Raw genomic sequence first — 72,089 nt, forward strand, 5'->3', positions numbered from 1 at the left:
AGTAAACAAGATATTTCATGATAAAACCAGATTTAAATAATACCTATCCACAAATCCAGCCCTACAGAAAGCACTAGAAGGAAAGAATCCAGCCTAAGGAAGTTAGATGCACCCATGAAAACATAGGCAATAGATAATCCCACACCAACATATACCAAAAAAGGGAAACACACAACACTACCACCAAAAAAATAATAGGAATTAACAATCACTGGTCATTAATATCCCTTAATATTAGTGGACTTAATTCACCTATAAAAAGACACAGGCTAAGCCGGGTGGTGGTGGCGCACGCCTTTAATCCCAGCACTCGGGAGGCAGAGCCAGGCGGATCTCTGTGAGTTCGAGGCCAGCCTGGGCTACCAAGTGAGCTCCAGAAAAGGCGCAAAGCTACGCAGAGAAACCCTGTCTCGAAAAACCAAAAAAAAAAAAAAAAAAAAAAAAAAAAAAAAAGACACAGGCTAACAATGCATATGAAAACAGGATCCATCCTTCTGTTGCATACAAGAAACACACCTCAACTTCAAAGACAGGCACTACCTCAGAGTAAAGGGCTGGGAAAAATCTTTCCAATCAAATGGACTTAAGAAGCAAGCTGGTGTAACTATCCTAATATCTAACAAAATAAACTACAAACTAAAACTAATCAAAAAAGATCTAAAAGAATATTACATATTCATCACAGGAAAAATCCATCAAGATGAAATCTCAATTCTAAACATGTATGCCCCAAATACAAGGGCACCAACATTTGTAAAAGAAACATTACTAAAGCTTAAATCACAGATCAAACCCTACACACTAATAGTGGGAGACTTCAACACCCCACTCTCACCACTGGAAAAGTCTGCCAGACAGAAACTTAACAGACAAATAAGAGAACTAATAGACATTATGACTCAAATGGGCTTAATAGATATCTACAGAACATTCCACCCAAACACAAAAGAATATACCTTCTTGTTAGCACCCCATTGAATCTTCTCTAAAACTGACCACATGCTCAGTCACAAAGCAAATCTCAACAGATATAAAAAATTAGAATAACCTGCTATATGTTATCAGACCACCATGGCTTAAAGTTAGATTCAACAACAACAGAAATTACAGAAAGCCTACAAACTCATGGAAACTGAATAATGCTCAACTAAATCACCACTGTGTCAAGGAAGAAATAAAGAAATTAAGATTTCCTAGAATTCAGTGAAAATTAATCCACAACATACCCAAACTTAGGGGGATATTATGAAAGCAGTGCTAAGAGGAAATTTCATAATTCTAAATGCCTACATGAAGAAGTTGGAGAAAGCTCACACTAGCTACTTAACAGCACACATGAAAGCTCTAGAATAAGAAGAATCAAACTCACCCAGGAGGTGTTGAAAAGGAGTGAGGGTAGTGGACATCCTGTCTTGTTCCTGATTTCGAGCTTTTCTCCATTTAGCATGATGATGGCTGCAGATTTCTCACACATAGCTTCTTTTTTCCTTTATGTTGAGGTATGTTCCTGCTGTGGATATCGCGCTGTATGCTGTGAATGTATTGCTCTGATTGGTTGATGAATAAAATGCTGATTGGCCAGTAGCCAGGCAGGAAGTATAGGCACATAGGTAAAGCCATGGAACACATGGCAACGTATAGATTAACAAAATGGGCTGAGTTTAAGTGTAAGCGCTAGTCAGTGGTAAGCCTGAGCTAATGGCCAAGGAGTTTTGATTAATGTAAGCTTCTGTGTATTTACTTGGTTCCAAGTGGCTGTGGGACTAGTGGGTGAGAGAGATTTGTCCTGACTGTGAGCCAGGTGGGACACAGAAAACTTTCAGCTACAAATGGCACCCAGACATGGGGCAAGAATTTCCACCCAAAACCTGAGAAAGCTTTAAAAAGGGTTCTAAAATGGAGCCAAGAGCAGCTTCCTAGTTGTGTCTCTCAGCTGTGATACAGAGATACCAAGGCATGCAGGCTTGAGCTACAGTATGGCAGGTTAATGGCATATGGGCTTGAGTGCTGCATGGCAGATTCCTGCCACAGTATACAGGGGTCTGCAAGCCATGCAGCACACTGTGTGGTGGATTTAACTTTTGCTAGTACACACACACACACACACAAAAAAAAAAAAAAAAAAAAAAAAAAAAAAAAAAAAAAAAAAAAAAAAAAAAGAATAAGAAGAGGTTTTTGGGATACATGTTGCTGGGAAGCATAGACCCACTGCTTCCCAGAGTTGGCAGTGAGCATTGTTCCCAGAGCTGGCTGTAAATGTAGTTTTGTCATGTTGGGAAACTGAGGTGGGCAGCAGCCAAAGCTTCCATTTCAGTCCTAGTCATTCTACAGTTTAAAGCAATAGATTCACAATAAAATGGATTCAGATGAGATAAACCCTTAACAGTTTACTGTAGATGTAACCAACTGTCTTATTAAATAAGAAACACAGAACCAATGCAAAGAAGAAAGCCAAGAGGTCAGAGCTAAGAGCTAAAACCTTACCCTTCCTCCTGCGGTGGTCCTACCTCTCTAAAAGAGAGCTACTTCCTGTGTTAAAGTCTTTATAAAGACTTTCAATTCTGCCTTCTCATTGGTTGTAAACCCATCCACATGACTGCCTTGTCACTGCCTGTCTGTACAGACCTCCAGGTCTTCTATGGTTGGTATTGAGATTAAAGGTGTGTGTATCCAATGCTGGCTGTATCCCTGAACACACAGAGATCTACCTAGCTCTGCCTACCAAGTGCTGGGATTAAAAGCGTGCACCACCACTGCCCAGCCTTCCTATGGCTCTAATAGCTCTGACCCCTGGGCAACTTTATTAACATACAAATAACATTTTAGTACAAATAAAATACCACCATATTTCCCCTTTTCTATTTTAATAAAAAGAAAAAAGGAAAAAGCTTATAACTAACATAAGAAAAACTATATACAAAAGTACAATAAATATATACAATATATACAAGTAATAAATACCTAAACAATGTCTAGTCCATTTGTATTTGACAAATTCAGAGAAAATAATTCCATTATCTATCCTATTTTGGTAAGTCCAAAATGTATCTAATTCACTTACTATCCTAATTAATCTTCAACTATAATTAACTAATCTTCAACTCCCTCAGAGACCCAAGAAGGAAATAATATTAGTTAACAAAAATAAAAACAGGAAGTACATGCAAGCAACTTCCAAACAATTGTGAGTTGACAGAAACAGCCAGCTGCCTGGACAGTCACCTGAGGTTTCTCTGCAGTCTTGGGGCATCATCTTCACCCTATAGGCTTAGCGTATCTGACAGACTCATTTGTGAAGTAGGTTGTACACAAGGTCAACAGTTCAACCTCACATTGGGTGAGAGCAGTCCATGTACCAGAAACACCTGAATTCCACTAGTGTCATGTCATGATTCAGGATTTTAAATTCTGGAAATTGTTGATGTTTTTTTTTAATTCAGCTGTCTATTCTTCTTGGCTATATGTGTATGTGGCTTCATCTCATCATCCCGTTCTTCTCTACATCCCTCTATTAAATGCCATTCTAATATTGAGAGGCGTGAGCTTAGTTATTCTTCAAGAATAACTGTTTCAGCTGCTGTTCCATAGCACATCAGAAGCCATCGGCCCACTGCCTGTTCAGCTGCCTTCGAAGAAAAGGGCACTGTACTTTTTCCAGATTGTGAAGGCCACTTCAGGGATGGTGCCATATTGTCCTTGCCTCAGAGTATGCCCTTTGATAAAGCCATAACCACACTTGTTTTGGCAAGAATCAGTAGTACTTTGTTTCGTGTCTTGTCTGTCCTGTTTGTCAGCAGTTGATTCGAGGATACTTTGTTGTCCAGTGGCTAACTTTTGCCACAATGAAAATTAACTCCAATTGCAGTTTTTTTAATGCCCATATTTTCTCTGAAGTAGATTGGTACTGCCAGGAGCTGACATGTCTCATAGTCATAACAAAAAAGAAAAATTTTCTAAGTTATTAAAACATTTTAAATGCCATATTCTGTAGATTTCTGAAGGGTTTGAAGATGACTTGTCTATCTAAAATATATCTGCTCAATCTTGAAAACATACCTAATATGACTACAAGTTCTATTATAATGTCTAACTACTGACAAAGTCTCAATTTTCCTTTCCAAATCAAGTCAGAGATTTTTTTTCCACATAAGTTTTTAATTTTTTATTTGGTAAAAATATCCATTCCAATATAATATCTTCCCTCTGCATTAATATTCCTGTAGGAGAATGCCTAGAAGGTAAAATAACCAAAATGCAATCCAGCATTAATTACAGTGTGTATAAAAATGTACATAGGCTTGGAAGAGAGAGGAAAAGGGATATAGACAGTTATATAAAGAAATAGAAAGTTTTAAAAAATACAGTCTTTAAAGAGACAGTAAAGGTAATATAAAAAATAAGTCACATAAAATGGATATTACACAGAGAATCTGGATTGGGATTTTTAACTGCAGAAAGACATTTGATTGTAAAAGCAGCTGAGTTAAATCAATACATATATTTTGAAGATATCTTGATTTCAAAGTCTATGTCTAAGCTTACATTGCTTTGGAAAAGAGGTTCTGCTTTTGTTTTCACAGAAGTTGAGAACCTATGGATTACTTCCAGGCTAATGTGGTTTGACCAGCCGAGATCCCCTGAAAGGTCTCCAATGACACAATGGCCCAGATCATCCAACATCCAAAATCAACTTCAAGGCAACTGGCTCAGAAAATACAGCCTCACAGACTACTCCAGTGAGAACTTGATCATAATCCTAGAATTTTCTTTGTGTTCCCATAAGTTTACCAGTGCCCTTTATCAGCAGAAAGTAGCCTAGAACACTATGCCCACATTCCCCCCAAAAAATGGATTATGGATATTTGTCTTTGTTTAGGTTGTTGGTTACAAATTATTATTTGTCATAATCAATATCTTTCTAAAAGAAGCAAGGGGGATATGATATGGAAAATAGGATATAGATAGGATAGGATAAAAGGATGGATTGTTGAACCTACTTTTAAAGAGCAACTTATTTAAAATGTTTTACATTGGTATAGATATTAGTTTATTACTACAAATTTAATTTTGTTATACTGTATGCATATTTCTGCTCTTGTTTAAGGTATTATGTTTAGGTAACTCATTTAAATTGTAATGGATAATTAGGAAATGCAGATTAATAATTAGTCATCTATGATAATCAAACATATAGTCATGTTACTTAAGTTTTCTATGTATACATGGATATATTTCAATTAGGTAGGTAATCTTCAAACACTTCAAAAACCTGCAGAATATGGCATTTAAAATGTTTTAAAAACTTAGACTTTCTGGACAATGAAACATATCTGCTCCCAGTAGCACCAATTTATTTCAAAGAGAAAGATGGGCAATGAAGATACTCCATATGGAGTTTATCTTCTTTTTGGCAAAATAGCCATTTGGGCAATAAATTTTTCTTGCCTAGACTGCTTGACAAAATGTTATATCGACTGGACATGCAGGACCCATAGAAAGGTTACCACTGAACTTTACAAGGCGAGATGGTCCTTCAGGATCCCATTTCACACAGGATACTACCAGACATTCTACAGGACACAGAGAGAAGCAACTGAGAGATTCTAGGCCTATAGGCTGAAGATGGATGCCCCAATGTTGCAGAGGAACTTAGGATGACTGTCCAGGCAGGCAGCTGTCTCTGACATTTCCAGAATTTTAGAAGTTGCTTACAATGCATTTCCTGTTTACTTAGGTAATATTATAACCATCTGAGGTCTTCTAGGTAGTTGAAGACTAGATAGTTATAATTTTCCTTGGTTATGATAAAAGATAAATTAGATTTGAAACTTTAGACTCACAAATGTAGGATAGATAGAATATTTTCTTTAATTTTGCCAAATAGACTAGATATTGTAACTGTAATTCTTGCTTGGTAACTGTTTTGTTATATGTAATTTTGGTATGTTGGAGTTGAAACCTTCCTTTTTGAAAAAAAAAGGGGGAAGTGCTGTGGATATCGCTCTGTATGCTGTGAATGTATTGCTCTGATTGGTTGATAAATAAAATGCTGATTGGTTAGTAGCCAGGCAGGAAGTACAGGCAGGATAAACAGACAAGGAAATTCTGGGAAGGGAAGGCTGAGTGAGGAGAGATGCCAACCCTCTGTCCAGGGAGCAGCATGTAATGGCACACAGGTAAATCCGTGGAACACATGGCAACATATAGATTAACAAAATGGGCTGAGTTTAAGTAAGTGTAAGAGCTAGTCAGGAAAGCCTGAGCTAATGGTCAAGCAGTTTTAATTAATATAAGCTTCTGTGTATTTACTTGGGTCCGAGCGGCTGTGGGACTGGTGGGTGAGTCAGATTTGTCCTGACTGTGGGCCAGGTGGGACACAGGAAAGCTTCAGCTACATGTTCCCTCTAGTCCTACATTCTCTGGGCTTTTAGCATGGAGTCATATTGGATTTTGCACTGGCTTTTTCTGTATTGTTGAAATGATCTTATTATTTTTCTCTTTATTTATGTGGTTTATTACATTTATTGACTTGTGTATGTTGAATCATGCCTGCATTTCAGGAATAAAGCCAACCTGGTCATGGTATATAATATTTTTGATGTATGTCTGTATTCTGTTGCAAATGTTTTACTGAGCATTTTTGAGTCTATGTTCATTAGGAAAGCTGATGTGTTATTGTTGTATCTTTAGTTGTTTATTAGAGTGGCAGTGGCTTTGTAGAAGGAATTTGGGAGTACTTCTTTTGTTTCTTTCTTTTTTTTTTTTTTTTTAATAGTTTAGGAAGGATTGACTTTAGATTTTCTTAGGTAGAATCATGCTGTGAACCCGTCTGTCCCTAGCCTCTTTTTGGCTGGAAGGCTTTTTATTACTATTTCAAGCTCCTCATTTGTTATGGGTCTGTTCAGGTTTCTAACTTCCTCTTGGTTTAATTTTGGTGGTTCGTTGAATCTAGAAATTTATCAATTTCCTTTTGGTTTTCCAACTAAATGAAGTATGGGTTTGTAAAGCCCTCCCTTATAGTGTTCTGAATTTCTTTGGTGTCTCTTGTAATGTTTCCCTGCTTATTTCTGATTTTGTTATTTTGAGTACTCTCTTTTTTTCTTTTGGTTTGTTGGGCCAAGAGTCTGTCTATCTTGTTTATTTTCTCAAAGAACCTACTCTTAAGTTCATTAAATTTTTGTAATTTTTTTTCTGTATTTCACTGATTCCTACACTGATTATATTATTGCTTGCCTTTGATTGGGTTCGTATTTAGTTTTTTCTTATTTTTCCAACTTTTTGAGTTGCATCATTAAGCCATTTATTTGAGCTATTTCTGGTTTTTAAATATAGGCACTCAGAGCTATAAATTTCCCTTGTAAGATGGCTTTCATTGTGTTATAGAGGTTTTGTTGTGTTGTGTTTCTTTTTCATTTACTTCCAGGAAATGTTTTTAATGTCTTTCTTGTTTTCTTCTTGTATCCGTTCATCATTCAGTAAGGGATTATTTAATCTCCATGGGTCTGTGATTTAACTAGAGTTTTAGTTGCTTCCAATTTTATTTTTTATTGCATTGTAGTCACATAGGAAACAAGAAGTGCCTTTGTGAAGGACTTTACCGGCTCCATCTTAGGGGAAGGGCCGCCATCTCAGATCACCTGCTGTACTCAGTTCCTGAAAGGACCTCAGGAATGTGCCATGACAACTTGAATGGATACAGAGCAGTATCCTCCTGCAGACATCCTGTCTGTGGTTTATGGCCCTTGAAGATATCTAGATAATCCTGCTGAGCAGTCCAGATAATCCCGTTCAGCGGGTTGTGGTTCCTCGACAAAAGTCTAACCCAATGGTTTCGCGCCCAAAGTCTAGACCAATAGTTTCAAAAAAATCACCTTGCCCCATATCTCTTCTACCCAATCCCAAGTTGCCAATTCCAGGCTTGTGGTTTTTCTCTATAAAAACTCTCTACACCTGGGTTTGTGGCTGCCGCCACATTTTCTTCCATCTGCAGTGCGGTGGCCCAGATTGAACCTGAGTAAAAGGACCCTTATGCGCTTACATTGGAAACCGACTCCTTGGTAGTCTCTGGGGGTTTCGAGAAATGAGTACAACACCTTCAATTTTTTTTTTTTTTTTTTGAATTTGTAAAAATTTGTTTTGTGTCCCAGGATATGGTCTTCTTTAGAAAAGTTTCTAGGTGCTACTGAATAGAAGCATACTATTTGGTGTTTAGGTGGAATGTTCCATAGGTTTATGTCAAGTCCATTTGATGTATAGTGTCAATTTTATCACAGACTGAGAGACCAGCTCCCAATCTGCTCCAGGGTAGCAAAAAGAAGATCTCAGAGTAGCAAGGGTTTAGGAAAAATTCTTATCTGAGGGCTAGACCTTTTCTATCTGAGGGGAAAATAAACACAGACACTTTCTGATTGTAACTTTCTCTTTACTTCATCTTGAAAGATCTCTCTGAATAATCTCTCATCACAGTTTCCTAATTAGCTCTTCACCCCTTCTCATTCTCTACTCAGCAGCTTCTCTAATTCACCGTCACTGCCTCCACATCTCTCTCTATACCTTTCCTCTTCACTCTCTCTGCACCTCCGCTGCCCTGCTCTCTTTTGCTGTTCCTCCTCAGTCCCTCTCTCTACATTGCTCCTGCTCTGTTCCACAGCCAAAATCTGGACAATTATAGGCTACATTTTTCAGGGCTCTACCCATTCTCAAAACAAAGGATAAGTCACATAGTTTCTCTTAGGCTAGTAATGTCACGTTGACCCATGCATGTTGGTGAGGGTTCCCAGACAATAAACAATTAGCTGAACCTTGAGTGGTCAGGGTACATGCAGAAAGGGAGCTACTGCAAGGACTGTGTCTTGATGTAAACAGCCTGGCCTTGATTTAGCAATAAACAACACCTAGGAATTAGTCTTTGCATATTCTCTGTAGAGGCAGCTTAGTCTGTTGGACTAGTTCTAAGGTCTTTGCAAAATATGTAAAGGACTGTTTTTGAGACTGAGAATACTGTTACTTTCCTGTGTCAGTAAAAAAGAAGATTCTGCTAATACTTCTGTTCATCAGAATTATACAGCTTAAACAGAAATTCACAGTTAAGTATGTGCCCAAAGATGTAAAAATACACTACCAAAGGGCTGTGGAAAGCACCCCACAGGTGTTCTTATTAGGGAGGCAAGGCAGTGGCACCTGAGAAAGTCACAGACCGCAAACAACCGGTTTCCACAGCCAATGATCCCACGACTTTGCCAGGTGGGGCTCCCCATCAGGGAGTTATACGTCTGGTGGGGTGACTTGTAAAACACTACTTGTCACCTGCTGTATACTCCCACGGCCCTCTGCACAATTAATTCTGATATTTCTCTATTTTTTTTCTAGATGACCTGTCTATTGGAGGATGTGGAATATTGAAATCACATACTATCAGTGGATTGATGTTAATCAGTGTCCTTAAATCCAGTAGAACATTTTTAAAAAACTGAAACTAGTTAACTTGGAGTTTAGTGGATGCATGTTTAGGATAGTAATGTCTTCTTGGTTAGCTGCTCCCTTGATAAGAATTAATTGTTCCTCTTTAGTTTTTTCTGATTAATTTTAGTTTGAAATCTATTTAGTCAACTTTTAGGATAGCTATACCTGTTTGCTTTCTGGTCCCATTTGATTGGAGTGGTTTTGTCCATCCCTTCACTCTAAAGTGGTACCTATTTTTTTTTTTTTTGCTGAGGGAGGGGGTAGTGGAGGGTGTGAGACAGGGTTTCTCTGTGTAGCCCTGGCTGGCCTGGAACTCACTTTGTAGACCAGGTTGGCCTTGAACTCACAGAGATCCTACTGCCTCTGCCTCCTGAGTGCTGGGATTAAAGGTGTGCGCCACCACCACCTGGCCTAAGGTAGTACCTATTTTTACAGCTAAGATGTGTTTCTTGTAGGCAACAGAGGGATTGTTTCTTGATCCATTCAGTCCACCTGTGTCTTTCAGTTGGAGAACTGAGGCCACTGATATTTAAAGTTATTATTGAAATGTGTGTGTGGATTGTAGTCATTGTGTTGTTGTATTTTCCTTTTGTTGTTTGTATTCTCCCTGGTACTTTGTGTTTTAATGATTATGGCTTTGTAATTTTTTCCCACATGTCTCTGCTATGTTCATTCATCTTTTCAGCCTGAAATAATGCTTCCTGTGTTTTCTTCATGTTCAGTTTGTTTGGTATAAAATTTTTAGGTTGTTTACATTGTAGAACGTTTTTTCTTTCTCCTTCAAATATGGCAGATAGTTTTGCAGGGTATTTTTTTTTTTTTTTTTTTTTTTCGAGAGGGTTTCTCTGTGTAGCTTTGCGCTTTCTGAGTCACTTGTAGCCAGCTGCCTCGACTCACAGAGATCCGCCTGGCTCTGCCTCCCGAGTGCTGGGATTAAAGGCGTGCGCCACCAACGCCCGGCTTTTGCAGGGTATTTTATTTTAGATTGGTCATCATAATCTTTTAGGACTTGGAATGCATTCTCCAATCTATTCTGGCTTTCTAAGTTTCCATTGAGAAATCAGCTGTTCTTTTGATGGGTTTTCCTTTATATATGGACTTGTGTTTTTCTGTCTTGCAGCTTTCAATACACTTTCTTTGTTATTTATATTTAGTGTCTTAGTTAGGGTTACTATTGCTGCGAAGAGACATCATGACCAAGGCAATTCATACAAAAGAAATCATTTAATTGGGAGCTTGCTTATAGTTTCAGAGTCTAGTTCATTATCATCATAGTGAAGAGCATGGTGGCAATCAGGCATGGTGCTGGAGAAGTAGCTGAGAGCTATATCCTGACAGAGAGAGAGGGGGGGGGAGAGGAGAGGAGAGGGAGAGGGAGAGGGAGAGGGAGAGGGAGAGGGAGAGGGAGAGAGAGAGAGAGAGAGAGAGAGAGAGAGAGAGAGAGAGAGAGAGAGACTCTGGGCTTGGCATAGACTTTTGAAACTTTAAAGCCTACCCCCAGTGACAACTTCTTCCAACAAGGCCATGACTCTTAATCTTTTTTAAATAGTGCCACTCTCTGATGACTAAGCATTCAAATATATGAACCTAAGGCAGCCATACTTATTCAACCCACCAGATTCCACTCCCTGGCCTCCATAAGTTTGTAGCCATATCATAATGCAAAATTGCATTCAGTCCAACTTCAAAAGTTTCCATAGTCTGTCACAGTCTCAACTGTTATTTATTGAGCAGCTCAATGTTTTCCATTAAGTGGTGCTATTTATTGTGCGAGAAAAGCCACAAGGTATAACAAAACCCCCTATAAGAGTTCGTTAAGGGAAGGGAACAGAAAGGATGTGATAAGTCAATGGAAATGATTGTGCAGGAAAAAGGGATAAGTGGGACCCACTTTTATAGATTACCCTGCACATGCAAATATGGGTTTACATAGCTACACCACACATGCACATAGATTACGTGATCATGATGCAGCACATGGATTATGTAGGATGTAAGGCCCTGGGATGACTAAGCATCTTGCCAGTGCATGTGTGGTCATGGGGGAGTGGCTAGGAATTCTAACATCATCACCATTTAAAAGTCTCAAATTCAAGTCTTTACTGAGACTCATGGCAATCTCTTAACTGTAATCTCCTATAAAACCAAAATCAAAAAGCAGATCACATACTCCAATGTACAATGGTGTAGAATATACATTACCAATCCAAAACAGAGTAAAAGGGAGCAGATTGAGAAATACTTGACCAAAGCAAAACTGAAAACCATCAGGAAAAACTCCAAACTCTGCATGTTCATGTCTGATAGTTAAATGCTCTTCAGATCTCCAACTCCTTTCATATTTGTTGATTGCAACATACTTCTTTCTCTAAGGCTGATTACATACCCAGTCTGCAAAGGCCTTGGCAGGTATCCCATGACTCTGGAATTTCCAACATCTTGGGTCTTCATGAAATCCCAGCTATATAGCTTCATGCAGTGGTCCCTCTGGGCCTCCATGCAAGGACATCCCTGGCATACGCCTGGCCTCTGTGGCTTTTCTGAGCCACAGAGGGAGACTCCACAATCTTTCTCTGGTATTCTTGACTCTAAAGCCAGAACTACATGATTGAAGCTGCCAAGTTCTGCTGCTTGCTGGGTTTGGAACTTGGCTCCCTCTCAAATACATTTGCATCGGCTTTCTGTTTTTGATGGTTTCCTTCACTTCGTAGGCTTTTCTTTAGTATCTTTTCACAAGTTGGAAGCTTAGTTGGGTGTAGTCTTGCCTTGAGGTCACCACTCCCGATTCCATTTAGTATCAGGATTGTCTTTAAACTTACCATCTTGAGTACTGGACTTGGGGCTCCATTACTACATTTTCCTGGTGCTCCTTTTCTCTCCAAGATATCCATTCTGTGTTTTCCTTGCTCTACTTGCTCCTTTCATTAGAGACCTGCATGAGTGTGGCCACTAACAATCATGTGACTGGGTCAATGCCAGGCTGAGAGCTCACTGAAAACCATGTGACTGGGTCAATGCCAGGCTGAGAGCTCACTGAAAACCATGTGACTGGGTCAGCCAGGCTGAGTGGTCACTGACAACCATGTGACTGGGTCAATGCCAGGCTGAGTGGCCACTAACAACCATGTGACTGGGTCAATGCCAGGCTGAGTAGCCACTGACAACCATGTGACAGGCTCAATGCCAGGCTGTCTTGAAATCTCTCCTGCTAACACTATTAATTCGAATTTACCCTCAGGCAGATTTTTAGGACAAGGGTAAAAACAGTCACATTCTTTGTCAAAATATCACAAGAATGGTCTCTAGGCCACTGGCTAATATTCTTCTCCTCTAAAACCTTTTGAGCCAGGCCATCATAATCTACATTGCTCCCAGCTCTATTGTCTTCCACGTCTTTACTAACATGGCCCATTGAGCCCCGATTAAAGCATTCACCTGCTTTCTTAATCCACAGTCCCAAAGTCTACCTTCTGTCAACAAGCCTGTCACAGCAAAACCCTCTCACTGGTACCAACTTCTGTCTTAGTTGTGTTCTATTGCTGCGAAGAGACACCATGCCTAAGGCACCTCTTATAAAAGAAAACATTTAATTTGGAGCTTGCTTAGAATTGCAGAGATTTAGTCCATTATCATAATGTTGGGGAGCACAGTGGCAGGCAAAGCATGGTGCTGGAGAAGTAGCTGAGAGCTACATCCTAATCTGTAGGCAGAGAGAGAGAGAGAGAGAGAGAGAGAGAGAGAGAGAGAGAGAGAGAGAGAGAGAGCGCATCTTGAGAACCCTGCAAACTAACACATCCATACCAAAAATATCTGTGAGAATCTGAGGCTGTCCCAAGCCTGAGGACTCTAGCCGGGCCCTGTCGGCCTCTTCTCGCTGATTCCCCCAGCACAGGGGATTGGGCTCAGTGGCTAATACTGACCTGCCAGTGCGTGTTCACTTAGCATAGACGTAATAACGTGTGGGGGGAAGAAAGAAACACAGCTTATTTGCTGTGTTGGTATTTGTGTATGTTCAGGCTCCCACAGGTGTCAGGGAACCCCCACTGTCAGAATGCAGGCCAAAGGATTCCTTGTGCTCCCCATTGCTCTGAATCCTCTCCTCTGGGGACTCCCACAGAGCTGTCACATTGTGCTGTATTCACTCCTTGTTGTCCGTCCTTTGGTTCTGGAGGAAAGATTCTATCTTCTTTCTGGGTTTTAGGAAATATTCACTGGAGGCCACTGATGACATTTGCCATCAGGGTGCAGGTCTGTGTCAGCCACTCTGTACTTCCATGCCAGTTGGCATAATCATAATGCCTTCTGACTGGTGCCTGGCTGGATGTGAGCTTTAAGACCTAATTTTGATGTCAGCTGCTATGACACCCCCACCACCAGCTCTCCCCATGGGCAGCTTTCTGACTCAGTCCCTCTGTGCAGTGGGGCCTGGGAGCTGGCTACCTGCTAACTCTCGGGGCCTTGCCCACACAGAGGCTACTGCTGGTTCCAGTGAGATGAGGACTGGGAGAAAGGAGACTGAGACAGCTTGCTGAAGAACTCACCGGAAGCTACAGCAGCTCAACTTCCTGTGCCACTCTTTGCCATCTGCCCTGGGGATGAGTCAGCTCGGGCTCATCCCTGATGAAAGTCCAGGAACCCTGATTTAAAAGCGGAATGTGGCAGACCCATTCAGGATCAGTGTTTGCATATGAAAATACCAGCTGTTGGCAGGGCAGCCGGGGAGGAAGGCTGTATTTTAGCCCTTGGCTTGTGTGTGGGTGGTGAAGTCTGTCCAGTTTCCTGTGAAGAAAGCAGATCTTACATTCTTAGGGTGTCACCACAGCAGGCTGGCTGGTGACATTTTTGAGGGGTCACCTGTCCTTGAGCACTGGCCTCCTCCGACCCTCTGCAGCACCTCTGGGTGCCCTGGGATGTGAAGGGGCTCACAGCATCCACACGGAGCCTTTTCTTTTCTTATTTCTTTGGAGAAGACATAATATCTTGTCTCTTCCTTTGCTTCTCCGCCTCCTATTAGCAGGGTGACTGGGTTTGATAGCTCACTCTTGGGGGGAGGCACTGCCTGGTGAGAAGAGCCTTGGGTGGGGGGGTGTCAGCATGGATGCCAGGTTGCGAGGCCTTGCCGGTGCTAATACAACCAGGAGGCACAATGAGCTCTTCTCTGAGTTCGAGATTGGAATTTAAATGAAACCTCATTTAGCTAGACGCTCCCTTTTGATTTATCGGCAGACGCCTCTTGCTGCTCGAGCCTTGTTAAATCGCTGGCAAACACTTCACTGACCAGCTGTTCCCATTAAGCCGAAAGCATGCTGCGGAGCAGGGTCAATCCCCTTGCACTTTGGATGGCTCTTATATGTTGTCCCTGTGGAGCAGCCACTGGGAGGACATTATCCCCCGCACCCTGGGAGATGGCTGGTTAGTGGGAACGAGGGATTCTTATGCCGATGGGTGGGAATGGGCAGGCACGAGGTACCACACTGGACTTGCAATATCACTCTATTCTGCCTTCAGGGTTCCTGCCTGTCACTTTAGTCTTTGAGTGAAGGCAAAGACCTGATGCCCAGTCTTTGAGCTGATATTAGGAGATGTTTACTCTGTGGATTAAGGAGCTCAACACTTGTGTAATGCTCTCCCCAACTCATCAGCTGCGGTTATGGTTTTTCTGAGACTGAGTTGGTACCAAGCCCAGACCTCGATGTACCTCATCATACCATGGTGTTCCAAGAAGGGGTGAATTCGTTTTCATCAATCATCTCAATCATGCAGGTGTCCCTGTGGGAGCCTCAGAGCTGTCTGCCAGTGCATGCTACATTGTTGTGTGACTAGAAATGAGTCTCTATCCATGGGCTGGACACCACCTGGTGCTGGAGCCAAGGGCTAGGCAAATATTCCTCATATGCATCTTCTGCCTCCACTCCTAGCCTCTGTGTGGGCCTCTGCGGAGCAGCTCAGCAACTACAGACTTGCATGGGGTGAGGGCTTCAGTCACAGCTTGAACTATAGGAAGCTGCCTGGCTGCCTGCCTGGCCTCTTCCCTAGGGTATGCTTTCCCTAGTCCTCAGAGCTTTATCCCTCTTTATCTCCTGCTCTCATTTGCTTGTGTTTTCCCAAACCAAAGCCCCATGAGGTCAAGAGTGACCCCTTCTGTGGGGAATGAGTCCAGATCAGAGTGACTTTTGGAGTCCCTTAGGGAGGAGGCCTTTTCCAATCGAGTCAATGACTTGGCCACTGGATTGGGTCTGTGGAGGGCTTGTGTGCTAGATCTGGGGGTGGGAGAGCTGAGTGTTTGGAGTCAGGGATGGCAGAGCTGCTCATACAGGAATTCCAGTGGGAGGGACTCGGGTGAATTTTTTGTTCATAAGAAACTATTCAGTCTCAAATGTTTTATGATAGCGGCGGGAGATGGGCTAAAACATCTTCCATCCATGTTTCTTCAACCGCTGATTCATTCACTTGGCAAATATGTCGTGGTAGTCTGTGATTGGTTAGGTACTCAGAACTATAAATATCAGAGGCCTTTCAAGATAGTGGGTACTTGTAATCAGACAGGGGGAAGCACCCATGAAGAAGAGTGCCCAGTGAGATGGGAAAGGCAGATGATCTAATGGGAGGGCATCCTGACTGAACTAGGAGTGGGTGACAGGATGAAGCTCAGAGGGAGAAGACCAGTCAACAGTATGGAGCCTTGCCCTGGTATTGAGCAGGCAAGACTAGCAAAGCAAGGTGGAAGGGTGATGGGACCCTGTGTGGAAAGAACAGTGTGACAGGCATAGATGCGTCACGCGATGCACACAGACCACGGCAGCATTTGTTTCGCCTGGAATGTGGAGTGCATCTGGCCAGCTCCACTGAGCCGGAGAGGCCAACACAAAAGGGCTCTTGGCTCCTGGGTACAATGGCTTGAATTTTATCCAGAGACAATCAGGACCCACAGAAGTGTTCAAAAGCATTGCTCTGCGTGTGTTTTACTCATTACTCTCACTTGTCTATGTACCATCTAGACTGTAAGCCTCCGGGGCAGAGAGTTTGATCTGTTTCGTTCATTGTGATATCCTGAGAACATTCTGGTATGAAGGTAACGACTTCATGTATAGATTTGTGTTTAGAAGACTCAGCCTGAAAGACACTGGGTGGAGCTGATAAGTGGTGTTGGACGATATTACTTAGAGAAACCAGAGGTGCTACGAGTTGAGAGACAAGAGAATGTAAGTCAGCCAGGAAGCTTCTGGAAGTCCCAGCTGTCTGGAGAGGCTGCCTGGTGCTCTTTCATTCCTAGGACAGGCTCCTTTCTCCAGCTCCTCCTCCACCATGGCAGCAGACCACACAATCAGCAAATAGCTACTGAGCCCCTCTTAGCCAGCCAGCCACAAAGACAGCAGAGTGCAGACACAGCCCAGGAATCTGCCCTCACGGCTTGACTTCCCAACCGGAGGTCGCTGAGGCTAAGTGAGTGTGTAAGGCAGTTGTGTGGTGAGCGTGTTAGTGGGGAGTTTCCTGTCGAATGTGTGCTTACCCTGGACTGGGCTAGAAGCTCCTCTGTATCTTTTTCCCCTGGGGTGTTTTCTTGGTTGTATCAACTTCATTGGCCCTTTACACACAGAGTAGAAAAGATCCAGCTGATCCTGACAAGTAACTGCGTAGTTGAACTTTCACCTTTCTTTTTGAATTCAATTCAATTAAAAATTTTCCTCAAGCTTGTACAAATTGTATGCTGAGTATATTCTTTATACCTCCCTTCTCCTCTCCTTCTTTCTATTGACCTCTCTGTCCCCTTTGATAGTTTTAATTCTACATATATATGCAAATGTATGATTTTATGTATCTCTATAGAATCCGAGAGCAATGAAGGAAGGAAAACATACATTATTTATCTTCTGGAAAATCTCTCTCTCTTATACACACACACACACACACACACACACACACACACACACACACATACCCTGGCCCATGTCTCTGTTGGTAGGCACTTACTTAGCTTGGTTCTGTAACTTACCTATTGTGAATAGTGCTGAGGTGAACATTGATGTACAACTGTCTCCTTGAACTCCTCTGGATAAACACCCTGAAGTGATACAGCTGGGTCATCGGGTGCGGGTTTGCTTTCAGTGCTTTGAGAACCTTCCGTCCTGGCTGGACCAGTTTGCATCCCCACCAGTAGTCTGTCGGGCTCCTGTGGTCCATGTCCTTACCAGCGTTTGCTATTATTTGTTTTCTTGAAAGTGCCGTTCTGAGTGAGGTGGGTTAGAATCTCTGAGGAGTTTTAATTTGCATCTCTCTGAGGCTAGCGTGGCTGAACATTTTTTTTCATGTCTTTATTAGTCACTTTTATATTATCTTTTGAGAACCTTCTGCTCATTTTGTTATCCCACTTCTTGAAGAAAAAGGAAAAAATGAAGACCGAGCTGGTCTGCTAGACTGACAGTGACTATTATGTAAGGGAGGAATAGATGTGGAGGAGGGAGAGAGCTGGGTGGCAAAATGGATACAGGAAGTGGTCTGATAGCATTGCTTACCAGGCTTGTAGGAGTCTCACTCAGGGGATTCCTCTGGGGGCGGGGTTCCTGCCCTCCCCTTCCGGTATAGCTTTCAATGATCTGGTTACAGATGCTAGTTGGTGGGTGGAGTCTCAGGTGCTCCTCACAGTTTCCTGTGTTCCTTCAGGGTACAGTTGCAAATGCTGACCATACTCCCTGTGATCCTCTCCTCTGTCAACTGCACTGTTGTCAGTGTGTAAGTCTCCTGTAGGTACAAAGTACAATGTACATGTCCCCTGTAGATACATGGTACAATGTACATGTCCCCTGTAGATACATGGTACCATGTGCAAGTCCCCTGTAGGTATAAAGTACCATGTGCAAGTCCCCTGTAGATACATGGTACCATGTGCAAGTCTCCTGTAGGTACAAAGTACAATGTACATGTCCCCTGTAGATACAAAGTACAATGTACATGTCCCCTGTAGATACATGGTACCATGTGCAAGTCCCCTGTAGATACATGGTACCATGTGCAAGTCCCCTGTAGGTATAAAGTACCACGTGCAAGTTCCCTGTAGGTATAAAGTACCATGTTCAAGTCCCCTGTAGATACATGGTACCATGTGCAAGTCCCCTGTAGGTATAAAGTACCATGTGCAAGTTCCCTTTAGGTATAAAGTACCATGTTCTTGCTCTGAGTCTCTGGAGAGGTGGTCACATGGCAGGGTCTTTTTAAGCACCTCCTGGTTTCTGCTCTGTAGAGTGCTAAGGCTGAGGACAGCAGGCTTTTCCCTAGAACCTCCTCCTTCCAGCCCTCCTTCCAATTAGGATGTCTGTCAAGGTAAGTGCAGTGTGGATCCTGTAAGCTTCCTGGCTCTCAGGTCTGCCGTGGGTGCTCCCTCTGGGAGAGAGAGCACCTCAGACTGAGCCAGCCCCCTTGGAACAGGTTCCAGGCTTTCCATTTTGCTTTGTAAAGTTCTCCACTTTACTTTTCTAAACGAGATAGAAATAGGCTCGGCCACGTTCAGATGGTTGTTTCTCGGGTTTTCCCGTGAGGAGCCTTGGGCAGACCATGTCATGCACCATCCTCCTAAAAGTCATTTCTATTATATGTACAGACTCATCATAAAGAACTAGGGACCACGGTTGTGAGGGCCGGGAAGTCTCCGGACTTCAAAGGAGCTGCAGACCCGACAGTCGTAGCTGTAGTTCTTCCCAAGTCTGACAGTCCGAGAAGCATCATTATTGTCCCCAGCCCCAGAGCAGAGGAGTCAGCAGGGGGAGAGCAGGGTCTCTGGTCCTCTGCCTTCTGGCCTGTTTGGACCTCCAGTGTCCAGGCTCTCCAGTACTGAGGAGGCCAATCTGCTTTACTCTCTCTGTCTCATAGTCACACACAGACGAGTGTTTAGCCAAATATGTAGCCCTCTGTGGTCCAGTTGACACAACATTTTGGGGAAAATGGCCATTGCATGAGGAGAAATCACAGAGCAGGGTAAGGGGATCGGGCTGTGGGTGTAGGGTGGGGTGAGGTAGCAGTGTGGCATCTCGTGGCCAGGCTGAGCCTCAGTAAAAGGGTGACTCTGAACTGAAGAGCTGCAGCAGGTGTAGAAGGGAGCTTAGGGAAAGAGCGTCCCAGGCAGAAGGAGCGGCCGGAGGTGGGAGTCAGACTGAAGGACATGGCTGGAGTTAGACAGATGGGAAGGAATAGGATACTGGGGGAGATGTTGTACATATGAGCTTGTGTGTGTGTGTGTGTGTGTGTGTGTGTGTGTGTGTGTGTGTTTCTCGCACATGCTGAGGGTATGCAGATTTTGAGTACTGTTGTACAGACTTCTTTTATTAGCTGAAATAGAACTGTTGTAAGTTTTGCTCAGTCTTGTCTAGTTCTGGATCTTTGTGAACTCACGAAACCTTGAATCTCAGTGAACAAGCTCTTAAAGGATGGACCAGTTTGGGATGTCCAGTATGTGACTCCAGCCTGGAGAACAATGCCCTAAATACCTGTATGTGGCCTCACAGGTGCATGTTGTGGGAGATGGGATCTACATCTCCAGTGATGCCTGATGGAGGGCATAATCAGGAAAGGCGCTCCAGCAAAGGATACTAACTTCTGCAAGAGAGTTTGGGTCCTGAGGGAAGAGGTTATTGTTAGTGGAATTAACCACTGGGGGAAACATCCAGAAAGTCAGGAGCAGTCCTGCCTGGAACCTCGATTGGACTAGAGGAAATGGTCCAGCTCATAGGCCCTATAAATTCATCTGGGGCCAGGAAATGGCCTTCAAGCCTGGAAACAAGAGTTCTATCCCTGACCTCCCCCATGGTGGAAGGAGAGAATTAATTCGTGGCATGCATGCCCCACACGTGTGAATGTTTAAAAAATGTGTTTCTTTAACTAGTATTTTTCCAGCTAAGTGTGGTGGTGCATGCTGTGTTGTAGTTCCACACCCGGGAGACTGGATCAGGAAGGCAGCGAGTTCAAGCACCACCCGGGCCGTGGAGTGAGGCGCTGCTTTCCAAAGTAAAACATTCCAGTCATGGGGCTGGGCAGATGGTTCAGTGGCTAAGAGTGCTTATCGCTCGAGCAGGGCCAGTTCTCAAGATCGCGTCAGGTAGCTCACAAAGCCCTGTGCCGAACTCCAACTCCAAAGGATCTGACGCCCTCTGTCGGCCCCCACAGGCATTGCCACTCATGTGTACCCACCCCTACACCAACAGACACACATCAACACAATTAAAATGAAAGTAAGTCTTTAAAACTTACAAAAGTCCAGTGTGGATTGTAACCACGTGACATAATACCCCCACTCAAGCTGGGACTTCTTCCTTGCCAATGTTTCTTCTTACTTCTTGAGAATTAGCAAAAACAATACGGTGGGTTTCCCTGGAGTGAGGTGAGTCATGCCTTCCTCAGTGTCAGTAGATTTACAGAGTGAGGCAGGTGGCTACAGGGCTGTCAGGCCTGCGCAGGGTTAAGGTGTGCCAAGCACATCATGGGGCCACCTTTCCTGCCCAGAACACAGAAGGAGGCATGCACTTGAAGAGCAATAGGCCTATGTGCCCATGGCTGGCAGTGGCCTGCCATCAGGGGCTGCCGCCGAAGCCCACGAAGCAACCTTAACTGAGGCTGCTGACTGCGTGGAGAGGTTCACATTTGTCTCACATTTTAAAGGACAACTTTATACCAGGAGATTATTACCAACTCTATCCCAAAGAAGAAGTTATCGATGCCCTGACTTCAGGGGTGACAAATGCGGTTGATGGCATCTGTCAGGCAGACGCAGTGAAAGCCATTTCTTTCCAGTAAGTAGATGGAAAGGACTCTGGGAGATTAGAGGCAGCAAGATCATTACTCCAGGGTGAGGGATGTCAGTCAGGGGATTATCTTGTTAAGAAGGGACAAAGGCATTATAGCTTGTGACTGTAAAATTGACCGAGTCCAACTGTAAACACACGCCTCGTTGAGATCTCCCCAAGCACCTGGGAGGTGGGGGGGGGTGGGGAATGGAGAACCTGCACCTTCAGGCCACAAGTAGCTTTCACTTCTAATCAAAACATTTCAGCTCTCTGGAAATTCCTTCCGAAGACCCCAGTGTGTAGGCTCCAGCTGTTCTCTTCGGTGGCACCCACAAATCAAGGTTTTGAACTTTTAAGTGACATCTTAAATAGACACACTTATTATTGGAAACATTGCATAAGTTCAGCTCAGGTCTTAAATGTCGTTGGTTGACGTTTATGATCTAATTCAATTTATAATTATTCACAGAAAGGTTAACACTTCATTAAAGCACAGCTAGAGATGGCCTAAAAAAACAAGCCCAGGCTTCATGCCTCCCTTTGCTTGAAGAGGAGGAATGCTCCTCTGTGATCTGCAGGTCACTGGTTAAACACAGCCATCTCCGGACCCAGGAAGCTGGAGGAGAAAGAGAAAATAGCATTGGCTGCTCGGAATTGCTGTCTCCAGGTCCCCGGCTGCACCAGCACCTGTTGAGAACACTCCTGGCAGGGAATGGGGACTGGGCTAGCTGCCAAATGTTGGATTCTTTTCCTTTTGTTTTTACTTGGAAGCTGGTGAAGGTTAAGCTCCAGGCAGATTGCTGGCTTCTCCTCGAGTTAATTACTATGAAGAGAAACACTATTAGTTGTGAGAAGACTTGGAAGGCTTGAGGCTGGGAATACAGAAAGATGGTTTACAACCTGCCCTCATTTCTCACATGGAGGAAAGCATCCTGTGGTCTAAAAACTACAGTCTAACCTGTTCTTACAAGTTACTGTTCTGTGAATCCACCCAGTTGCCGTTATGCTGGTTGGGGAGAAGTCCTGCTTATGTCATTCTGGCCTCAGATCCTGAGAAGGAGCCGGCAGCCAACAGGTGTCAGCCGGAGCAGTGGGCTTTGCTGACTTCTGGAGGAAGACCACAACACAGAGACATTGGCCAGGGAAACACTCGGGCCACAGATCCAGCAGCCCTTGCACAGTCGCCTGGCCTACAGAAGGATCTCCATGTTAGGATTCTTGTCAATTTTTCTTTTGTCTGATCATTATCTATAGAGATCCTACTGACTATATTAAAATGAAAGCCTAAGAGCTTTTTGTTGTTTTCATTTAACAGACAAACACAACAACAAACTAGTGGTCATCTAATTATTACAAAGCCCAAACGGCTTCTGAAAACTCGTTTTAAAAGAATAAAAATGTTCATATACGTAGTGAAGAAAAAACCATTGCCCTGTGGTCTCTGGAGATGGGTCTAATCAAAGAAGAGTGGAGATGTGTGAGGCAATGCATTTGTGCAACACTGTCTGCTGGTCTGATGGCATTGGATTGCTCACAGGAGATTAGCAGCCAGCACTAAGGGGAGGTGACACATTGGGCCCTTGCTGGCTGTACATCTGATGTGTTGTGCTGTGTGCTACTTTTTTTGACAGACACTGGATCACTAGCTCATCTATCTAGCACATGTGCCATACTGTAAACGTATTTAGGGTCCTCCAAGTGCACATGAAAGAAACTGTGCTGGATAAAAGCCCACAACTATGTTGTTAAAAATCACATCTGACTGAGAAGTCAGAGTTCAAGAGAGATCACACATACACTGAATGACGGTAGCGGCTTTCTGAGGAGCTGCGTTTTGGGGAATAGGAGGACAGCCCTTCTGCTCTGCTCTGTTTTTGACACTAATTGAAAGCATGCATCAGTCCATGACATCTTTAATCCTGTAAAAGCCATGGTACAGGGGCAGCATTATATACAGGCAGCATCTCCAGAGAGCACCTTTTCCTAGCTGTGTGGTCTTGGACAAAGTTCTCACCCTGGCATCAGTTCCCATGACCATAGACGATTGGCTCCTGTGGCACTGGGTCATGGTGAACTGCATTTGGTGAACCAGCACTTACCAAGCTCTGGAGCAGTGTCCAGCACCAAGCCCAATAAATGTTAGCTCTTTTCACCACTATTAGCTGTCAACGTGGTCCTCAGTTGGACACCCCGCCCTGGTTTAGAATTCGTGGCCTTGGCATTAAGACAGGCGAAGGGGAAAGTGGTGGGTTGCCCGAGCCTTCCTGAGAGCACTGCACTGATGGGAAGCATCAGCCTTGGCCGCTGGACTCGCATGGGTCGATAGACGCTGTTTTTGGTCTCGTCCTCTATTATTAGCAAGCAGCACATTTCCTTCGAGGGTGAACATTAGGGCCAAATAAGGCTCTTCAGATCAGTACCCGCTTGTTAGCGCTACTGGCACACTGGCTCTCTCACTGCGGCCTGCTTGCAATGTGTCTTCACAAAAACAAATGCGCCACATTCATTTGGGCTCCTACTCATTGGAGCAGGAAAAGGAGGATTTGGGTGCTATTCTTGCTTTCCTATGGGGGCTCAGGTCATAGCTCTTGGGGCCAATGAGAGGTTATTTTGAGGCTGCCAGGTCACAGGTGTGTGTGTGTGTGTGTGTGTGTGTGTGTGTGTGTGTGTGCCCCCCGCGTGCGCGAACACACCATTCACTGCCTGCATCCAGGTAATCTGGCCGGAGTCCACTTCTCAATTTCATCTGGTACAGATTGTATCTTCCTGTGACTTTCACTTTTCTTTGAAACCAGTGAAAGAACAAGGGAGAAAAAACCCCAAGTGTTGCCTAATAGCATGATTCTCCCCAAATCCTCCAAATCAATTTTGCCTTTCCAAGCATTACCAAGCTTTGTGACTTCTTGTGTGATGAGAGCTCACGAAGCCGAAAAGCTTTTTCTTGAACACTCCAAGTTTTCTTTTGAAGACAAGCCTGCCTGCCGCACCGCGGGTGTCAGTGAGCTTGTTTGTCTTGCCAGGCTCCGGAAGAAGAGAGCAGTGGGATGCCCTTTGGTACAAGGCGTTCTCAAGCAGCTTTGCAAATTAGGTGGAGGCAGCTGCCCTGTGCTCCCTGGCTGCCCCCTGAGTGTCTGCTCTGAGTTCAGGCTTTGGAGATGCAAGATGTGAGTGGAAGGGAAGCACGGTCCATTTTGCCAAATGCTTCACAAGCAACATTAGCTGCTTCAAAAACCATTTGTTGTCTGAAGTTTCACATGTAAAAGTAAAACCAATTAGTTTACCTGTAGGTAGCTGCTGGCTAAGGACAACAAGTTCCACCATGCCCAGAGAAACTAAGAGCTAACTTCCTGCCACCCCCAAGATCCCAGCAGCCTGGACAGAATTCGTTTGGGAACACTCCGCATCCAGAGAGGCTGACCCCTGGGCTTCCAAGAGGAGCATAGGTTACTGGGGAGCACAGAGCTGAGGGAATGTTCCTAAGTTCTCATCCTTTTCCAAGATTCCCAAATGCCAGCCAGCAGCTTGCCTCTGTAAATACTCAAATTGCTTTTTAACAAAAACCACATAACTAGAGGGCTGATTCAGGATTTAAATTATTCTGGGGAACTTTTTCAAAATTGTTTTGCATTTATACTTCATAGAATAGAAAAGGACAATCATGGAAAAGCGCAACCAACTGTGGCAGAGACGAGTGGAAAAAACCCTGAGCCCGAGTCGGAGAAAGGAGCCTGGGGTGGAGTGCCTGAAGCCTGCCGAGCCTCCCCATCCGCCTGCGCAATTATGTGTGGATGAAAAATTACAGGGGCTAATAATTACAGCAGCAATTGTCCACTTGCAGAACAATTAGCCCTTTGCTCCTTATTATGAGAAAGTGACTAATTGTACCCACAGCCAGCCAACTATCCGTGCATTCGTTTGGAATGAAATTTTATGCTTGCCCTACCTACAGAAGCAGGAGAGCGAGGCTGCCGTCAGACCTGGGACTCTGAAATACCCACCTCAGCAGGCTAGGACAGCACTTGAGATACGTGCAGAAGAGGGAAAATGCAAATTTTGCGGTTCTCCAGACCAGGCGTACCATCTATACATTAAAAAACGACAAAAGCAAAATTAGCACCCAGATAATGATCACAATTATACTTAATGAGTACCTTTCATCAGGAATCATAAATGTCTTCCAGTTCGGTTTCACAGCCTCTGCTGAGATGTAAGGGGGAAATATTTGTAAGCTAAACTTCACTTTTTAGGTAGCTGGAGCTCTTTAGCAGCAATGAAATGGGCAGAGGAGAAAGCTCACAAATTTCTGACTCCTGACTCCAGAAGTTGCAGCCCTTCCTTTCCAGCAAAGGTAAAACACAACCTCAGGGTAAGATATGGCTCGTGCCAATGGGGGAGCAGGAGGGCTCCCACTGTCCCTCCCCGCAGAACCGAGGAGACACTGACTTCCTTATGGTTAATAGAGAATAGTTGTATGGGATCTGACTCAGCCCGAATGAAGTGGCCTTTCTTGGAACGGCTTCCTGTGCCAGGCTCTAGGTTTCTTATGGAGCTCCGAGGATTGCTGTGCACTGTTCCCACCGGTTTTTGGTTCTGTGCGGCCCTCTGACCAGGCCTACATCACTGTTCCAGAAACCTTGACTGAAGCAGTCGTATTTCTCACTTAGGTAATATTCATGCCCGTTCCTAAAGGCTGTGGACCTTGTGAACAGAGCTGGGCCTGTGGGACACAGCCTTGCAGGGAGTCTGTTCTCTCTGGATGTTTGAACACCTGGGTCTGAGGACTTGGTTACCTGTCGACCTGATGGAGTGCACCCTGGATCGCTAGCTACTCCTGAGTTGTGTAGTAGCTGATTTGCTGTTAACAGAAACAAGTTAACGGGCCTCTGAAGGGGGCGTGCTAGGCAGGTGGTGGCTTTAGAGGCCCATGGTCTCTTTCTCATTCTCTTTTCTTTCTCAAATTATTTTACTTATTCCTTGACAATTTCATAGATGTACACAGTGTATCTTGATCACATTTTGTCCCAACTCCTCCCATCCCCTTCCCCATAATACCTTCCAATACATCTCCCATTCTCATGTTCCATCTGTCTATCTATCCATCTGTCTGTCTGCCTATCTGTCTATCTATCTATCTATCTATCTATCTATCTATCCTACTGAGTGCAGTTAGTGCTGCCTGCATGCACACAGGTATGGACCCATCCACCAGAGCATGGGCAACCTGCCACATCCACCAGATTATGGGCAACCTACCACATCCACTAGGGCATGGCCACAACCCCCAATGACTTCCTTCCCCTTTCCCACAGCAATGAATTACCAATAGCTCATCAGGAGGGATGGAGCCTCATGAGCCTCTCTTCTCTCCATGGTGGGATGTTGAGTGGCTCGGTCTCCTACATGTCTTATGGAGGCAATCATAGCTTCTACGAGCTCATGAGTGCAATGACGATGCCATATCCAGAAGACAGCATGTGACAGCACGTGACTCTCCCATATTTGCAGACTCTGTCATAGAGCCTCCTCTACCTATAGCTGTGAAATCCAATGCAATTCTTTTTCAAATAATAGAAACTACTATTTGCTTTTCCTGTGGCTATGGCAAAATACCCCCACAAAAGCAACACAAGGGAGAAAGGGTTATTTTAGCACACAGTTCAGGGTACAGTCCATCATGGTGGGGCGATCACAGCAACAGGAGCTTGAAGCAGCTGCTCCACGTGCATCTATCCACAGCAGGAAACCGAACAGCAAATGTTTCCTAGTGCTCAGCTTGCTTTCTGGACTTTGCACAGGTTAGGACCCCCTGCTGAGGGACTAGTCTCTTGCACAGTGGTGTGGGTCTTTTGGCATCAAGCACTGCAACCAAGATAATACCCCAGGGACATGCCCATCTTCCAGGTGATCCTAGATCCTGTCAGGTTGACAGTTCATCTGACCTGTCTCAGGTACAAAGTCTCATTTGAGTCAGTGAAGCCACACAGTGGGAAGGCAGACAACACATGCCAGTGCAGTTTCTTTTGGTTCCAAAATCCTTGATGGGGCTTAAACTCACCATCAATAATAAAAACAAAATTCTTGCCAACGTCTTGCCCTTTGAATCTCAATAGTTATTATTTAAGAAGAACCAAATTAATGGGTTCTATTCACCCATATTAATAAGCTTCCATTTAAGGGAGTGTTTAATTAAACCATTGACTAATGAACTGTCTTTTGAGATAAGGTCTCATGTGTTCCAGGCTACCCTCTAACACACTGTGTAGCTGAGAATGACCTTCTGGTCTTTCCACCTTCACTTCCTAAGTGCGGGGATTACAGATGTGCAACTCCATACCTGTCTGTATAGGGAAGTTCATAAAAGCCCCTCAGTTTTCCTCATTCTGAAGCCAAACAGCATCAATAATGTGGAGACATCAGGGGTGAAGCAGGAAGACAAAATTCAATCACATCTCTTCATCCATCTTTCAAAATTTCCAAAAAGCTAATGTCTTCACAATTATTTTTCACCTCATTTTTTCAAGTCTCCATAATGACTATTGCCAACTGAATGGGGGTGCACTGTAGGTCTGCTGTAAGGACTCCCCTATTTTAGACATCCTGCTTTAGAGGGCTTCCTTCCATTCAGTCACAGTACAGTTGGCTCTTGTTACCAGTGGCTTCCACAGAACAGATTCAGCCAACAGTGACTCAAAAGTATTTGAGAAGAGCTTCACATGGTATTTGGGAGGCAAAGGCAGGAAGAGTTGGAATTCAAGGCCAACCTTAGCTAAATAGCAAGTTTAAGGATAGCCTGGGTTATAAGAGACCCTGATTCAACAAAACAAAACAAGAAACCCAAAGAAACACACAGAATAGTAGAGCTGGGATATAGCTTAGTTGGTAGAGTGCTTGCCTAACATGTACTGGGCCATGGATTCAATCCTCTGCACTACATAAACTAGGGATGATGGTATGTATATACCTGTAATCCTAGCACTTGTGAAGTGGAGACAGGTGGATCAAGAGTTCAAGATCAGCTACAAGGTGAATTGGAGGCTAGGGTGTGAGACAGGAGACCCTGACTCAAAAACTTCTGCATGTATGTGTGTATTTTTGGAAAACAATTGGGTTGGCATTTTCCCTTGTCGTCATGCCCTAAACAATAGGAACGTTCTACACTTAGCTCTGCATAATACGTTAGAAATGATAAGTAACCTAGAGATGATTTGAAGCACATTAGAAAGACATGTTGGGTTTCACACAAATGATATGATGCCATTTCATATTGGAAGCTTGAACACCTATAGGTGGGTTTTGTTATTCAAAACCTGCAATCAATCCCCTACAGAGTGTGTCTGTATTCTGCTGGTGTAATCAGCTCTGGCTTGGTAGTAACACTGTGCTTACACTTTTGGACCTTGCCATTTTTCTCACCTAGAATATTTTCAGCCATTCTGAATTATTTTTCTTTTTCTTTAAAAAAAAAAAAAAAAAAAAAGAAAGAAAGAAAAAATTGTAGCAGTCATTTCCCTAGCATCCACCTTGCCTTCTGGGATTTCCTCCTCAGCATCTCTCTCTCTGTCTTCAGCTGAGATGCTCTGGTGGAACTCATTTTATTACTTAAGGGTATATCATGGCCACTGGGCCTGAGAAAATGACACTGTCTGTGGCCTGAGTGCAACCCGCTTAGAACCAGGGTCATTTGCCAAAAATGATGGAAAAGATTTCTACATTAGACCTAGAAGCTGGTGAGAAATAAGGTTTGGCATTGGATTGTCTGGCTCAAGCCAAGCAGAGAATATAGCCAGGGGGAGAGAACAGTAGCTCTTAGCATTGAGCCCTGTGTAAGCTGGCCACGGACTTTTTACTTTATTATTATTATTTTTTTTTACTAAGTCAATTTATAATGGTTTATCTCTTCACACTCCTCTGTGCTACTTATATAGATTACAGTGATGATGATATGAGCTCGAGAAATAAAGTCCTTAGCCACAGTACCTTACAGAGGGAATGGCCAATAAATATTAGCCATTATCATAGTCACAGAAGGATGAGATTAAATCAATATATTTAAACATTTTAAATGATACTCTTCCTATCAGTGAGACAGTCCAAGTCGTGCTTTGTGCAGCAATGAATGCTGGGGGATGTTGGGGAAATTGTGTGGGAGTAAAAGCGAGGTTGCATTTCCTTTCCCTGACTTCTAGAGGATCAGAAACACTCCCTCATGCGTGAAGATTGCTTCTTCATGCTTAAGAAAGTCCATCATTTCTGATCTCCAGGGGCATTTTGTCACTCTGCTGGTAGACTGGAAAGGTGTTCACAGAAGTCTTTCTCTTGGCATTCTGATTTTGGAGGCTCGGATGCAGGACGGCACATTGTTTAACAGTGTAAATCAATGCTTTGTCTGACATAGTCTCCTGGTTACTAATTCACATTTTAAAAAACACATTTCTATATCAAGTTGCAGTTAGACTAAGCACCTCCCCATGTGTCAAGACTGGGCAAGGTGATCCAGTATGAGGAGTAGGGTCTCGAAAACCAATAAAAGGGTTGGAGACAACCCCTGTTTCTGATGTTAGGAGTCCCACAGGAGGATCAAGCTACATAACTGTATTATATATGCAGAATGCCTAGGTCAGTTCCATGCAGGCTCACTGGTTGTCAGTTCAGTCTCTAAGAGCCCCTATGAGCCCAGGTTAGTTGACTGTGAGCCTTCCCACAGTGTCCTTGACCCCTCTGGCTCCTACTCTCCTTTCTCCTTCTCCTCCACAGGATTCCCGAACTCTACCTAATGTTAGGCTGTGGGTTTTTTTTGCATCTCCCTCCATCAGTTGCTGGGTGGCACCTCTCTGATGACAATTGATATGCCATGTGTCTTAGTTTGGGTTTTCTATTGCTGTGAAGAGACACCATGACTATGGCTACTCTTATAAAGAAAACATTTAATTGAGGTGATGGCTTACAGTTTCAGAGGTTTAGTCCATTATCATCATGGTGGAGAGCAAGGTGGTGTGCAGGCAGACACTTTAGCCTCAGGTAGTCTCTGGACAACTGCAAAAGGCAGCCACTCTCTTTACCAAAAGATCATAAGAATGATTTCTAGGCAACATACTAAAAGTCTTCTCTGAAACCTCTTGAGCCAGCTCCTGACATTTCAAATCATTATCAGCACCATTGTCTTCCATGCTCCTAATAGTATGCCCCACTAAGCAGTGCTTAAAGCATTCCAGTGCTTTCCTAACCCAAAGTACCAAAGTCCATATTACTCTAAACAAAAGCATGGTCAGGCCTATCATAGCAATACCCCTCTCTGTCCCTGGTACCAATTTCTGTCTTAGTTAGGCTTTTTTATTGCTATGAAGAGACATCATGACCACAGCAACTCTTATAAAGAAAATATATAATTGTAGCTAGAGTTTCTCCAGTGCTGCCTGGCCCATGGTCAGGACAAATCTCTCTCACCCGCCAGTCACGCAGCTGCTCAAACCCAACCAAGTAAACACAGAGACTTATATTACTTATAAACTGTATGGCTGTGGCAGGCTTCTTGCTAACTGTTCTTATACCTTAAATCAACCCATTTCTATTCATCTATAAGTTGCCACGTGGCTCATGGCTTACCAATCTCTTAACATCTTCTCATGGTGGCAGCTGGCAGCTTCTTTCTGCCTCAGCCTTCCACTTCCCAGAATTCCCCTCTCTTCTTGTCCCACCTCTACTTCCTGCCTGGCTACTGGCCAATCAGTGTTTTATTTATTAACCAATCAGAGCAACACATTTAACATACAGACCATCCCACAGCATATAATTGAGTTTGTGGCTTACAGTTTCAGAGGTTTAGTCCATTATCATCATGATGGGGAGCATGGCAGCATGCAGGCAGACGATGTGGTGCTGTGACAGGAGCCATAAGCCTAAGCGACCCTTGACACACATGCTGCCATATTTGGGCTTCTTTCCTCTTTTCTTAGATCTAGGCCTTGCTTAAGTCTCCATAGCACCAGAACCTCTTCCCACAGATACCAGAACCTCTTCTCAGATATCAGGTGAATGAGCTGCAGTTAAGCAATTAGGCAGTTAGACAAGGGTAGATAGATAACCTTCAGAGCAACATTTCCTGCTGGCCAAACAGCCCATAATTAAGTCCCTTCCTGCTTGCAACCCCCATTACTAAGTCCCTTCCTGCTCGCAACCCCCTTTGCCTACCTATATATGCCTTGAGAGAAAAATAAAATTTTGGAGCTTGATCAGATGTCCTGTCTTGATCTCATTCTTTGTGTCTCTTGTCCCTCTCATTCGCCAGTCCTCCCTTTAGGTCCCTGTTGAAGACCCCACTGCTGGAGCAGTGAACTAAGAGTCCTTGTATCTTCATAGGCAGGCAACAGGAAGATGAGTATCTGTCACACTGAGGGAAACTTGAGCAAAAGAGACGTCAAAGCCCACTCCCACAGTGACACACTTCCTCCAACAAGGCCACACCTCCTAATAGTGCCACCCCCTTTGGGGGCCATTTTCTTCCAAACCATCACACCATGTTTTATTGATACTCATGGGAGACAGAAGAGGAGGGGATTAGGGGGTGGAAGTGGGGGTGGGAGGGAAGGCTGGGAGGGGAGGATGGGGGGAGGCTGTGGCCAAGAAATAAAATAAATAGATGAATTTAAAAACCTTAATATTTGACAATTTTAGCATTAGAATGCTGAGCCTTTTGGCATTTCTCCACTGATGAACCTGACTCTGATCTGAGTATTCTCGCTCTCTTTCTCTCCCTCCCTCCCTCTCGCCCCCCACTTCCTCTCCCATCCTCCCTGTCCACCCTCATAGGATGGTTGGATTAAGGTGTTTTTGACTTTATGAGACATAAAATAGAAAAATCATGCTGTGAATTTTGAATGCTGACTCCCCCCCACCCCTGCCCAGTCTGATGTAAGTGGCATCATACTTTTGTGATACCGGGCCCTCTCAGCAACATAATCAGGAAGAGAAGCAAGTAGTGCCATAAGTACACTGATTTCCAAGCCATTGTGCCATGCACTTCTGATGTAGGATATTTTCAATATATAATGGGTTCCTCAGGATGTAAATCTGTCAGTGGTTAAAGAGCAACTGCACACAGACTTACGTTTTGGCATTAATATATAAATTGTCAAATGAATTAACCCATGCATTTTGTTCAAATTAATGAAAATAATTTATTTAACAAACTTTTATTAAATTCTTGACTTATATCAGAAAACAACAGCAATAACAACAACAAACAACAACAACAACAACAACAACAACAATCACATTTCCAGTTTCTTAGAGCCTTAGAGAAGACCATCCTTTCCCAGGTGAATAGCTGCCAATCTGGCAGATGTTCCTCAGATGGAAAATTAATTTGGTCTTTATTTCAGAAGCATTGTAGCTTATTGGTGTTGAGAATATTTTCTGTTATCTAGGCAGAAGCTTCTCTGAGCAGTTAGTATTATTCTCTCCACTAGAGTTCACATCTTGGCTTAGCTTCTATAATTTTATCGAATAGCCTGGACTCTTAGTATTCCTACAACAGTAATAGTTATAAAACACAGAAAGTGAAATTCTGCCAGATGTCGGAGTATTGCATTGTATTAAGTGAGATGTTCAGAAGGAAGCAGTCGTTAGCACCCTCCCATTTTTAGCTGAAGGGGATCTAATAATGCTGACTCTAATTTTCTTTTGGTCTGATAATTACAGGGCGTATAATTCTGGTCCAAATGAAGGTTACAGTCTGCTTTCATTTGTCCCAGTCCTTTTCCCCCAGTGTCTTGCATCTAGAACAGACCGTCATCACCATTTTCACAGAACTTCTATTATACATCGTTATTCTCCACCCCACTCAACAAGATGAAGAGTTCCCTGGTGCTCACCTTGTAAGAGACACAGTCTTGATAAATAAGTGTGAGAAATTTACCAGTCCATCCAAGTGTTTAGCCAGCCATTCGTGGAGCCCTCCCAACAGACACTGGCTATAAACGGGATGAAACCATCGTTCTTTACTCTACATCCCGCGGAAATTGCTTCTCTTCATGACAAGAGAACAGGAGATTGTTACCAGTTCTTTAGAGAAGCTTCACCTCAAAGTGGAATCATGTCTCATAATTGCTACTCTTATTTAATATTTAAAATATGGATGAGATTTGTCCTTCTCCTTCAAGCATATACACTTTTAGATTATGACAGGGAACAGCAGAGTTTAAGGAAATCGAATAAATCCAAGTGAGCTCCCAGGAGGAGAACAAAAGTGATTAATGGGGTAAGGGATTTGATAGATGAGATAAACTGCCGACAGAAACCTCACAGGCTCATCTAATAATAGTGTTGATTCCAAACCTCCTGGAAGCTGAAATGAGAGGTGAGGACTTCAGAATTTAACATGACATCATTTGTATGAAACCCAGAACAAATACACAAAAATGGTGCCATCGTCTTTGAACATCTGTCCATATTGCCAAAGTATAGAAGTAAAGGTGGAGCCGATGCACAGGGTCTCAGGATAGCGTTGCGTCTGTGGTGGTGGAGTGTAAGGACTTAGGGAAGTCTTTAAATGGGGCATTTGAACACTCCTGTTGAGCATTTCCCTTCCCCTCCCTCCCTCCCTCCCTCCCCCTCCCTCCCTCCCTCCCTCCCTCCTCCCTCCCTCCCTTTTTCCTTCCTCCTTCTCCTCTTTTTCTTCATTAGGTTTCAAAGAAATATTTTAAGCCCTTTGTAATTTCTTTATATATTTTGAGCATTTCACATGAACAATGTATTCTACAAATTTAAGGAAATGATGTTGCTTGTCTGAGTGTGGGAATGGAATTCATGACATTTATGACCCAGGAGGTCAACTCTAATTCTAATCTGTGGCCCATGTTTTATGAATGAGAATGCCAAATCCGAAGAAGTATGATAATTTTTTAAGGCCACAGAACTGGTCTCATTAAGGATATAATTCATGTGCACGCTAGGGCCTCGGCTTCAGTATATATCACAAGCACAGACTGGAAGCAAAACCTTCCTAATGATACCATCCATCCTGCTCTCACTCCAAGGTAAGTGATGGAAGATTCCTCACTGGAGACGTTGCAAATGTGTGAACATTTTTTCTGAAAGGACAGGTTGGGCTTGAAATGAATTCAAATCGCTAAACAAATTTAGTGTCTAGTAATTGCAAGAGATTATACATTTTTCCCTAGACAAGACTCTCATAGATCTATTTCATCTATCTTTGTGATGGCTTTCCTCTTAATTGGCTTAATTAATACAGATGTAATAATGAACCCAAATGTGGTAGGTGAACCAAGGAAGGGATTAGGAACCACAATCCTAGGAGCCCTTTATACCAGGATATGGCATCCTCAAACTCTAGAAACGAATCCCATGTTTAGAAACAAATTGTGAAGGTAGGAATTGGCTAGATGAACAAGGACAGCAGTTAGGTGTCTCAACAGAGTCAAGTTACCAGGCTCTGGAAATAACAGGTGGAAAATCCATTCTTCCTGGACTAACCCTTGGATGTCTACTGTGAAGCCTCATGAAACAACACGGACGGCAGAAGTGTTAGGAAAGAGCACAGAAGTGGGAGTGCTCCGCAGAGAGTGCTCCCTGTTGGCAGGAGAAAAGCAAGCTCTGAGTTGCAGAGCATGTTAAACAAATGGAGTTTCTGCTGCCTGGATCTGCAGCAAACATAAAACTAGAATTATTGAAATAGTTTTTGGGAGCTCTAGTTTGAGACCAATTCTAACAATAACATTTATTCTCCTGAGTAATTTTTGAATGACTGAACCTCATTGTTTTGGGTTTAGTGAATGGGGCAGCTATGTTTCTCAAGGGTTCTTTCATGTCTATGACCTTAAGTCTATTCTTATCCCCAAGGCTAGACATGGCTCAGCCAGAAATGTTGCTTGATACTGTTGGCTAGTATGAGTTCAGATGTTTCCAGGTTCCTTGACTCACCTGGGTTGAGTGGGTTATCATGTTGTGAGGCAGGGCTTGGCAATGAGGAGAAGGCTGCAGATGGTAACAAGTTTCCCAAATCCATTCAGGGGTCACATACATACCCGCCGAGGTCCACATTCAGCTGTCCCCGTGTACTTCCCTAGGGGGATGGTGGGAGAATCTGAGTGTGAGAATAAGAGGAGGCACTGTAGAAGCAGTAGCCCCCAGCTTCCAACTGTCCCCGCTCCAGCCCCGGTCCATAGTCATCACTACCCAATGGGTCATTGGAGGCCTGAAGGACTGGACATCCAGGGATGGGGTGGTGTAGGTGGTGAGGGGATGTGGGCCTTGAGGAGGAAGAAAAGTGAGAAGTGGTGTTGGATGGTTGGACATTTCCAAATTTACTTGAGATGGTCCTGAAAAATTAATATTTTTCCTGAAATCGTTGAAAGCACATCTTCCTTTGCTCTCAGAGAAGTCTGCATTTGAGTGATGAATTACACCACCACTGCAGGGTGGTCATGGGGCATAGGACAAGCATATATATTGCTCATATTAATTCAGACCAGAACATGAACACTATCTCCTTAAAGTTTTGGTCCTTTGATGCTTATGCTCTGACTCAGAGCTGAGAAAAGGGGCAAAGGTCAATGTCATCATCATTTCTTACATCCGACTGCTGTGGAGGCTGGCTTTAAAAGGTTCCTGTCTTTGAAGCTGCAAATGAGCCCTGTCAAATCCACAGAGTTGTCAGGGGCCTTGCTGAGGCATGGGCCGGGCCGAAGGACTCCCCCGACCCGAGAGGGCTCCCCAGCTCTCATGGAGCATGCACATCCAGTGCAACAGTTGCTCTTGGACTGACTAGCCTCTGAATGTGAACAGCCGAGCCACATATATTATGCAGAACAGTTGAGAAGTTTTTCCATATATTCCTGGAAAAATTAACCGATCCTTTTTATGATCAGCCATCGGTGACGATCAAGCTTGCACAGACCAAGGAGTGATTAAATCTGAAAAGGAAAGTGGGCATTTAAAGCAGGCTTGTATTCTTCCAGCATTGCAATCATCTGATTCATGTATTTTCTCCCGTCTGGTAGCATTTTGGTATACAGTCCATGTTCAAGATCACAATGGAAGCAGTACACAGAAAAGAAATGAAATGAACTTCAACAATAGGAGGTTTTAGATATTCCGGGCAGTTCTCCCCATAGGCCAGGCCTGGCCTGATAATGAAATGAGGTCTCGGGGCTCATCAGCAAGGCACAGAGCAGTGGGCTCTGTATTTCTTATGGAGAAAGAAGCGCACAGTTAGTTTGTTTAGGAAAGAACTTGGCAAGTAAGTTGATTAGCACTTCAGGGAGGGTGGATTATATTCCGTTCACTGTCAGAATACAAAGTAGAGATGTGCCGTGAATTCTGCCTAGGAAATGTCTTTTCTAGAATCACATAGAAAAGCCAGTAGAAGTGTGTGCTCCCTGTAAGGGGAAATCCTGCCTCCCTTTTCTCAAGACCCTAGGAAAAAACCTGGACAATGCTGAGTAACATGACCTTCCCAAGACACACACAGAAGTGAAAGTCTGGAGTCCCCTGGGTTCTGTGTGCTTTTGAGCATGGCCTGTGCCTGATTAGGAGCCTCTGGAGGAAAGAAAGGTGATGAGAGAGCCGGGCGGTGGTGGCACACACCTTTAATCACAGCACTCGGGAGGCAGAGGCAGGCGGATCTCTGTGAGTTCGAGGCCAGCCTGGGCTACCAAGTGAGTTCCAGGAAAGGTTCAAAGCTACACAGAGAAACCCTGTCTCGAAAAACAAAACAAAACAAAACAAATCCAAATAAGAAAAAAGAAAAAGTGCATAAAAAACCATGGTGTTGTTGGCCAGCTGCTCTTGGGCATGGGACCTGCCATGGAGTGTGGTTTATATAACCAGTGATATTCCACTGGCGAAAACCCCATAGATATCAATTTCAAATAGCTTCTTAGTTAGGGATGGGACTTTGTGTCCCCTTTTCAGTACTGGGATTTTGTCTTATTTGAACCTATGAAGGTCTTATACCTGCTGTCAAAGTCTTTGTGAGTTTATACATCAGCCTTTTTGTGTCTGGAAGATACTTTTCCTTGTAGCAATCCACCATCTCTGGCACTTACAAGCTTTCCATCTCCTTTCTGCATAGATCCCTGAGCATCAAGGAGAGGAATTTAATAAAGACTTCCCATTTGGGACTGAGTGCTCCAAAGTGTCTCTCACTCTGCATGCTGTTCAGTTGTGAGTCTCCATACTAATTACCATCTACTTCGAGAAGAAGCTTCTCTGATGAGGGTTGTATGATGCACTGATCTATGGGTACAGTGGCATGTTATTAGAAGCCATTTTATTGCTATCATCATTTAGCAGAATAATATTAGTCTCAGGTTTGGGGCCACTTTAGTAGTGTCAAGAATGGGTTCCATCTCATGTGGTAGGCCTTAAATCCAATTTGGAGAGGAAGAAAAAAGAAGGAAAGTGATTGGTTACTTCTATAGCATTGATGCACTATTGCGTCAGTGTATCTTGCAAGCAGGTCACAATCGTAGGTCACAGGTTTTACAGCTGGGTGATTTTGATGATAAATTTTCTCCTCTTGTGGTATGCAAAGTACCTTCTAGCTCCATAAATGCTGGTCTGTAGGAGTGAAGCTTCTAGCTGGGCAGCAGCTTGCTTTCTCCATGTTTGATGAGATAAGTAAGTGGTGTCTTCAGCATTAGGTTGTAGAGAGTTATAGACCTGTCAATAGCCTGTGATTTTGGGGGGAGGCTGGTGGTGGTCTATAGGAGCCCTTTGGCCAATGACTCAGTAATATGTACCCCATTCCTGGTTCTAGAGGGGAAATATGCTTTTAGGGGAGGAGGGGGAGTGAAATGGAAGTGGAAGGGAGACTAATGGAGGTGGAAATGTTTAAGGGGGGAGAATGTAGAAAGATGGGGGACGAGGGGGGTCAGGGAGAGGCAATCAAAAGGAACAGATCATGAAAAAATATAAGCAAGCCTGATGGTTGGGAGGGTTATCAAAACCTAAAGTTTTTATTAACATTTTTCTTACATTTTCGTTGTTTATTGTTTACTTATTTATTTACTTGCATGTGTGTGTAGTTGTTCATGTATGTGTCATGGTATGTTTGTGGAAGTCAGAGGACAACTTGAGGAAGTTGGTTCTTTTCTTCTACCCTGTGGATCCTGGGATCAAATTCAGGTCACCAGATTTGATGACAAGTGCCTTAATCTGTGAAGTCATCTCTCTAGTCCCACCAAACCCCTCAAAAATCCCCCAATTTAAAAGCCATTCTCAGCATAAATAGGTTAGTAATTAAAAAGAACCCATGTCAGGTGTAGGCTAGCTTCCTATAAGTTGTTAGCTAGGGAGGTCCCAGAAATCCCCCAAATAATACAGTTTCCACTTCTGTAGAACCAGAACTAGATGGTAAGACTCTATCGCTGAAAATGCCACACACTTTGGTCACAGGACTTAGAGAAATCCAGCTGAAACTGGACTGGCAGCTTCTTCTCTGATGATTAGTTCTCCTGGTGCTGGAAGGTACTATGCAGACTGTTGGGTGAGAATTGTTATCAACAGTCTTTACTCAGTTGTGGACTTTGCGTATAACAATACAGAACAGCCATGTGATGTGAGCCTATTGGTGCAATAATAGGCAAGTCTGTTATAGTGTAACCAACCACTTTATGATTAGATTCCATGCCTCCACGTCAGGAGATAATTTACAGCCGGTACCGGAAACCCAGTCAAGAGTGGATGGGGAATCCATGATACATCTGGCACCCAACATTTGTGGCACCGATTCACAAGGAAGTTGCTTGCCTGTGGCCTTGCAGTCCCCAGCTCAGGCCTGAGCTGCACATGGCCAGTTGTGGTGACACATGCCAGTAGGATTTGCTGAAGGAGGCGGAGGCAGGAGGATCCTCAGTTTGAGGCCAGCCTGGGAGGCTCACTGAGGAGAAGCTGTGACCAGGGCCAGGCAGGGCCACAAATGGGGGGTGGCAGGACCATGGAGGTGGTGGCTGCTGCTCTGCATTGCCAGTTGCTTCTCATTATGTTGGTGGTGGCTACTACCAAGGACAAAGGGTTTACCACTGCTTGTTCAGAGAACAATTGCCAGGACCATGGAGTTACGAGAAAGCACTGGCAAAGGTTAGTTTGGAGAAGTTTGTCCAGGCAAGTGGCAGGAGAAGAAATTTCTGTGAAGATATTCTCTTCTAAGGAAGAACATTCGTGGTTCTAACAGGCAGAGATTTATCAGACTGTGATGTTATGCCATGTTATGCTAGGATTTATAGCAGCAGACAACAAAGACAATGGCACACGGACTCACCTGTGGCTGGTGTCAGATGACCATGAGCATGGATCCCTTTTTGATTACTTGAATAGATACCCTGTTACAGTGGAAGGGATGGTCAAACCCGCTCTGTCCACGGCAAGGGGTCTCGCCCATCTTCGCGTGGAGATGGTTGGTACCCAAGGAAAGCCAGCTATTGCTCACAGAGATTTGAAATCAAAGAATATCTTGGTGAGAAATAATGGAACCTACTGTATTGCAAACTTGGGACTGGCTGTGAGACACGATTCTACCACAGATACAATTGTCATTGCTCCACACCACAGAGTAGGCATTGAAAATTTTCTGCAGTGAACCATGATCACACCTAACAGCGACTTTGAAGTCTCCAAAATGATGATGGGGCCCCACAACAATGATGCCATCAATATCACTAAGCTGACAAACACCACCCAAAGATTGGCTTTGGACCACAAACTGCGCAGTACAATTTCAAGATGGCTAGCTGAGATGATCCAGCCTCACAGACTACTCGAGCAAGGACTTGAGACAAGCCTTGCATTTTTCCATTATGCAGAGACTGGACAACAAATTATACAACTACCTCTCCTAGGACTTGACAATTAAACCCAAAATTTTTCTTTTCAGGATCCCCTAAAGATGCCTTCACCCCCAGACAGCAGGAAGCAATTTTAAGAACACTATGCCCACATTCCCAAGAGGTGGGGTGGGTGGTTATTGATTGTTCAATGGGTTATGAATAATTGTCATTGTTTAGGATGATTGGTTACAAGATGTTAATTGATGATAGTCAGGAAAAAAAGCTAAACAAAGGAGATTAGATTCAAGGTTCTTGTTTAAAAGAAAGAGGATATAGATAAGAGGTAGATTGTTGAATCAGTTCTGAAAAAAAAAAAGAGATGCAGAAATAATAGGATAAAAGGGTAGATTATTGAATCCACTCTGAAAAGAAAAAAGAGAGGTTATAGATATGATAAGACAAAAAAGTAGATTATTGAATCTACTTTTTAAAAGGAACTACTTGTTTTAAATATTTTACATTGGATTGGATTTTTGTTTATTGTATACAAATTTTGTATATTAATACAAATTTGAGATTAATTTTGTTAGAAAATACTATATATATATATATATATATATATATATATTATTTCTAATCTTGTTCAAGGCACTGTACCTATACAGTTCATTTAACAATGCAATGCAGTTTGCTAATCCTTGAAAGTTATTATTAACAACTATTAAGATATAAAGAAATGAAAGTTAGTAGTTAGACATTACAATTGAACTTGTAGTCATGTTAGTTATATTTTCAATGTCACAGATATATCTTAGATGTACAGGTCATCTTCAAACACTTTAGAGATCTACAAAATATGGCACTTAAGGTTTTTTTTATTTCTATTTTATGTACATTGGTGTTTTGCTATGGGTGTTAGGTCCCCTGGAACTGGAATTACAGACAGTTGTGAGTTGCCATGTGGGTGCTGGGAACTGAACCCAGGTCCTCTGGAAGAGCAGTCAGTGCTCTTAACCACTGAGCCATCTCTCCAGCACTAAGATATTTTAATAACATAGATTTTTTTTTTATGACTATGAGACATGTCTGCTCATGGCAGCACCAATATACTTCAGAGAAGATGATGGGCATTGAAGAAACTCCTTATGGAGTTTACTTTCTTTATGGCAAAAGTTAGCTACTGGGCAAAAAATGCCCTTGCCTTGACTGCTGACAGTATGCTGTCTAAAATGGACAAGCAGGACACAAAAGAAAGGACTGCCAAGATAAGGTAGGAAAGCTCTTTAGAAAATCCTGCTTCACAAATGAGACTGTCAGATATGCTAGGCCTGTAGGCCAAAGATAGATGCCTCAAAATTGCAGAGAAACCTTGGGTGACTGTCCAGGCAATCAGCTGTTTCTGTCATTTCTCATATTTTTTGGAAGTCACTTGTTTGCACTTCCTGATAACTCAATTAATATTATTTCCGTCTCAGGTCTCTGAGGGAGTTGAAAATTAGATAGTTATAGTTTCCTTGTTAACAAATTCAGAAAATAAACTCACTAAGAGGTGTATAAGTGTATAAATTTGAAAGACATCAAAAGATAGTTTTTGGTTGGTAATACAAGTTAGGATAGAAAGTGAATTAGGTACATTTTGGACTCACCAAAATAGGATAGATAATGGAGTTTTTTGTCTGAATCTGTCAAATGTTAATGGACTAGACATTGTTAATGTAATTCTTGACCATATGTATTGTATATACTTATTGTACTTACTGTATATAGTTTTTCTTATATTAGTTATAACCTTCTTTTATTATTTTAGACAAAAAAGGGAAAATGTGGTGATACATTGTGCACCCCCATAAAACTTATCTGGGGATCAGAAGACAGAGCCAACCACTAGATTAGACATAGAAGCCAGACAGTGATGGCACACACCCTTAATCCTATCACTCGGGAGACAGAGATCTGTCTGGATATTTGAGTTCATGGCCGCCCTGGGAGCAGAGCCAGGCATAGTGGCACACATCTTTAACCCCAACACTTGAGATCTCATGCCTTTGCTTGGGAAGCACACACACCTTTAATCCCAGGAAGTAAGATGGCAGGACAGAAAAAAGTATATAAGGCATGAGGAAACAGGAACTCACTCTCTTGAGACTGAGGATTTGGTAGAGATAAGAGCTTGTGGCTGGCTTGCTTTGCTTCTCTGATCTTTCAGCTTTCACCCTAATAGCTGGCTCTAGGTTGTTTTTATTGATAAGACCTTTTAAGATTCACGTTACACGAGGAGGTCATAGGACCAACTGGAGAAGCTCCTGCTGTTATTTTGCTAAATGGACATGACCTCTCAGTCAAATTCCTTTCTGTGTTTATGCCTATAGATCAATGCTACTGTCAGCTGCAGTCAAAGGAGCCTTAGGCAGGGCTTAGGGGTGATGGCACAAACTCAGAACTGGTCAAAGCACTGTTGAATACCCAGTCATAAACAGCACATCTACATCAACCGCACCAAGGCTTAGGGAACATTGTGGGAGAAGAATTTAACAGCTAGAGGAAACAGGTTGGGGGCAGAGTGGAAATCTGACTTTTGAGCATGACCTAATTGTTGCCCTCTTGGGTTGTGCAGGCTGTGATTCTCCAAACCAGCTCTACACAAATTCAGGCCTGTCGTTATTATATTATGTGAGTGGGAGGGGTTGATGGAGCCCTACTGATACTTGAGAATACATTTTCAGTTAGTGGTTGATAGGGAAAGGAGAAATGTTTTTTTCAGTGGGCATAACCATTGGTAAGGTGTCCATACTCCTATAAGCAAACCTTTATCCATATGCTAATAAAACTCAGTAGAACACACACACACACACACACACACACACACACACACACACACACACTTGAAGTAGTTGGGGAGAGGAACAGGACTGGTGGGTGTAGGAGGGGACAAAGGAGGGTAACTGTGTTGGTTGGCTTTTTTTTTTTTTTTTTTTTTTTTGTCAACTTGACACAAGCTAGAGTCATCTGGGAAGAAGGAACCTCAAATGAGAAAATGCAGCCATCAGACTGGCCTGTGGGAAAATCTATAGGACATTTTCTTGATTTATGGGGAAGGGTCCAGCCTACCCTGGGTGGGTAGTCCTGGAGTGTATAAGAAAGCAGACTGAGCAAGCCAGGAGGAGCAAATCTGTAAGTGGTATTCCTATATGGCTTTTTGCTTCAGGTTCTGCCTCCATGTCCCTGCCCTGACTTTCCTCAAGGAAGGACTTGTGACTGGAATCTGAGATAGCCTTTTCACAGTCAGCTAGAAAACCCTTCCCTTCTCAGGGTGCTTTTGGTCATGGTGTTGAGCACAGCAATAGAAACCTAAGACAGTAACATAGGTGAAGATGATTGAAACCCATTATATACAGATATGAAAATGTCACCATAAAACCTATTTGTATGTGTAATTAATATGTTAATAAAACATTTAAAATAAAACGAGGAGCTACTGGGCAGACACTGAGGACATTATCTCACAACCTGCTCAGTGTACACTTGGAACCTGCTTGAGTGCAGAAAAGGGATGCCCACCCTAAGATGCCAGTCTGAGGAGATGCCAGGTGCTGCCACCAGCCATTCCTGTTGCAGGCCCCCGCAATGGACAGAAAACCTCTGCAAGCAAACTTGCTAATGCCTGCCATTTCTTTCTGTGTCTTGTATATGCCAAGCAGGTGCTCTGTCACTGGCCTGTATCCCTTCCTGCCCATGCCATTATTATGCACACTACCACTGGTGTCTGCAAAGGAGGTACCAGTGAATAGAAACTGGATGAGGAGTGGGATGTGAGGTGTCAGCAGCATGCTGTCTGGGTCAGGTTGGACCACTGGTGGAAGCTACCAGAAGAAAGAGGAGAATACTAGTGAGCATTGGCTTAGGGCTCACGTGGGATTCTGAATGAGTGTCTCTCACCTTGCTTCTATAAGAGGAAGCTCAGGAAGAACAGTGAGTGGCCAGGGCCACTGGGTACCAACGGCGGAGCTGAAACTCAAACTCAGCTCAGCTCAGAGCTCTAGTGCTTTCCCCCACTTCCCGCGCCTCCCATCTCTGACACCCTCCAACAATAAACACGCACTTCTGTTTCCTCAGTAAGACACTTTTCTTTGAAATTACATTTTAAAGAGAAAAGGTAATATTGTTTTTATTCAATTGAATATAAGCCTTTTTTTTCTTCTCAAAGGAATACATAGGAAGCTTAGGAAACAATCACATTGAACATACAAACTTTTTAATTTACTGAAAATACAATATTCTCATGAAGAATTTACCTAGCTTTTCTTGCAAAAGAGAAGTGCATTGAGAAGTTGTAAAAAAAAAAAAGTCTGTTTTTCTTGTAAATCTGAAACAAATTGAAACTAGGTTATCACTATCAAAATTACCTACAAAAAAAAAAAATACCTTGGGGAAAGAACTTTGGAATTGTCTTAGATATTCAGCTTTGAGCCTTAAAGAAAAACAGCTTATGTTAAAACAGGGTGAGAGGAGCCTCAAGTACAGCTTTAGCGTTACAGAGGTTTCCAGTGAGGTGCTCTGGGTGGCGCTCAGTCTGTGCAGTACGGGATACCTGGCAGTGCCCTGGGCTTCTACCCACCACACACCAGCAGCTGTCCCCAAGCATGATGACAAAGATGTCTTCAAACATTGCCAAATGTCCTCTGGGGCAAAATTGCACCCGGTGAAGAAAGCGCTGAGCTGGATGGAAAAAATATTATCATCAATTAATATTTGTGCATCTCCTAATGGTTTGTGGCACTGTCCCAACAGCACATCTGCTTCCTGGCAGCTCCCATGGGGGGGGGGGGCGAGCAGAAGAGAGAGGCCTTTTGGATGGGTTCATATTAGGATCCCATTCTTAAAGCTTAATAATATTAAGATATAGTTCACTTACCATAAAATACTCTTTTATAGTAGACCTCTTACTGGTGTGTAGAATATCCAGAGTTGTGCCAACATTACTACATAATTTTAGAGCATTTTCATTATCTGCAAAAGAGTGTCTTGCCCATGTGAAGTTACATTCCATTCCCATGTCCTTCCTGCTTCCTCCCGTAAGCATTCATCTACTAATTGATTATACTCCATTCTCAAATGTGAGCTGTTTGGTTGGGACTCTGACAGCTGATGATAACAGGGTCCCTGTTATCTCCTGACCCAACAGCTCTGTTCTCATTGAAGAGTTTTAAAACCTGCTTTGATATCAGTTCATGGTTCTTCAGTTCTAGAACGCAGCCCTGGCTTCCGCTCAGGTCCAGTGGTCTAATTGTCCCTCTTGGCTGTGGAACCCGTTGCAGCTGTGCAGAGGCAGAGGCTTGCTGGCCACATTATGCAAGTTCCCATCACACACTCATGCCAGAGGCAGGAGGATGGGTCTTCATGGGATTCATCCTGGGTCTCAAAAGGGTGCTTTGCAGAAATTTGAAGAGCAGCAGCTGCAGCAGCAAAGGAAGACACTGGATAAGAAGGCCGATGAGGTGAGCGTATGGCCAGTCAGCATCCCGGGGAGTCAGCAACTGGCAGTCTTCGGAATGGGACACTGTGTCATGTACACAGGTGGAAAGTCAAGGTGAACCCACACCGCCTGGCAGCCGCGCTGGACTGTAGAGTGCTAGCGCCTAACTGCCAGTGGGGTGGTTTTGTGGGGGGTCAGAGCAGGCTGCTAGTCGCGGTCTGAGAGCTGCCGTCAAGGAACTGTAAACTCTGGGAGCCAAGCCTAGGGCTCTGTGAGATGGAAGTTGGAAAGGGAGGAAACCAACTCTCAAGAATGTCTTCCATGTCTTCCCAGGCCAGAAAAATATACCTAAGAATAGTGCTAACAAATGCAGAACTCAGCAACGAGTGCTCACATTCAAATTTCAGAAATGTAATGTAATGTAATGACCTGGGTATAATCACTATTCCCATTTTAGAGATAGAAAAACTGAGACCCAGAGAAATGCATGGCTGTGTAGGGTTGTGGGACAGAATCTAGTATATGAATGAACACTGCTTCTTAGAGGAATAAGGCCAACTTGACAGAACCCCCTTTCATTGCCAGCACAATCATGCATGACAATAGTCTACACTTACTGTCTGGTTAAGGAGCTTATGCCGAGAAAGATGAACTGTCATGAGTGTAAGTGGTAGAGTCGGGGTGCAAACCCTGGCTAATATGTGTCCCTCCCACAGCAAGTTTGCCAAGAACAGTTCTGACCACAGGGCCACCAGGGCCACCAAAGCTCAACCAAGGAGCTGAAACTCTTATTTCATGGAAGGAAGCCAGTTATTATTATGGGGAAATTGCTTTGTTGCTTTCTTATCTCCAAATGGAGGAGAGAAATAGGCAGAGCTCTTTAGAAAACTCTGGAAAATTCCCCTTGCAGAACTAGAAAGAATGTAGATAAAGAAAACGGTTCTCTGTCTTAGGATTCCAGAAGTAGCTAGGGGAAGTAAGGATTCAGCTGCTCACATTCTTGAAGACTCTGCTTGAATTGAGGATGGGTAAAGAGTGAGAGTGGAGAGGTGAGCTGGTGGCCAGCCATCCTGGGTGAGGATGCTGATGTGACAGTCCTCTGGGATGCTCACCTCCTGCATGCCTGTCTGCAAGAGAAGCATGCCTTGAGCCGATAAATATAGATCAGCTCATCTTGAACCTAAACGGAAGCTCATCAAAGAGAGAGCTAATTACTGTGCTAGTTATTTACATAATTTAGATGACAATCTTGAAAACACAGTTATATTTCAGAGATTCATAACTTTAATCAGGTTACAAGTAATAAGGATAACACCGATCAAGTCAGGCTGATTAGCATAAGTCTGAGGTACACAGGTCAGTACCTTCACATGGCCAAGAGTGCCAAACTGGTGAGTGATCTTAGTACCACTCTACAAAGCTGGGCAATGGATCAGAGCAATAGTATGAAAACCAAAAATTAATCAGGGCAGTTGTTTGAATGTGGAACCAGATGAATCTATAACTCTGTTAATCAAAGCATCTGGTGGGAACGTAAAAGATTATATCTTAGTAAAAGCTTATTGGGTAGGAACACAGTATAAATGGAATGATTTTATTACTACAAAACCATAAAACTCAATTTAAGTGAAAAGTAAAAGTTACAGGCAATGTAGCACACAGGGTATATATTCAGGAACTAATATTCCACAGATGCAATCGCCTTCCAGCCTGGCTCTCAGTGATAACTTCTGCTACCTCGCCTTCTCTTCCCTAGAGGTTCAGCGGGCTTTGCCTCCTCCGGTCAGTAAGTGTAGACCTACCTTCCAGGTGGAATTTAAGGCTATCTGGTAGCAGAGGAAAAGATGACTTTCCGGTTTGGAGTTCCAGTTTAGCCATGACTCACTGGCTGAGCAGTTTACTTCTCTCGTACCCTGTACCCATCCATATCCAGCAGGTGACATTCAACTCCTCCCTCCCCAGGGAGCTCTTCTGTCGCATTTGCTGCCTGTGGAGTCATCACAGCAGTCAACAGCCTCTTGGCTCTGCTGTTCATGTGGCATTTGTCTTGCAGTCAGAAGTTTTGAGATCAAATTACAGAGCTGTCACTTATTGGCCAGGCTTCAATTTCCTTATCTTTGGTGATAAGGCATGCCTACTTAAAGACTGACAGCTGGTTCTGTGGTTGAATAGAATCAAAAGAAAATGAGAGGACATGGTGAGGACCACTTACAGCAGGAGGCCTTAAAATCCTGCCTGCATCCTCTGTGTCCAAGAAATTAAATTTGTTGAGAATAGCAGAGACGAAGATGGGCATCCTTCACCCCTAAATCACCACATGGAGAGACCATCCTTCCACCCCCAATTAGAAGTATCTATTTTGGTTTTCAAGTGAGTGAGATACAAACATCTGATCTCCTAAAGTGCTGTCAGCTGCTAGCCTGTGTGTCACAGCATCTGGCATTCACAAATGCATTAAGACCGTCAAAGTCTCAAGATGATGAAGATCGGCCCTAGACAATGTCTACTGGGCCAGTGGGTTGTTGAGCTCTCCAAAAGAGAAAATGGAATTTGTATCTTTCATTATTTCCCCCATGCCAAGATAACTACCTTTTCCTGTCAAGTTAGATACAAGTAATTGGGATTCCTTGCAAGCTTTTAAGGGTTGTAGTCTCTTGTGGCTAAATCAGTAATAACTTGTGATCAAATTTCTCAGATTTCCAAAGTGTCAGCACTGAGTCGGATCTTAGTAAGCAGGCCACACACACAGCTTCTCATTGCACAGACGAGAAGTCAGGGCTTAGGAAGGGTGGTAATCACCCTTGGGCAATCTGGAGGCAAAGAGAAGTCTTTAATTCTTTTCACAATTTTCTAATTATAAAAGTTACAAGTAATTGTGGTTGAGAATTGGGAAACTCAGAAAGTTTTATTTGATGGAGAAAATTAGAATGTATATAGACCGGTTATGTTTCTAATCTCTCTCGACTCTGTCTCTCCCCTATTTCTCTCTCTTGGATCTCAGGCAGAACTGGGGGAGGGGGCAGGGAATGAGTGCTGGGGTTGTTTTGACAAAATGATGTGTCAGAGGGTGACTGGATCCCGACTCCTGCTGAGGAGGGCTGAGGACTGGAGCCTTGGGTTCTGGGTTAAGCCCCTCTACCAATGAGGTGCCTTTGCAGCTCCCTGCCTGGTGGGGTGGCAGTCTCTTCAGCTCAGTGGTCCATGAAGAGTTCTGTGATGCATGTGGCTTTCAGAGCTGGGAAGCTGAGCTGTGGTCTCAAGGCTGGAAGCTTCTCCCACCCACTTCCCGAACAGCTGTCAAATCGTTTTATTTTCCCAAATATTCTGAGAGTCTGAGAGTGATTTGGGGAAAGTAGCCTTTTTTTTTTTTTTTTTTTTTTTCTGTCAAGTGACATCTCGTGGCAATATCTTAATAATTTCAATAAGCTCCAAGGGAAGATTGTTCTTTCATGGATCCCTGTCAGTCCTCACTATGGTGCAGGCTTCCAGATAACACTGCTAAGGGGAAGGGCAAAAGGAATGCCTGGCCTTCATGTGGGTGTAGCCTTGACGGCTTCTGTAAGGGAGTCAGTTTTGCTTCTGTGGCCACAAAGGGAAGATCCCAAGTAGCAAGAAGGTTGTTCCATCGAGAGGCATCCTGCCACCCTGTGCTCACTGGGTCCTGGACTGTCGAGACTTGTTGTTTGATGAATGTGTTAGTTACTTTCCTGACACTTCGGCAGAATACCTGAGAGAGACAACTTAAGGGAGACAGATTTATGCCGTCTCATGGCTTCAGAAGGTTCAGTCCATGGTCACTTGGCTCCAGCTGCTTAGGTAGAACATATGTATGTCCTGAAGGGAGCCTGTGTCCTGGGAGAACTGTTCCGTGAGTGACCAAGTAGGAAGCAAAGAGAAAGACAGCACCTTGAAGGACCGGTCCCCAGTGACCCACTTCCTAATGTTTCTATAACTTAGCCCAGGAGTAGCACCAGCTGGAGATCAACATGCCAACCCAGGAGCCTGTGGGATGCATTTGATATGTAAATCCTAACACGCCCACCCAGAGGGACTGAGGGATGGAGTTCAGTATTCAAGGACCGACTGTCTAGAGGAAAATTGAGTCCCATTTCTTTATACCATCCTGAGAATTGTGTTTTTAATCTTCTAACACCCTCTCCCAGTTTCCTTGCCAGCTCCTCCTCACAGTTGGTGTCTACATGATGTTACATGTGTCTGTAATCCCTATTAGAATCAGCTGGCGAAGTCACATTCAAAGTACAGCCTACTTCTCCAAGATACTTCACTGTAGTGAACTGAAAAGATGTGGAAGACAGATCACAGACCTAAACACAGGAGTCATCAACAAATTCTCTCCCTCCCTAGACCCCCTCCCAGCTCCACCCCGCCCTGTCTGGTCTCCTTCCCAGACCTAGGCAGCTCTGGGGCCAGGTGGCTCACCCCTTCAGTCTCTCATTCTCCGCCCTTCCCGCAGGAGACCTAGCCAGGTTCCCAGGTTCTCCTTGCACAGTTTCTGTTATGCAAAAAGCCCAAGCGAGAGAGGTCACAGCTCTGAATATTTATGTCTTAATTCACTATCTCTTAGCTTGAATCCTTCCCTTCAGCTTTAGTTGGGTCTTGAGCGACACAGCTTCATTTCCATGACAGACGCCTTTGCAGGGAGCATGCTTAGATAGGGAGCAGGCTGTGTTAGAGCTGAACCAGGCTCACAGGACTGAATAAACAAGGGGTGACTGAGTTCACCCGCCACGAAAACAAAAGCCCACAGCAGACTGCAGAAGCAGTGAGTTCTTCTGCAAGGCGGTGACGGCAGCGCCTTCTGCTTGAAGAGCCCTTTGTCCTTTTGGTCTTTCCATTTTTTTTTTCTTCCCCAGTTTTCCCTTTCCCTCCCCAGCTGTGAACAACAGCTCCCGCAGACTCTGCCTACTACAGAAACTTTCTGATTTCTGACGCGTAGGAAATGAGAAATGGACGAGGAGGACCTGTGTGGCTGGGGCAGTGAGTGTAAATGTAAACTCAGTTCCATAGATACTGGAAAGAAAAACCTGCACCGCCCTCCTGAAACGGGAAGTTAACATTTTCAGGCCAAGGGAAATGTGAAAATGAAGCTTTCCCAGCATGGCAGGCAGAGAAATCGAGGAATCATACTTGGAATTGGCAGTGCGGCCCCGCGCTGCAGGCATTGAGGAGGAGGAGGGCCATAGGGGAAGAAGGAGAGGAATCGCAATAAAATAAACCACACCGAGAGGTTTCATGTGAAAAATATAACTCTAGCTGATGCAACCTATTTCTGGGTACAGGAGGGGTCAAACTACTTAGAGAGCATCTGTGAGGAGAGGTGGGATGGGGAGACAGGTCACGTGCTGCCCCACGCGCATCAGACCGGTACTGGTTGAGGTCCGCCCCTGGGGCGCATGTGGGCAGATTCTTCTGATTTGAGCACAGCGTCTGCCTGGTGATTCCTGGCTGTGATTGACTGATAATTAAACATACTTACGATGCCATTTCAGGAACTTAGGAGAAGAAAGTGGCATTGCAGGGATATCTGAAAGTGAAGAACAGCATTACTGAAAAGGAGACAAAGTCTGAGTCTTGGCAGTGTTTCTCTCCAAGCAGCTGTTAATGAGGTCACCTCCCCACACTCACCCGCGACCCCCACTTAGAGGGAGGTTTCTCCGCTGTGCGTGGAGCTGAGTGGCTTATTCCCCGTTCTCCTAAATTCTGCTGACCAGGTTCTCTTCCAGTCCCTCCCTTTCTGCCCCCTACTCCAATGAGTCCCTGACTATGACAGACACAGGCCCTCCGCACAGGGATCCACCCACATCTCTCCTTTCCCACATACAGAAAGAAGCTGTCGGCCATACTGGCTTCCTGGACAAGAACGCCAAGAACGTCATTTGCAGCCCAGGTGCATTTTGGCTTCTATGTGACTCAGTAACAGGTTGACCAGTGAGGCTGTCTCCAGCTTCGTTATGCCCCTCACCTTCTTACCCAGAGCACACTGTGTGCCAATCATGTGCTGACTGGTATAGATGCCCAGACTGGAAAAGAGGAACACCGCCCTTCGGCAGCCCAGAGTCCAGCCAGAAACACAAGTTATCCTCTGTGTGACGCGCCTTGTCCTTCCAGGGCCCAGGACATGAAAAGGAGACAGGCGTTCAGGCAGATGGCGTGCTTTCCCCTCTTCAGCTCCGCTGGCCTCGTTTGTTACCCCAACTTCATCTCCCCATCTTGAAATCGAACCCTTCTTGCCTTTGCTCTCACTGCACTCACCAGATCTGAAGCTTTCGTCTCAGCCATGTTTTCAGCTTCCGCTGTCAGTCACAGCCTCCCTCCTCCATGGCCTTGATAGCTGTCATTGGTCAAGCGGCCAACTGGTCTTCTTGGCCTCGGGCTCTCCATCCTCAGTCCTTCCGCCATTCCTCCTACATGGCCACTTTCCTAAAATAGGAACCAGATTGCGTCACTCCTTATTTAGAGACAATCATCAGTTTACTAAGCATTCAGTGTGACTGGACTCCACACCATCTGCAGACGCTTGGCTTAGGAAGAAGTGGTTGGAACCAAGATGACTCAACCAGGGGCTATGAAAGGCTGACGCAGGGCTCTCATCACAACTGCCCTTTGCAGACCCTGAGAGCTCATGTGACCCACAGATGCCGGGGCTATCCTCCCAGCCTAGACCCTTGTCTCTGAATCTTGGGTGAAGTCTGAGAGGCCATAGTAAATATGGCTCCCATGTGTGACTAAGCTGGGGGACTCACCAGAATCTGCACTTTGAGTTGGATTATGGGGGAAAAAAAAAGGTAGCTCATATCAGCTATACCTCATAGGAAGGAAAGTACAGTACTTGTCTCTCCCAAACTCCTTTGGCTCATGGCCCCAAATAAAACAGTGAGCAATCGATACATGTGGCATGGCAGCCTTAATCTTCTCTGTGTATGCCCAAGCTCTACCTGACCTATGCTGTTTCATAGACAATGTGACACTGGGCCAGTTCTTTGCCTGTGAGTATCTGCTCTCCATATGACTGCAAACCGCAACATTCCAATTCTCCCCTTAGAATGGTGTCACAGGCTTTCCTATAAAACACAACGTGAGCCAAACATAGAATCCTTTGCTTCAGGCTTGACTTGGAAAATGTGTTGATGTTCTGAGTCTGTGATACCGTAGTAGAGGCATTTCTAGCTTACCAAACGCTGTGTTTGGGGGGAAATCTGATTGGCCTTGCAGGTCATGGAAATCAGGTACTGGATTTTCCATTTCAGAGCTGGGCAAACACCCTTGTGTTTGGCCTGACGACTGGCATTTTAATTCACATATCAGGAGCACATATTTCCCTTGGTGGGTGCCACAGGAGGCATAGTGACGACATAAAACCACTCCTTGGCTACAGACAATTGCAGTGTGAAGGGACCTCAGGTTTTCTTTCCGGAGACTAGAGTAGCCAGAGACTTTTTGGTGTTGTTCTTATACAAGTCTCTGCCATTGGCCTCAGGCTTGTCCAAACAGTCTCATTACTCAAGTCAGGGCCAGCCAGGCTGTAGGCGAAGCTGCCGGGGTGGGAACCTTCTGCTCCTCTCCTGCCTCCTCCCCTCTCCTTGAGACACACGCCTAAGAATGCTCCATTTGTCTGTGTACCGTCCTTTCTGTTGGCCTTGTCTAATGCGTGCTTTTCACTTTGTCTCAGTGGCAACTGACTTCTCCCACTTCTTTTTTTCACCTACTAATTATAAAGAAAACATTAGCAACTAGACTTTCCCTCCCCAGGCCTCTTTTATCTACTTAAATATCCTTGACTGCAAGACACTGAGTACAGCACATTCATTAATTTTTAATGTCTCTCCTTGTGGTTGCTGTCTACTAGGGTCTGAAGGACCATGAACAATGGTCTCCCAAACCTTTGGTTGGAGTCTTTTTTGTTGTTATTGTTGTAGGCAGGGTAGAGTTGAGGGGAAAATGGAGTCTGATCAAATAAGTATCTGTTATCTGAATAGCCTATTCAAGGTGAATATGGATTTTTTATCACATTAAACCCAAGCTGATGAGCCGGAGGTTTTGTGCCTGGATATTATTAGCAAACAGAAAAATAATTTTAAGAGATGGCAGACTGAAAGAATTATTTCTCAGAAGAACTTGGGGGACAGGCTGCTGTAAGTCTGCAGGGCAACCTGTTGGTGCTCCTCGGAGGCCCACGTCTGCTTTGGACATGGGTGTTGTCCTTGTGCATGTGGGGTCTCTCACCTCCTCCTGCAGCCTTGTCACCCTCGACCTGTGCCCTGCTGTCCCTGTGTTTCAGATGTGCAGACTCCCTAAGCCGCAGAAGCACATAGACAGGCATCTCCTGGGATCCTCAGTGTTCCTCTGGACATTCCCACTCTTCCTCTAAACATGCTCCTTGTAGGGTGTGTGAGTCTATTGCCTCTCATGCACATGAGCTGGCAACTTCAGAGTCCTTCTGGGGGTTTGTTTTTCTCTAACAAGCTGACTGTGGGTCCCACTGAATCACTCTGTCTTAATTTCATTTGCTTGTTACCTCTTGCCTAGAAGAGCAAAAAACTGGAGGAAAGTTCACATCATCCACACACTGTCATCTCTGGCCTGTCATCACACCATCATAAGAAGCACAATTCCTCTCCATAGACGTCACCTCAGCACAGATCTCGTGGATCTCACCTCAGCATAGCTCACCACCGACAATTCTATAGGCTTCAAGAACTGTGTAGAAGGTCCGGACTCTTCATGCTTCTGATACTCTTTGGTATTTAGCTTCAGTTCATCTTACTAGCCTTAGCCTCCAGGTCAACCAGATGCACATGCTACTCATTAAAGTCTCACTGCCCCCCAGACTCCAGTCTTTGAAACCCATCATTTGAATTATTACAATGCCTCTGTTCTTAGCGAGTGTTCTCTAGGTATGATGCATTTTTAGAGGAGAAAGGCAAAGCTCATAGAAGGGCACACCACTCAGACAATAATAATTGCAAGGAACAAAGAGAGAGTGTACTCGGTAGGACTTCAGAGAGGCAAAGTCTTAATTCTTCTTTGAAGGGTGAGAAGCTGTTAAATTAGGAGTTGAGAGATCAGTGTAAAAGGAGGAATGTGGTGTCTTAGTTATTTTTCTGCTGCTGTGAAGAGACACCATGGCCAAGGTAAGTTATAAATGAAAGCATTTAATTTGGGGCTCTTAGTTCCAGGGGGTTACAGTCCTGGAACCATATGACCATTATGGTGGATAGCATGGCAGCAGGCAGGCAGGCATGGTCCTGGAGCAGTATGTGAGAACTCACATCTGACCCACAAGCAGAGTGAGAACCCGAACTGGGAATGATGTGGGCTTTGGAAACCTTAAAGCCCACCTAGAGTGAGACACTTGCTTCACCAAAGTCACATCTCAGAGCCCTTCCCAAACAGTTGCACCAACTGGAGATCAAGCATTCAAATATATGAGCCTATGGAAACTATTCTCATTCAAACCACCACAATGGCCAAACAAGTCTTTGGGAAGAGGAACAAACCTAATAGTCATGTAGTTTGGAATCAAAATCTCAAGCTCACCATGTAGCCAAGGCTAGCCTTGAACTCCTGATTCTCCTGTTTCTATCTCCTGAACTGACACATCATTTGTGGGTCAGAGCACTATTCATTCAATAAGCATTCAACTGTGGGAATGTTTCAACAAGGTATGTCAGTTCAACTTAACAGATATTTAAGGGATATTTTCTTATGGTGGGTGCTATATAATTAGCCTGTAGTGGTGGCAGTCACAGAGACTGGATGTAAGGACAAGCATGTCCACACTCATAATTCATATTATCCAAGGTTCCCACAGAAATACCTATCTTGACTGGGAGACACCCAGGACTACACATTAACAGAATGATTTTATTAACCAACCAATATTTTACAGTGTCTATTGCTATCTAGAATGATCACAATCCATATTACTCAAGACAGTTCTGGTTTATACCTAGTCCAAGTATCTCTTTGAATTAGTGTCCCCTCTCAATCTCAGATGAGTGCATGCACGTGAGGGTGCACATGTCTGTGCTAGAGGGGCGGGGTCTATAGCACAACAGTAGATTTTATGGTAACCCACTGTGATGTTTGTTCATCTTCATTGTTAACTTGACTGGATTTGGAATCACCTAGGAGATATACCAATGGCTATGCCTTTTATGAGCATTTCCGAGGAGGGTTAACTGAGAAGGCCTCCCGTGGTTGATGTCTTTGACTGAATAAGAAGGGAGAATAAGTAAGTAGGGTATTCTCTTTGTTCTGCTTCCTGTTTGTCCCCACAGGTCAAGCGGCTCCCACCATCCCTTCCCCACTGTGATGGACTATCTTCCTTTGAACTGTGAGCCCAAATAAACCCTCCTTCCTTTCTCAAGTTGCTTTTTTTGATGAGTGATGAGAAAAGTAAATCACCACTGTCCTTGAAGGCCCTTAGTCCTTTGCAGGAGGGAAGTTAGCCTTGGTGGGCACATGATGTCACCAGAGTGCATAAGGATTTGAATTGGGGAATTCCTGTCAATTTTATGAAAATCAGTTGGTGAAATGACCAGTTATTACAGGCAAATTGCTTCAGACAGGTCTGTAATTGAAGGGCAGAGTCTCATCTCTCTGACTGTGTGCTTTAGTTATTTCCCTCGCTTTTTGTTGTGGTAAAAATGGCTGACGCAGGAACTTAAGGGAGGAGAGATTTAATTTGCCGATGAGCTCAGAGGTGTCTGGTTATCACTGTGAAGGGATAGAGTACTTCACACCATGGTGGGTCACAAAGCCAAGGAAAGCAAATGCTGGAGCTCAGAGCCTTTCTGTTTTCCCTCTTTTATTTAATCTGGGCTAGACTAGTGTTTCCTGTTCTGAGTTCTTGTCTGGCCAATGCCTGTAGACCCCTGGGATTTGGACTGCAGCTGGAGAAATAGATATGGCATGAAATTTGTCTGTCCTGCAGCTTTGTGGCCCACTGCTTGGAAGATTTCTTAGTAGACTGAATTCTCAGATTTTGTTGCAGGGGATTGGATATCTGTACCCGGAACAATTCCCAGGAGATAGCATGTGTGTTCTTGGGATCCTGGAGTCCTTGTACCACCTCACGAAGTTCAGGTTTAATTGGTTGGGCCAGCCTGCTGGCAGGGATATAAACATCTCCAAGTGTGGTTCTTACATGGTGCAAGGACTGAGAACCAGTGCCCGACCTTGGACAGGCACTTGTCTGTGCTTCTCCATCTGAAGTGTGCTGCCAATGCCACATTGTGCCTGCCTCTGCTTGGAATGTCTGGGAGAACCAGAAACTGGAGCTGGCAGCTTCAGCCCAGACTCAGCTCAGTGCTGTGCCGCCCAGGAGCGTGAGGACTGGAGAGCTCTCCATCAGCACAATGGCCAGCAGCAGCTCAGAGCCAGCCTGTGCTGCTGTTCCCTGCAGCAGCTTTGCGCAGGAGACAATTCTTTTCTGGTGTGGAACAAAATATTTGCTTTCTAAGGTGATAAACACGGCCTTGGCAAGCAAGCGAAGAGCAGAGTCTGCCCTCTCACTTGACAAACAGAGGACGCAGGGAGTCAGCATCTCCCCTTGTCCCTCTATTTTCCCAGCTTGCTTGTGACTTTCTGCACTTCAGCCCAGGGATGCTTAGCTCCTGAGTCCTCTGAGACGTCCTCCTCCAGGGACTGTGCTGCTGTGCAGCATCGGTCTGAACCTACGAGGGCACAGCAAAGGTTTTCTTAGGAGAGGCCAGCGAGCCATGGCGAGCTTTCAGAGCAGAAAGGAAAAACAAAACCCTCTTCTCCCCCTCCCTTGTTCCTGTCTTTCCCTATTCTTCTTTCCTCCCTGCTGCCTCTATCCTTTCCTTCGCTCTAGCCTCCCTTCTTTTGGGTTCTGGGCAAGAGAAAAGGGTCTCTCTAAACGCAAGTCATTGCCCCCTCTTAACAGCACGTGGGGCTTGCTTCAGAATGGGGAAGATGAGAGCATTTCCCTTGGAATCTCCTTTCTGCCTTGGGTACCCTGCCTGTCTGTGTAAAACTCTTAGAGAAAATTGCCAAGAGGGCAGGTCCGTGGTTTTCCTCTCTCCAGAGCTTGTTGGATGATATCTCGGAGAGCAGGACTACTATGAGAGGGCGGAGAGCCTCACAGATGGGAGGGCAGGACAAGAAGAAACCCCAAGGAAGGTATTTAACCTTAGGCAAATCCTGGGAAACTGCTAATCTCTTTGGAGTCACCATATTCTTCAAAAGAACCTTACATGGCACTTCAGAGACCTCCAGTCTAGTAGGGGCAATGAGACACCAAACTTGTTAGTGATGCTTAGGATGCTGTGAGAGAGCATCATGGATTTCTGTTTGTTGTTTGTAGTGCTGTGGATCCAACCTAGGGCCCCAAGTACACACAGCAAGTGCTCTCCTCTTGGGCTATATATACAGCCACTCTGGCACAGACAGAGACAGACAGACAGACAGACAGACAGACAGACAGACACACACACACACACACACACACACACACACACACACACACACGACACAGAGAGAGAGACACTGAGTCTGTCAGAACTGAGTCTAGGGCCTTGTACCTGCTAGGCACATGCTCTACATCTGAGAAGAGATCATATTGGTCTGTCCTCACTGAAAGCAGGAACAGCACTCATAAAGCATTGATTGCATTGGCAGTCCGTCCTGCTTCTGCAGTTAAGGTGGCAGCTTAGTCTGGGCTGCAGCTGCAGCGCTAAGCTCACTGGACACACTCTTTGCTGAGGAGCAGCACGAGGCCTGTCTGTCTGTCTGTCTGTCTGCCTCCGTGACTGAAATCCCTGTGCTGGCATTCAGTTGCACAGACAGTACCAGCAGGAGCTTCAGAGAGGAGCCTGAGAAACCTTGAAGATAGCGGAGAGGAGAGCACGGTGTCTTCTTCAGAGCAACACTCTTCACAACAAAGAAACAAAGAACAAAGGCTTCTTCGCTTTTGTTTTCAAGTGCTCTGTCCTCGCCGCCTTGCTTTCTCTTCCTTGGATCTGCTGCCTCTTGCCAGTCATGTCTCTGAATGCGTCTGCTGGGGTCAGCCTGCTTGGAGACAGTGGTAGCCCTCGGGATAGCCCGCAGGAGAGAATGTCAGCTTGTGAGGAGGGCTGATTCCACTCAGCCACTCATTCAGGCATTCATCCCTCCCACCGAAGCTTGCTTAGCCAGTGCATCTTTGTGTGCTAGAGGAGGGTGGAACCTGACTCCTGACCACAGTGCTCTCTGTGTGACCTCAGAGCCTCAGAGCAGCATGCTGGGGAAGAGCAGTGTGAGGGAGCTGCTGCCTGGGAGTTGCAATGCCCACAAGTGGCCATGCCCCATTGCTGTTCAGTTTCAGCCCAGAATACTAATAGGCTATTACTGCTCTAGCTTATAAACAAGGACAGTGCATGCTGGAGTCAGTGAACCGTCCAAAGGAATCGGAAGGTGGCCGTCAAATTAGCGGGTCCTGACAGCGGTGGAGGCAGCATGGCTTTGGAAGGAGCCAGTGTCCTGTGTGGCACCTCCAAAACTGAGTGTATGTCCCGCTCTCTCCTCCTCTCCACCTGGGGGCTGAATAATGAACGTGGCAAAGATGGTCTCCTTCACTCCTGTGATCCTGACATGGGGTGGCAGCTACAGGTTAGACAGCCGAGGCTCCCAGATGAGTGAAGCCGGGCCGGAAGGCAGTGGAGGCGCCTGCCTCTTCCATGCTAGAGAAGGCATTTCTGTCTCATCAGAGCCTCCGTCCTATTGGGCCACTTGGTCACATCAATTTGGTCTTTATCCTGTCACCACAGAGGTGAGGAGGAACTGCCAAAGGATGCTGGCCTCAGACAGTATGGCACACCATACTATGGTTGTCACTGCTGAAACCAGGCAGGGGAATGCAGCTTTAAACTAGGCTTGCTTATTCTTCACTCGGGATTAGACTGGCCTACCTAGTCTCTGGCATGGCTGACAGAAGCCAGGCCTGTCCCAGCCAGCGGGGTCTCAACGGAGGCAACCCACCTGTGGGAGAGAATGAAAGGGATGGGAGACATGAAGGAAGACAGCAAGACAGTGTTCTGATCAAGCTGCAAATTCTATTCTCCTCAGCAAGAATAGCATGGGAGGGGGAGGGGGCAGAAAGGAGGGAAGGGGTGCAGGATGTGCAGGACTTGCAGCTGAAGGGGGACGTGCAGGTCATGAAGCTGCAGGATGTTGTGCTAGGTGATAAGGTCACTGGTCAGGGCCCATTGTTCTGTTGCTATGCTACCTGACCGTGGGATGTTCTTTATCTTTGGGGGCATCTGGTTTAGGGCCAGTGGCTTGTTTTCTGGCCTAGCTAGTACTTTTCCATGGTTCATGTTTGGTCCCTGACACAGGCCTAGAGCTTATGGAGGGGCAGAAATCTGTGGTCGAGAGGGAATGATGAGGTTGAACCCAGGCTTGAGTTCCTCTCTCTTTCATAAGATGTCTCCTAGTTATGTGCATGTGAAAGTGTGCTGGTGTGTGTGTGTGTGTGTGTGTGTGTGTGTGTGTGTGTGTATTGCAAGGGATTGTACATCCCAGGGAGTCTTTCCACTTTAAGAAGGGGGAGGCCTTCTCATTCCTAGGTCAATTTTTGAGATGTGCTACATATTTTGCTTTTAGTCTCTGGAGCCTGGACATAGTTGATATTTTATGGGCCTATTTGTAAGGAGGTACATCTTCTTGGAGGTAATAAATAGCAGTTCTATAGGCCATGTGTTGGCTCGGATCCTCAGCGATGCTCACCCAGACATGAAATAATCTTGTAAACCATTTCTCTATTAACCCAGTGGTAGCAGCGTCCTTCTGAGACCCACTTACCTGCTCTAAGCCCCTAAGGGCTTCCTGATTCTAAAACACAGAGCACAGATCTCTTGTCTGCTATGAAAGTCTGTGCTGACCTGGGCCCAACAAACATTTCCAATATTGTCTCTCAATTGCCTACTTTAACTGGCTTCACTCTCAGGTCAAGCTTCCTCCCTCCCTCCCTTCCTCCCCCTCCTTCTCCCGCTTCTCCCCTTCCTGTCATAGCCCCTGGGAGGACTCCCTGCTTCTCGACTTGCTCCCTACAATCTTCATATCAGCAAACAGAGCAACCCTGTTGAAGGACCAAGTCCAACGATGTCTGCTCTCTGTTTAAGCCACCCTCTGCTTCATTGGTCTTCAGTGCTACACCAGGGATTCCCAGGCCCTCCAAGTCAAAGCAGAATCCTTACAAGGGCTCCATGAAATCTGGCACTCACATCATTCTGACCCCATCACCCATCCCTGTCTGGCTACCTTCTCTTCTTCAGTCCGCTGGCCTCCTTACTTCCCCTGAAACACTATGAACACATGCCTGCTTCAGGGCCTCGGCACCCACTGTTTGTACTGCCCGGATCACCTTTCCTCTCTGGATAACCACACATGCCCCCTCACTTCTTGTAGCTCTCCACTCGAGTGTCATCTTTGGGCTGGGAATGTAGCTCAGTGGAAGAGCTCTTGTGTAGATCTTCAAGGCCCTGGGTTCAAGCCCCAGCACCATAAAAACCAAAAACAGCTTATCTTTTCTGCGAGGCTTTCCTGGTGACACTATTGAAACTGTTACTCCCCACAAAGTCACACTCCATCCTTTCCTGTCACTGTCATCTTCTGACAGACATTGATTGCATTTGCTCATTTTCAGCCTTTCTCTGCAACCCTAAGTGGGATTAAGCCCACTTGGTCTGTTTAGTTTGATGTTGCAACCTCAGTGCCTAGAATAGGCATGCTACAGAGGATGCTCAGTGGATGGATATTAGAAGCATGACAGAGAAAAATTAAGCCAAGTAAAAATCAAGTGCAGGATGTTGAGTGGAGCTGTCATTGTAGGCTAGCATCTCAGAGAAAGTGGTATTTTAGCAAACATTTGAAACAGTTTTAATAAAGTTCCTCACTTCCATCCTACTTTGCATTCTTCAGTGAACTGACAACCACCATCTTCCCTGTCTCCTTGTGTGGACACCCACTCCAAGTGCACAGAATGCCAGGTCCTTGGACATCCCTCTCCATCTGGCCCAAGGACAAATAGGCAGAGTGTTTGAACCACGCTGACACTCACTGCTTGGCAGGTGCCATAGCCCTTCCTAGTGGCCAACAAAACCCTACGTGGGCTTCTCTGAGGCTGCTTATGCCTTCACTCTGTCAAGGCTGTAGCCACAAGAAGATTGGTTGCAAATGAAGGTCCCTTAGGAGATGGGTGAAAATGAAGATCCCTTGGGAATGTGTGAAAATCAAGGTCCTGTTCTATGAGGATGACACTCTGGGATTCTGTGGCTTTCTTCCCTTCCACATTGGAACTTGTTCTTGCTTTTGGTCTTTTGGTCAAGATCAAGAGCAAAACAAGCGAACTCCCTTCGCACAACAAGAACCACTTAGAAGCTAGTATTCAGAGCTTAGAACAGAAATTCTACCACTCTATTTTCCTTAGTGTCTGAAGTATCAGGCTTCTTTTTCAAACTTAGCTGGGGCTGATTACCAGAGGCCACGTGCCCAGATGGAAGCCCACAGATGTTTCCGAGTGTTGATAAACCACTAGCAGAAAGCAAGCTTAGAGACTCAATGCATCTCTTGGCAAACTTCACTCTTGTCTCTTTGCCTCCCCAACATTGGTGAGATATATTTTGCATATTTAAATGATGAAGTGGTGTGTGTAAAATGTCCTCATAGCTTCCAAATATTATAGAAACAGAGTAACTTTCCCTTTTGACAAGAAGCTCATCATAGATTTGCTTTTGCCTTTTCCATTTGGCATTCCAATTGTTTGGGAATTTATATAGTAGCATTTTTATACTATATATATAACATTAGCATTTTATTCCATTAGGGTTTTATAAGGATATTATTTATGTATACAGGGTATTTTTATTTGAAGAATTATAAATTGTTTTGGCATGTTTGAGTCTAAACTTCTAAAAGCACATATTCCTATCACTTTATTTTCTGTGTGAATTATGAAGCTATGCTTTTTTTTTTTTTGGTTTTTCAAGACAGGGTTTCTCTGTGTAGCTTTGCGCCTTTTCCTGGAACTCACTTGGTAGTTCAGGCTGGCCTCGAACTCACAGAGATCTGCCTGACTCTGCCTCCCGAGTGCTGGGATTAAAGGCATGCGCCACCACTGCCCGGCTCTCTTTTCAGATTGGTATCCAGAGATGTTTAGGCAAATTAGTAATGCTGGAATTTTCTTTCATTTCATTATGCAATTTTTAGGAAGTTATATTTCTAATGGTTATGAAATAGTACTTCAAGTAGTAAGTTGCTTTTTTTTTTGAGTATTATTTGAATTCAGTCAAAGATCTATGTATCCAATGAGCAAATCTTGGCTAATTCATAGTGTAGATGGAACAACATTTCTTGCGTTTTGTTTATGTTTGTATTATCAGAGCTTATTTATCCATGATGTCTCTTCTTAAAGGCATGATGAGTTATAAGAGTGGCTGATAAGGCAAAATGCATAACCTTTAGAGAAACACTTGTAAAAAATTCAACATCTTTCATTTACTGGGGCCAGCACTGGAGCACACAGCAATGATGACAACCATTTACTAAGTGTTTACCCCAGAACAGGCACAGTGTTAAATGCCTTCCATGGATTATCCACCCTCCAGCCCTGGTAATTGGATTATCTCACAATCCCTATTTTGCAGAGAAGGGATTTGAGACACAGAAGGTGGGTGTCTGGACTGGGCTGGGGCCCAGGCTTGGGCTCCTCACTACTCAGGAAGCTGAGGTAGGAAGGTGACTTAGGTTAGGCAACTTAGCAAGACTGTTTCTCTACATGGAAAAAAAGCTGGTGATGGATATAACTCAGTGACAGAGGTTCTAAGATCCTAAGCACTAAAGAAGGAGAGAAGGAAGAAAAGGAGTGAGGGACAATTGGGGGGAAGCAGGAAGGGAGGGAGAAGAGAGAGAGAGGAAGAGAGAGACACAGATAGTCAGAGCACAGGGACAGAGAGGGACAGAGACAGGGAGAAGAGCCATAGAAATGGCAAATCCCAACAAGACTGGCGCTGTGAGGGAGCCTAAGTTCACACAACAGTGTCAACCAGAGCAACGGACCTCCAAGCAGAAGCACAGCCATTATTTAAAATAACACGCATTTTAGTCACACTCTTGCCTCTGTGTGGACGGGACAGTTTACTTCCAGGACCCTCAAATTCCCTCTGGCCTTTCCAAACCTCAGTGCTTCGCTGTTCTGCTGAGCAGCCAGCCCTTTGCCATCTTGACTGTAACTGATATCTCCAATTCAAATAATGCTTGATGATAACAGGAGAGAAAGCAAGCCCCGCCGAAGCGACGGAGAAGTGCCGTCCTGTGGAAAACTGATGGACGATCTAGGCTGCCCCTGGAAAGCCCATTCAGAGCTAAGTTTGCCAGAGAAAGTTGCTTAGGAGGCTGTCCATGCAGGAGGAAGGACTTCTGCATAGCCAGAGGAGGGGAGCCGGGTCGGCAGACAGGGGTGGGGGTGGGGTGGGGGTGTTGGGGGGTTTGGGGGGGTGGCGCGTTGGGGAGGTTTGATTATTCTGATAGTGCAACTCCTGCTTGCACAGCACGATGCTTTTCAGACCATAGCTGCTCAGTGTATTGTTGCTGAGCAAGTAGACCAGAAAAATCAAACTGAAAAAAAAAAAGAATCCTTTCAAATCTCAGGGGAGGCACGCTGCTCCACTTGGCGCTCTCTTGTAACAGAATGAACACGTTTACTGTCTGCTTTTGAGTTGTTTGGAAGGAAGCAGGAAAGACTTCTAAGGATGCTGAGAGGGACTTTGTTGACCCGCAGTTTCAGAAAAAGAAGGGCTTGTTGTGGAAAGTCTGCGAGCAAAGAGAAGGAAGCTATCCTCATTACTATTATGAGTGGGTAAGCAGATGTATTCCTTTGAAGTAGTAGATGGGTTTGACGGCAGATCAGCCCAGATAGGATGTTGACAGTGTTGCATTTAGTACAATCATTACAAAAAATTACCAATAACGGATGAGTGGATAAGAATATCCCCAAAGGGCAAAATTAATGTAAAATGGAATTGATGCATTGGTCTTGCCATTCTCATAGCCTTTCCCAATAAAATGATTGCGTTTGTTTTAATGTGCAAAACACCAAACAAGCAGAAGAACAAAGCTTCCTCAGCACCCACCTCCTCTGCTTTGTCAATTAAAAAAAATCCATGTCTGTTATGTGAGAGAAGAGACAGGAGTGAAATATGACTGAAGACTTCAGGAAAAGACAGAACCCGTCAGCCAGCCCGTTTGGTCTGTATGGATGCCTGCTTTCTCTTCCTGCCATTTCCCACTGCGCACATCTTTGTTTTGCTAATGTAATGATTCTCACTTGAGCACACACCTGTTTTGCTTTCCATTGCATAGTATATTAACATAAATAGCTTTTGTAGTGGATGGAGCCCCCTTTACCACTCAGTTTCACAACAGCAAACATAAGTGATCTCTTAGGATTCTGTGGGTCAGCCTGGGTTATCTTCGCTGATGTCTGTTGAGTTGACTCATGCATCTGTGTTCAGTGAGATTTGGAATGTCCTATTGCAAGGGCATGGCTACAAGGAGAGAGAGATTTGTGGCCATGCTTTAAATCTATGCTGCTTTGCAATATGAACTAGCCTGCCAGAGCAGGAGAGATGGTTGTAACTGAATGGGCAGACTGTACAGGGCTCAAATGTGAATGAGGCTATGAGATCACCAGATAGTCAATCATATATCATATACGTATTGGGAACTGGCCTCCGAGGAAGATTTGAGTGAATCCAATAGATTGAGGAATGATTTGGGAACTAAATTTGCAAAAAGAACTTCTCTAGCCCTCAAAACCATCTACTTCTGCTTTAAGGAAATAAAGCTTTCTTACCCAGATACAATAATTATGGTTGTAATTACAGAAAACTCCCTCAGAGACAAGGCCATAAAATAGGCTAAAAGTTCCAGGAAATCTGCTGCCCGCAAGAATTCCCAGAGGTCCCCAAATGGAGTCACCTTCCTCCTGCTCCACAGTTTTGAAAAAAACAATGTATCCAGACTTCTCCATTCTACCCTGACTTAAGTCCTGCCCTTCCACTTCCCTAACCTTGGCTAACAAAAATCCAGCTGAGACTCCACACTGCACACTCCTGCACACCCTGGTCAAGCACCCCCACGTCAGACAAAGTCTACCCTTGCTGTTTAGGTCTCTCTGAGTTTCCATTCTTTCAATTCTCTTTCCAAACTCAAGTCTTACAGTAACACTACTTCTCTTTGCTTGTAGTTTTTTTCCACACCAAGCTCTTCTTTTTCTGAAACAAAGGGTTGCCAAGGTCATTCTTGAAATGCTTAGAAGAATCAGGGTTGGGTAGAGGGAGATGTGAACTTGAACATAACTTATGAGTGAGTGGCCTTAGTCAACTTCATAAAAAACACTGAACCTGGAAGAATCCGAGTTGTCCTTGAAGGGTTCACAACACGCCCCCCCACGGTCGCATATACCGGGCCGACACTTCCGCCATTCCAGGCAGGATAGGCATTCCTGGTCAAGCATCTTCGTAACCAGGATACCCGGCGCACCTGGACATCTCCGCCTAGCAAGTTCCGGGCCAAGGTGTCTCACATGACCAGGATCCGGTACGTTACATGGCACTAGCGCGCACGTGACCATGTATTACGCACACGATGAGTAGTGACTGACTGCAGCCCAGCCGTTTAAGTGGAGCGCCATGCTTAGCTTCTATTCTTCTCACGAGTGTCTCTACAGGCTGCGACTCTGTCTTTTTTACTTTAGAGTTCTGTCGTGTTTCGTGACACCTTGCAGGTAAGAAACAAGAAAAAATAACAGTCTTAGGCAATGGTTGAGTAAGGATTAAGAGGGTGAATGCTTGAAGGAAGAACTCTTTGGGTGGCACAACCCAGCATCCTCTAGCGATACTTCCTGTATCCAAAGGCAGTATTTATTTCTGGGTTCTCCTCGTGGTCTGCTCTAACCATTAGAAGGTAGTAGAAATACCATTTTGGAGCTTCAGTCCAATTTCATATTATAATGTTTAATTATTGTACTGAATGTGATTTTGTTGTATGTTATAATAAAGTTGCCGGGGTCAGGCTATTAGAGCCATACACGAGTGTGGCGTGTGGCACCGCCTTTAATCCATAGATTCTGTGTTTCATTATACAGCCAGCATTGGTGACATACGCCTTTAAGACTAGGGGCTGTACATCAACAGTGACGAGCAGTCATGTGTTTGGTTCCAACAATGAGAAGCAGAACAAAATACTATAAATAGACAACAACAGAAATAGGTCCTTTCGGAAGCTGGACACCGCAGGCGAAGGTGAGATTTTAGCTCTGAGCTCTGACCTCTCGCTTTCTCTTTAATTGTTTGTGTTTCTTATTTAATAAGACGGTTAGATACATCTACATATAAATGATGAGGGGCCCTGTGAAATCCATGGTCAGGACAACCAGCAGCCTTTTACATGAGGCTATCCTAAACCATTCCACCACAGCCAATTTCCAGAGACCACAGCTGCAGGCATCATGACCAAACTGATAAACGCCTAAATCTGAAGAAATCTAATTCCTAACTGTTATGTGACACTGCTCTTGGGGAGATGAGAACAACCATCTCCTTACTCCAGACAGGGAACCAACAGCAGATCAAAGTAAAGACACCACCCAGTTCAACGTGGTGAGCCAATGAGTCTTATTGGGGTTTCTTGGAGGGGCATGGGTGAAAATGTACAGGGGGCAGAAATGACTCAAAGACAGCATGTCACTGGAAGTTGGAACTCTGAAGCACACTGTACTATGTTCAGGTAGCTTGTCAGGTTATAGAGGGTCTGTTTCAGTCATTTCAGGTGGTCTGAGCAGCTTGGCTGATCTCCGCGAGGTCTCTCAGCAGTCTGCACTGCTTATGTATGCTTTGAGAAGTCAGGGTCTAGTGACTCTGGTCGGTTTCAGGGACTTCCTTCCTGTTGTTTATTTCCCCAACAGGGGAGCTGTAGGACGAAATGTTTCGCTTCTCTTTAGAGCATCCCGTGACACAAGGAGCCTCCAGCCAAGATGGAGGTTTCATTTCAGAGGAAATGGTTACACAGCACCAACTCTGGAGGCAGTCTTTATGAAGTGAAAGAAAGCTGACGGAGCAGAAAAACCCAACACAAAACAACCCAACTCTCCAATGCCTAGACGGAAGGTGCTGCAGGAGAAAAACTCAAAATGTGTGTGCTTGGTTTGGGGTCTGTGAAGGGGATTGGAGGGGAAGGACTACTGGGAAGATGGTAAGAACTGGTTTTGGATGATGGAAAGATGGGCACATGTTGCATGGTAGTTGGCAAACATGTTGTTCACAGTGCCTTAAACGATGAGAAGGTGCTAGTTAGTGTTTGTCAACTTGATGTAAGCTAGAACTGTCTGGGAAGGGGAGCTCAACTGAGAAAACACCCCCATCAAACTTCCTGGAGGCCAGTCTGAGTGACATTTTCTTGATATTGATTAATAAGGGAGGGCCAAGCACTCCATTGGCCCTGCCACCCCTGGGCAGGTGGTCTTGAGTTGAATGAAAACAGCAAGCTGAGCCAGCCACGAAGAGTGAGTCACTAAGCAGCATTCCTCCACAGTTTCTCTTCCAGTTCCTGCCCCGAGGCCCTGCTCTGACTTCCCTTCATGATGGACTCTAAGCTGAAATAAATGTTTCCTATGCAAGCTGCTTTTATCACAGTGATGGAGGGCAAACTAGACCACGTACCTAACAACATTCAGACCTAGGGGCTGAAGAGATGGATCAGTTAGTAAAATGCTTGCTGTTTAAGCATGAGAGCCGAGCCTGACTCTATAGCATTTGTATAAAAATCTGAGTGTGTCCACAATCCCAGTGCTGGGAGGCAGACACAGAAGACCGGGGCTTTCTGGCCAGATAGTCTAGCCAATCAGTGAGCTCCAGGTTCAGTGAGAGACTACTTCAGAAAAAGATAATTTCATGGCAGATGTCAACCTGCATTAAGACGTATCCAAGGGGCTGGAGAGATGGCTCAGCTCTTAAAGGCTAGGCTCACAACCAAAAATATAGAATGTGTACAAGATCAAGCCACCAAAACCCTGGCATAGATGGGGTGGGTGATCTCTAGGTTCTACCCTACACTAAGGAACTATTGGCAGTGTACAGCTGCTGGGGGAGGGAGATCCTTTATTGAGGATATGGCTACTGGTAGGTTTCTCATGATTTAGTGGGTCAGTCATGCCTATGGGCAGTTCTAACCGCACTTAGTGGGCATGAGGTTGGGATGTGGGTGTGTTGCAGGGTATAAGGAAGTTGACGAAGGGTGATGTGAGTAGATAGAATCATATTTCACTGTGCATATGCATGGAGTTCTCAAAACTAAAGAAAGAAAAAGGTGGAGAGCTATTGAGGAAGACAAAGTTGGCCCTGGCCTTCACATGCACGCACGTGAATCTGAACATACACACACACACACACACACACACACACACACACACACACACACACACTCAGATCTGGCTAAGCAGATCAGGCAAAATACTGAAAATGCCCCATCACTTCTGAAAGTATATAATAAGCTATTGCAAGACAGATGAGCCAAAGCAGGAACTTCATTTTGCAAGCAGAATTTAGAGGGAATTAGAGTGCCTGGGAGTTGCTGGGTTGGAAAATGAAACTGTCATCTCAGCTCCAGCCAGTAAAAGATTCTGAATGTGAATGTGGTAGCCCTAGTGCCAAAGGTCAAATGAAGGATAAATTGACACAATTCTTGACTTAAATGTCTGAAAGAGTCACAGTAATGCCTATTAGCTATCTCAGGTAAATAAAGGACTTCTAAGCATCAGTAGGCACTAAGTTAATGAGCCTAATAATGCTCTTCAAGTAGAAAAACTAAAAGAATGAATGTGGAAGTAACTTCTGTCAAAGGGAGAGGACCATAATCTGATAGATAAAATTCCCACAAATATTTTAAGGGAATCATACCACCAAAGGACTACAAGTTTGTTCTAAAAATATGAAATTGTTCAGTTGTTAAGAGGTTTCTGGTTTCTCAGATTTCTATGTTAAAGCAATGGTCAAGAACCGTGAACAGTCTGATATTTTATCCTCCTTACAAGTTATCAAGTTAACCTATCATAATTTATACTTGGACCTCTGGGATGGGAAGTTAGATTAGTTGTGAAATCCTTGCCTAGCATGGTCCTGGTTTTGACCATCAAACACTAAAGGAAAACAAAACAAAACAAAACAAAACAAAACAAAACAAAACAAAACAATCCCCCCAGAAAACAAACCACTCCCTGTTCCATGAACATCTGTAAGCACAGTGTGCTGCATTGCCCGGAACTCTGAAGTTTGGAACCCTAATCATGATAGCAGGAGGTAAGACAACCTGTCCATTGCTCCAAGAGGACAAACTATCTCAGAGTCTTTGAAAAAGCAGTTAGTTTGAACAAGAGCAGTCAACGCCTCTATTTTAAGATGTCTACAAATGCAAAACAGTCAAGCAGACTGTTTTGTCTCCCTACAATAGGCAGCTGCAAACATTATTTTTTTAATTATTGTTTTTAAAAATTAAAGTCACATAATTTTCCCCTTCTATTTCCTTCTCTACGCCTCTCCCATGTGCCTCCTTTCTTTCTTGAAACCTTTTCTTCAATTGATAGTGTTACATTTATATCTGTGCATAAATATATTATTATATCTATATATATATCTATGCATCTATCTATCATCTATCTATCCCTCCATATCTATCCACTTTATCTATTCGCTTATCTATCTTCTATCTATCTATCTATCTATCTATCTATCTATCTATCTATCTATCTATCTATCTATCTATCTTACTTGTGTGTCTATGGTTTCAAGGTTGACCACTTGGTATTGGATAACCAATTAGGGGGCTCCCATTCTCAGCATTCCTTAGTCACCTGTAATTTTTTCTCTCTCAATAGATGGAGCCCTAGAAGACTTACTCCTTTCATGTTAGCAAGTCCATTGGTGTACTTCTTCCTGTCTTGTTTAGGCAGTTGTATAGTGAGTGAAGCTTCCCTGTTAATCTCTAGAAGACACATTCTCACAGTAGATTTCCTGGTCCTCTGGCTCTCTTTCCACCCTCTCTTCTGCAATGTTCCCTGGACCTTAGGTGCAGGAATTGTGTTGTAGATGTATCAGTTGGGGCTGGGAACCCCACAATTACTTGTTCCCTGAATTTTGATCCATTGTGGTTTTCCATAATAGTGTCCATCTATTGCAAAGAGAAATTTCTTTGATGAATGGTGAGAGTTACACTTGTCTGTGGGTATAAGGATAAGTGTTTAGAATTCAATTAGGAATTACACATGTTTGTGGGAGCCCACAGAGGCTTCCTAGTGAGAACTTACTCAGGGTCAGAGAACATGAGCTTGCTTTACCCAGCAGGGCTGCATAAGGAGATGATTTGGCCATGGACATGTTTACCAGGTGTTTGGAAGGGTCTACACTTGGCTGTACAGTGTGCTTTGATTTTGCAAGGGGCAAGTCTTTTGTCTCTTCCCTTGGCATATTATAAAAAGCCTTTTCAATAAACAAAGAGGCTGGCAGGTATTGACCCAGGCCCTCCTGAAGCTATCTTGTGTTTCTGTCTTTCTTCTCATCGTCTAGGTCTCTCTTTCTATCTGATATTTCCTCATTCCTCTCTCTTCCATCTAAGAACCCTTCAAAATTTGGGAGCTGGACTCCCAGACATGTTTAGTAAAATGGCAGTAGAAGGTTCTCCACTAAGATCCATGGCCTCATGAGCCTTAGGTACTTAGTTAGGTCTCTAGTGCTGGGCATGATTCCCCTCCTGTTGAGCCGGCCCTAAGTCCAGTGAGAGCTGTTGGTTACCACCAAGATAGGAATGCTACTATTGCACCCTTGGGGTTCTTATGCTATGCTGAGACACAAGCCATCCTAATAGGACAATAAGTATGTGTCAGAGGATTCACTCAGAGAGCTATGAGCACAGAGGGTGAGGTCATAGGCTTTGCAGGGCAATGGATAAGGGACCCACTCTCAGGAAAAAACAGGGGCCATGTCCATGAAGCTATTTCCAGGGAGCAAAACTGAGTTCTGCTAGGCATGGTGGCTCATGTTTGTAATCTCAGTTCTTGGAAGACTGGGGCAGGAGGATCATAATTGCCAGGCTAGCTTGGGCTACACACAAAGAACCTGCTTTGAAAAACAAAAACTAGTCCCTAACCAAGAAATACCATGTCTCAAACAGGGGATCCTGGCAACACATCCTCAGACGTCCCATAGCTTTGGACTGGTGACTGTCATTCTCTCCCCTCAGGTGAGAATGCCTGTCAGAGCTATCCTGTCCTTGCCTTACTAGGGTGTATTAGACGTGTGAAGGCAAACAGCTTGTCTTTTAAGTTCATCCCCTTGAAGTCAAGAGGACCTACAGGTAGACTTGATTTACAACACTAAACTCTGGACTTCAAACTTAGCTCTTGCCAACAGGTAAGGTTGGACAATCTATTCTGTGCTGCACAAAGGAACACATGAACAAAGCAAACGTAACTTGGCAAGGCAACTTATTTTGTAAAAAGGATGCTCCACCACTGAGGCTAGGCTG

The 72,089-nt window shown here is 44.4% G+C and overlaps 1 pseudogene; it reads left to right on the top strand.

The window, feature by feature from the left end:
• Positions 1–18,768: 18,768 nt before the first annotated feature.
• On the top strand, positions 18,769–39,831 carry LOC114695458 (annotated as a pseudogene).
• The last annotated feature ends 32,258 nt before the right edge of the window (positions 39,832–72,089 follow it).

The sequence above is a fragment of the Peromyscus leucopus genome, chromosome 2 (assembly GCF_004664715.2).
Source record: "Peromyscus leucopus breed LL Stock chromosome 2, UCI_PerLeu_2.1, whole genome shotgun sequence".
NCBI classification, from domain to species: domain Eukaryota; kingdom Metazoa; phylum Chordata; class Mammalia; order Rodentia; family Cricetidae; genus Peromyscus; species Peromyscus leucopus.